This window comes from Jaculus jaculus, chromosome 3 (genome assembly GCF_020740685.1).
Source record: "Jaculus jaculus isolate mJacJac1 chromosome 3, mJacJac1.mat.Y.cur, whole genome shotgun sequence".
Lineage (NCBI taxonomy): Eukaryota > Metazoa > Chordata > Mammalia > Rodentia > Dipodidae > Jaculus > Jaculus jaculus.
In genome coordinates, this window is record NC_059104.1 from 151354295 (window position 1) to 151426383 (window position 72089).

At 42.7% G+C, this 72089-nt stretch overlaps 1 protein-coding gene across 2 annotated transcripts; it reads right to left on the minus strand.

Annotated features, from left to right (window-relative positions):
• Window positions 1-20283: 20283 nt before the first annotated feature.
• Bnc1 (basonuclin 1) lies at window positions 20284-46751 on the minus strand. Of its 2 annotated transcripts, XM_012948718.2 has the most exons (6): window positions 45610-45673; window positions 44890-44903; window positions 30720-30819; window positions 29568-29803; window positions 25751-27609; window positions 20284-20979 (listed from the first exon to the last, which is right to left on the minus strand). In XM_012948718.2, the coding sequence occupies exons 1-6, from the start codon at window positions 45671-45673 to the stop codon at window positions 20295-20297; spliced, it is 2958 nt and encodes a 985-aa protein (XP_012804172.2). In that variant the 3' UTR covers window positions 20284-20294. The 2 variants fall into 2 exon arrangements, with proteins under 2 accessions (XP_012804172.2, XP_045002537.1); XM_045146602.1 differs by lacking the exons at window positions 44890-44903; window positions 45610-45673 and adding an exon at window positions 46647-46751.
• Window positions 46752-72089: the final 25338 nt, after the last annotated feature.

A 72089-nucleotide genomic window follows, 5' to 3' on the forward strand; every position in this document is an offset into this window, starting at 1 on the left:
ATACTTAAGTGACCATACAGACTACCAGAACACTCTTAGATTTAACAAATACTTTCAGTAAAGTTTCAGGGTACAAAATCAATCCACAAAAATTAGTAGCTTTCATATATTCCAACAGTGAACTTGCTGAGGAAGACATGAGAAAAAATATTCCATTCACCGTAGCTTTAAAAAAAAGGACTTAGGAAATAAGCCTTACAAAGGATGTGAAAGACCTCTACAGAGAAAAGTTGAAAGCACTAAAAAGAGAGAGAGGGAGGGAGAAAAGAAATAAGATACCAGATATTACTGAGACCTTTCATATTCTTGGATTGATAGAATCAATTTTTGTGAAAATGGCTATCTTACCAGAAGTGAACTACAGGTTCAACGCAATTCCCATCAGAATTCCAATGACATTCTTCTTGGAACTAGACAAGACAATCCAACAACTCATATGGAAACACAAAAGACATGCACAGGGGCTGGGGAGATGCCTCAGTGGTTAATAGCACCCAATGGCCTAGGTTCAATTGCTCAGCACCCATGTAAAGTCAGGTGCAAAAAAAAAAAAAAAAAAAAAAACTGGCAAAGTGTTTGGTATCTGCAGTGGCAGGAGATCCTGGCACACCAACACACACACGCGTGCACACATATACACACATGAATAAATGAATAATTTTTTTTAAAAAAGATCATGCATAGACAAAGCAAACCTTAGCAGAAATAGCCCTGTTGGAGCTATCACAATTCCTGACCTAACAAAATACAGTAGAGCAAAAGTGACAAAGACACAATAGTGTCACAAATAGAGACTTAGACCAATGGAATAGAATAGAGAATTCAGGACTAAAACCCATATGACCAAGTCGCCTAGTTTTTTGATAAAAGCATCAAAAACATATACTGGGAAAAGACAGCCTATTCAACAGAAGTTGCTGGCAAAACTGGTTATCCACTGCAGAATAATTAAATTAAATCCCCCCTCCTCACCTTGCACAAAGGTCAGTTCAAAATAGATCAAAGACCTTAACATAATACCAGAAATGCTGAAAATACGACAAGAAAACATAAGCCATACACTGGAGGTTGTAGGTATAGGGAAGAAATTTCTGAACTGGGACTCGCAGAGCACAGGAAATAGACTGGAGAATAAACAAATGAAACAATATTGTGCTCAGAAGCGATAGATGGCTATGAGAACAATGTCTGTGTCAGGGTTGGGATACCTTTCAACAAGTTGTTGGCCAAGGAGTCCCCCTGACGCCCCCCAAAACATTATAGATCATTGCCAAGGCTCTTGGTTGCCCACCAGAACTAGGTGGTAAGACCCTGTTGCTGAAGATATCACATGCTTGGGCTGCAGGTCACTGAGAAATCAAGCTGGAGCTGAGCTGGAAGCCTCTTCCCTGCTAACTAGCTATCAAGATGCTGGAAAGAGCTAAGCAGCACTTGGCCTTTGGGAGGAGAAAAGTCGTCAATGGTCTTAACCAGCAATGGACCTGTACGCTTTACAGCTGGTCAGCCAGGCAAAATACCAACTGGTGCAATGGAGGCATGTCTGTTTTTGGGGAAACCAACTGCTTTCAGATTGGAGTTGAGGCCTGCTCCATGGGAGGGAATTCCTGCCTGGTACTGAAAACCTAGTCAAAAGCACTATTATTGTCTGGCTAAATTAATAGATTATGTCCCCCAAACTGTCCTCTAAACACTTAGCTTATGCTTATATACTAATGTTACTTTCACTTTTGGTTAGAGAAGCTTCTCTTCTCAGATGGCAATGATTGCTGGGGTGACTCAAAAATGGCCAAAATGCTGAGAGGTGACAATGGAGTGAGTGTTCAGCACTAAGTGAGACATCTCTGTCGTACCCTCCAAGGCCCAGGGGCCACTGCAAAAGAGATGGCGGAAGGAATGTAAGAGCAGAAGAACGAGGAAGAATGCTGTAATTACAACACTGTCATTCAGACACAAAGTGGCCTTGATCTCTGTGACTTCACAGTGGTTGACACCACCTACACAAGCCCTGCATGGCAGGAGGAAGAAAAATAGGATGGCATCAAAATGGCAGACAGACTGGTTGGAAAGAAGAACGGATTCAGTGGAGGGGGATTTGGCAGTGGGAAAAGGGGAGTGTTGGGAGGAAACTATGATAATGGTATGTTGTCTATATTTATGGAAATTCTCAATACAAAGTAAAAAATTAACCAAATCAGACCACATGAAATTAAGAAGTTTTTGCACACAAAGGAAATTAGTAAAGGAAAATAGTAAACAGGGAGCCTACAGAACAGCAAAACTGTTTGTCAGCTATGCCTCAGAGGAGGCTGGTACCTAGACAATGAAAAGAACAAAAAAAAATTAAACACCAAACTTCCTCTCAAACTGCCATCAACCAGCGGGACCAATTGAATGGATAATACACAAAAGAAGAAACACAAATATTCAATAGCTACTGGGAAAAATAAGTTCCTTATCCTTACCCATCAGGGAAATAGAAATTAAAACCACTTTGAGAGTTCATCTTACACTAGTCAGAATGGCTATCATCAAGAAAACTAATGTCAACACATGTTGGTGAAGTTGTGGGGGAAGCAGAACCCTTATTCACTGTTGGTGGAAGTATAAATTAGTGCCGACAGTTAACATATGCAAATCAGTAGGGAGCTTTCTAAGATACCTAAAAATTGAACTACCACGTGACCCAGCTATACCATTCCTGCATATAAATTCAAAGGACTTGATATCTAGTACAGAGATGCATGTACATCCACCTTCATTGTTGCTCTATTCAAAATTGCAAGGAAATAGAATCAACCTGGATGCCCATCAACTGATGATTGGATAATTAAATCGTGGCACATACACACAATGAAATCTTACTTGTTTGTAAATAAAAGTGAAGTTATGTGATTTGCAGGAAAATGGGTGGAATTGGAGAAAAAAAATATATGCTAAGTGAGGTAACCCAAACCCAGAAAGACAAATGTTACATGTTCTCTCCCATATGTGGATCTTAACCTTTAATGTTTATATATGACAAAATAAGAGGATGTGGGAGTGAGTGGAGACTATGAATTGAGACAGGAAATCACAAAAGGAACAAGAAGTGATGAGAAAGGGTTGGGGACAGGGTGGCAAAGGAAATGTAGAAAAGCAGAAAGGAGGCCATGGTGGGGACACAAGAAGAGAGGGGAAAGGGAAGAAGAGAAGAAAAGGGAAACAAAACCCAAAATTTGATTGAAAAATGCCATAATGAAATCTAATTCTTGGTATGCTAATAGAAAATAAAAACAGGCTGGAGATACGGTTAGTGGTTAAGGTGCTTGCCTGCAAACCTAAAGGACCTAGGTTTGATTCCCCAGGACCCCCAATAAGCCAGATGTACAAGGTGACTCATACATCTGGAGTTTGTTTGCAGGGGCTGGAGGACCTAGCGCACCCATTTTCTCTCTCCCTCTCTCTCTTTCTGTCAATTAATAAATAAATAAAAGAAAATATTTAAAAAAAAAACAGACAATTTAACAAACAAATGTCTTCCTTTTAACAAAGGAAAATGATAGAAGGAGATTTTCTCCTTTTTAAAAATTAAAAAAAAAATCCACTTATGCATTTATTTATTTATTTGTGTGAGGGGAGAAAGAGAAGGAGGAGGAAGAAAGAGAAAGAGAGAGAGAGAGAATGGGAATGAACATGGATGTTTCAGGGTCTCTTGCTGCTTGCTACAAATGAACTCCAGATACAGCGCCACTTTGTGCATCTGGCTTAACATGGCTACTGGGGAATCGAATCCAGGGCCAGCTGCTTTGCAAGTAAGCACCTTCAACCGCAGAGACATCTCAGTGCTCGGAGATCTTTTGTTCTATTTTCGTCACTTTCTGTTTTCGTCAAACTTCCCTGTCCCTACTGTCAACAAATTTGAATTACTTTTGTATTTAGGGGACAAAAAAAATCCCCTAACAGCCACGAAGAACGAACACCTTCTTATAGCTTCAGATGCTTTGGTGGCCTGGATTCTAGGTCTGAGGGGCTCCCAATTTGTTTAAAAAAAAATCTGTGGCTGGGCGTGGTGGCGCATGCCTTTAATCCCAGCACTCGGGAAGCAGAGGTAGGAGGATCATAGTGAGTTCGAGGCCACCCTGAGACTCCATAGTGAATTCCAGGTCAGCCTGGGCTAGAGTGAGACTATACCTTAAAAAAAAAAAAATCTGTGTGTTTACTTTCTTTTTGAAAAACCTAAACACTGTATCCCTTCTTTCCTTCACTCTGTCCTTGAGGAAGCTGCGTGGGCCACCTTGCACCTTGGGTCCTGACCTGAGGCTATCCTTGTTCGTAGCAAGCAGAGCCCTTATCTGATAAGTTCTGGAAAAACCACTGGGGTTTCAGCTATGGGAGACCGAGATAGACCTGGAGAAAGACATCTGGCTCAGTCAAAGGCCTATGACCAAGTACCCAAAGAGGACTGTTGATCCCGAACCTCAGTCAGCCCTTACCGCTTTCCGTAATCTGGCCAGACAAGCAAGAAAGGAAGTGGTGCAGGACGGAATGACTTACACACAGGTACGCAAAGATGGTAGAAATCAGAGCCCTGGAAGGACTTCAGAGATGACATACTGCATGGTAGGTAGGTCAGGAAGAGAGAGAAAGAGAAGAGTTGAGAGTGGAGGAGAAGACGGGAGGAACTGGATCTAGCAGCAGAGAGAGCAGACAGACTGAGCAGACCACTCTCACCTCCCGTGTCCTTCCTCCCCGGGACAGAGGTCATGAGGGGTAGCGGGTTTCTCTTGGGAGAAGTCTCAGCTCTGTCCCTTCCTCAACCGACATTTTTTTTTTTTTTTTTTTTGGTTTTTTTTCGAGGTAGGGTCTCACTCTGGTCCAGGCTGACCTGGAATTAACTCTGTCATCTCAGGGTGGCCTTGAACTCATGGCAATCCTCCTACCTCTGCCTCCCGAGTGCTGGGATTAAAGGCGTGCGCCACCACGCCCGGCTCAACCGACATTTTTGTGCAAGTCTTTGCCTGGCAGGGATGATGTAAAAGTTAACTGCGTTAAGTTCTTGGTATATTATTTGATCCTTTTCAAAAATAAATCATCCATCAATACAATTTATTATTAATCACGAAACAGTGGTGTTGACTCAGTTTATCCCTGAATTCTGTGCCTGGGACCTCTCAAGTATATAGCATTTAGAATTTTGTCTCATAACAATGGGGTTTCCCAGAAGCTATTATTGATTCAATGAAAGAATTTCAGAGATTGAGTGCATTCAGGGTGGTATGGCCATAGACCCATTAACGAAGTTCAACAGGCCTAGTGATAATTTAAAATCAGTTATCCTTTTACAAACCAGACAGCTTTAAAAGCTCACTTTTTAACAGTTGGAAGGCATAGCTTTATAGGGTTTAAAGTTATACCAAACTTCACAGTGCTTAATATTCAGAGTCAGTCATTATATCAGGTTTAAATTTTATTTTTATACAATGCTAGAAATTGAACTCAGGATCTCATATAGGCTAGGAAAGTACTGTACCACTGAGCTACACCACAGCTGGTTGTTTAAAGTTTAATTAACTTATTTGGGTGGGGGAGAGAGAAAGGGTGTTCCAGGGCCTCTAGCCACTATAAACAAACTCTTGACACATGTGCCACCTTGTGTATCTGGCTTATGTGGGTACTGGGGAATAGAGCCTGTGTCCTTTGGCTTTGCTGGCAAGTGCCTTAACCACTAAGCCATCTCTCCTGCCTATGTTTCAAGTTTAAATGTGGAAATGTTTTTACAATGGGCTGGGCCAGTCTCCTCAAACAGAGTGCAATCACATTAAATCTTACTGGCCAACTCCAGGGAGGCTATCTTTGAACTAGAACAAACATGGTATCTTCACAGAAGAGGCAGAGTAACCCTGGAGTCTGTAACAAGTTACTGAACTTGTTGTTAGGAAGTTGATTTCGGAGGGAGCCATCGTTATCACACAGTGGACAGCTGGATGGACGCAGCTCACTGTGCAACACCAGGACACCCTAAGTCCTTACCATTTCCTGTAGCCTGGCTTGATGTGCAGGGAAGGGAGTGGTGGGTGAAGGGAAGAGTGACTCACACACAGGTAGGCTTGAATGGCAGAAATCAGAGAAAGCACTGGAAGGACTTCTCAGATCACCTACCACATAGTTTTCTGGAGGAAATTCTTAAGCAGCAGAATACAAAATGTTAAAATAACACAGATGGGGGCTGGAGAGATGGCTTAGCTCTTAAAGCGCTTGCCTGTGAAGCCTAAGGATCCATGTTCCACGCTCCAGATCCCATGTAAGCCAGACGCACAAAGGTAAGGCAAGTGCAAGGTTGCACATGCCCACCAGGTGGCGCAAGCATCTGGAGTTTGAGTGCAGTGGCTGAGGCCCTGGTGTGACAATTCTCTCTCTCCCTCCCTCTCTCTGTGTGCTCTTTTTGTGTGTGATCAGTGTGAGTGTGGGTGTATATGTTCTATGGTGCAATGTAAAGGTCCTTGCCTTCCAACTTGTTTGGGGATCAGGTCTCTTGTTTGCCACTGTGTTTGTTAGCTGGCCTGTGAACTTCCAGGATTCTCTGGTCTCTGCCTCTCATCTGGCTGTGCACATGCTGGGATTACAGATATTCATGTGACAGACTGTGCTGGGATTACAGAGACTCATGTTATCACACCCAGCTCTATGTGTGTTTTGGGGATCCGAAAATGTCAATCAAGCTTGCATGGCATGGTGGTTTGAACATAAAATGCCCACCCTCATAGTTCACGTGCATCCGCACTTCATCCCTACCTGGTGGCACTCTTCTGGATGTGGGACCCTGAGGGGGCTGGGCTGGGTCTCCCGTTCTCTACCTGCTTTGAGACTTGGCTTATCACACCCGCCATGCCTTCCCCTCATGATGGACTCTGGACTGTCACTGAATTAAGCCCTTTTCCATCCATAAGCTGCTTCTGATCGGGTATTTTGCCTCAGCAATGAGAAATCAAGTGCTTTTACTCATTGATCCATCTCCCTTGCTCCTGGTCCCTGGCCTTATGATTATCTAGCAGAATGATCTCTCTCTCTTTTTTTTTTTTTACTTTTATGATGGTGCAAAAGTATACCCATATCACACCCCAGTTATTACTTCATAGTACTCAATATATTACTCAAGATGTTCACCACTTGTATGTCAGAGGATTCTGGAGCACTGTAGGCTAATAGAGGAAGAGTGGTGTGAGTCTGTTTAGTGGATCAGTATATTTCATGCCTTGTCAACTTACAATATTTATCAGTACATAACCTTACTGTAAATTGAGGACCATGGCAAATAAACCCAGATACTGGGAGGAGGGTTTGAGAAGAGATTAGATAAAGGGCGCCAAAGCAATCAGGTAGGAGGACTTAATTTTGATGATCTACAGCTTAGTCTACAATGTATTTCAAACCAACGAAGATCCGCAATGATCAGAAATGATTATTTGAGGATTTTATCATTACACTTTGTAAACCTATATTGAATTATCACACTGACCCCTAGGTATCGACAATAATTCTATATCAAAAAGCCCTCCCCTTGTGGTAGCTGCCCACTTGGCTGCTCCTCATGTCTTTTTTTGACTGTCCTTCCAGAGTGGCTTGTGAGGGACCTATGAAGAACACCTTAACATACAACGAACCACCACGTCACAGATGGGGAGGGAGACTGAGTGTCCAGAGATGGAATATTTCCACAGTGAGGAATGCGGTGGGGTTGAAGATGGCTACACAGCCTGGGTCAGGAGGCAGGGACAGAAGTCCTTTCCACCACTGTCATTCTTCTTCCCATGGACTGGGTGGAGACTTCAAGGCTCTGTGGATTTGGCTTTTGTTTGAGGAAGGCAAATGCCAAATTGGGTGGTGAAGAGACCCCATGTAAGCCTGTCTCTGAGCTGGTGTTTTTTGGCGGAGACTGATCATTCAGGGAACATGTTCTCTTCTAAGCTATCCTTACAACTGGAGGACATGAATGGGGTCTGGAGGGGACTTTCTAAACCCATTTCCCAAGCCTGAATGTAGGAATGTAGTAGAGATTCAGTAGTAATGACTTGCGTATTATTGCAGTAATCCAGAAATTCCAGCAGAGGGCACCACTCCCTAATAATCTGAAATACTAACCAGCATCAAAGATTGGAAAGCCACAAGGCTTCATAAAATATTTCTTGTTCCCTCAGTATTTCTAGTCCACTTTAAAGATAAAGTACGGCCACTATCATTAATTGAAATTTATGACTCAGACTAAGAAAGAAACGTCACTTTTCATTTTTAGTCCTAGATTTTATATAGATACATAAAACATAAAATCACATATGTGTGATATTATGTGATTGTTTATATGATTCTATACAGACTACATGTGTATGAATGGTGTGAAAGTGGAGAGAGATTTTTCTGGGGGAAGAAGGGCACTAATGGAAGGTGGGAGGAAAGACAAAGAATGAGGGACTACAGTTAAAGTACATACATTAAAAATGTCCTTATGAAATATACTGTTTGGGGCACAAATATGCATCATTAAAAATTACAAGAAAAACAAAAACGTATGCGGCCCAGACTTTTAGTAAAGCATCAGGTGATGTGACATGAGTGTCGTCCCTCCTTAGCTCCCATGCAGCTCACGTTTAAAAAAACTATTTGAGAGAGAGAGAGAGAGAGAGAGAGAGAGAGAGAGAGAGAGAGAGAGAGAGAGACAGAGGCACATGTCAGGGCCTCTTGCTGCTGCAAACTAACTTGACACCCGCACCACGTTGTGCATCTGGCTTTATGTGGGTACTGAGGAATTAAACCCAGGTTAGCAGGCCTTGCAAGCAAGTGCCTTTAATTACTGAGCCATCTCCCAATCCTCCAGCTCGGCTTTTAATGAATAGTCAGAACACAGCTCTCAGAAGGAGTTGTAGGTGAGCGGGGGAAGGGGACAGGGGCACGACTGTCTGCTCCGAATGATACAGCTGGTGTCCAGATCCCCAGCCACCCACTTCCCTTCTCCCAACAGTGCCAGAGAGCTGAGGACAAGGTTTCACTTCCCCAGGGGAAGAGACCCATGTCCAAAGGGTTGCTACCATGGGGTTTCCAGCTCCTTTGAGGAAATGTTATGGTCTTAGGTGGAGCAAGGAGGGGCAGAGAGACATTACGCAAGCCAGGCATCCACGCTGCTCTCCCTCTGAGTGGGACGAGTGGTAAAACCTTTTCCTTTTAGGAATGGTCTAGACCAGTGGTTCTCAACTGAGGATATCTTGTCACCACATTCATGATGGAATATTTGATAAATGTATGGAGACCTTGTTGGCTGTCAGAATTTTGGGGGTGCCATTGGCATCAGTGGGTAGAGTTTAGGGAAGCAGCTGAACATTATAGTGCACCAGACAGCCCTACATGGGGCAGAATGAACTGGTCTAAAACACCAATCGTGCTGAGTTTGAAACCTGTGGTTTAGACTTGGGACTAGTACTTCTTACACTCTGGTCCCCAGACATAGTATGTCACCATCACCGGGGGACTTATTACCAATGTGGATCCTTGGGCCCTACCTCAGACCTACTAAACCAGAAGCTGGGAAAACACCTGTGTATTAACGTGCCTTTCGGATGACCTAATGCGTGAGTGACCTGAGAAGCCGTCTAGGGAACACTCAACTTGAGGGTTCTAGTCTAACACTGTGCTTTTTAGTTTGCTTAGAGTCACCACAAAATTATTAAAATGTAGGTTTTGACTTAGTGTGGCTAGAATTTGCATTTCTTACAAGTTCCAGGTGATGCTGTTATGCTGGTCCAAGCCCATGTGTTGAAATGACTCAAGATATTATGTCTGCATTTGCCTATATAAGACCTTAAGTGTCTGTTGACATTTTAGAATTCCTAGGAGCCCCCAGACCCAACAGGGAGGACATCTCCAGAGGAAGGGTGTAGGGATGTATTTATTTTAATAGTGCCTTAGAAAACACACTCAAACAGGTCTGAAAACATTGACTTCAGAGGGTTGGTTCAGAAATTATTGATTAATGACATCATCTCTGGGTCGCTCATGTCTAGAAGTTGCCAAGCAAGGCTGGGGAGAAACAGGGAGTTTCAGAGCTTTGAGCCTCCCAGTGATCAAGCCACAGCACAGCACAGGCAGATTACCTCAGAGCCTCTGAAGGTGGGATGTGATAAGCCGTGCTTTGTTAAGCCATGCAGGTGATTCTAATATGCATCAACATTTAAGAATCAGTGACCTTAGAAAGCAGTCTGGCAGATGCTCAAACATATAGTTACCATATGACCAATTCCACTCCTCGATATCTACCCAAGAGAACTGAAAACACGTTTCCACATGAAACCTTGTCTATGAATGTTCCTAGCAGCACTATTCATGACAGACATAAAGTAGAAACACCCCAATGTCCATCTGCTGATGAATGAACAAACAAATTAAAATAGATGGGTTACAGCCACACCATGGGACATTATTTAGTGATAAGGAGGAGTGACAGATGTTACAATGTGGATGAATTTTGAACACATGGAAGAGACCAGATGCAAAAGGGCACATGTTGTATGAATTCATTTCTATGAAGTATCAGAAATTCGCAAATCTGGGGCAAGGGAGATGGCTCAGCAGTGAAAGGCAGTTGCTTGCAAAGCCCGACAGCTCAGGTTCAGTTCCCCAGTACCCATGTAAAGCTAGACGCACAAAGTGGTGCATGCATTGGAGTGTGGAGTTCATTTGCAGCAGCAGGAAGCCCTGGGGGCCCCCTGCTTATTCTCCCTCCCTCTCCCCCTGCAAATGAATGAAGGAATAGCAAGTCCACAGAAGCAAAAGTGAACTAGTGGTGGCTAGGGGCCAGTGGGAGTGGGAATTCAGGGAGTGAGTGCTTAATGGCCACTTTTGTTTTGGATTATGATATTTTGTAACTAGGTAAGTGTGGCATACCATTGTGAATGTACTAAATGTCACCAAACTGCATCTTAACATGGCCAAAATGGTACAATTTATGTCATGCAGATTTTATCTCAAACACAAAAATTAAATGTCCTATAAACATTCTTAATAAAGTACCACTTTTAGAACACCAGGAAAAAATATACATAAATATTAGTTCAGCCAGTACTCTATGTTCAAAATAGGCAAAATACTGTATGCAATACTCCCATGGTTTTGGACTCTTGGATAGGTTGGAGAGCAAATGGCCTTTCAGAGTTTGATTGGAATACACATGCTCAGAGCCGGCGAGAAACAAGTTTTCACCTGTTAGTTGAAATTTTATTGATTTGAAAGTTAGTTTATCTTCAGAATGAGGTTTGTGTTTTTCTGAGGCTCAGTGGCTAATGGAAGAATCACTACTGAGGGCAATTTTCTTCACGTGCCTCAGTTACTAATTTTAATATAAGCAAAAGGATGGCCCTGCAGACTGGACTTTAAGGGTGCTGTAGGCAATTGGCAACTAAATTGAATTTATGTAGCCACTTGCCTGTGGTGGGGAGTTTGAGACTGCCCAGAGCCAATAAAGAAAGGTCATTGGGAGGTCATGACCCTGTGCCCTCAAGTAGGAGGAATACTAGCAAAAGAAATTGAAGATAGACTAGTGGAGAAATGGCTCAGAGGTTAAGGCACTTTCCTGAAAAGCCTAAGAACCGAGGTTTGATTCCCCAGTACCCACATAAAGCCAGATGCACATGATGGTGCATTCATCTGGAATTCACTTACAGTGGTTAGAGGCCCTGGGGTACCTAATCTCTCTCTTAAGCTACCTCTCCCTCTCAGAAAATAAATTTTAAAAATGAAAAAAAAAAGATTGAAGATAGAATTTTGTTCTAGCAATTCAGCTTGTAAGACTTTTTAAAGAATGTTTTATTTGGGCTGGAGAGATGGCTTAGTGGTTAAGCACTTGCCTGTGAAACCTAAGGACCCTGGTTTGAGGCTTGATTCCCCAGGACACACGTTAACCAGATGCACAAGGGGGTGCACGCGTCTGGAGTTCGTTTGCAGTGGCTGGAGGCCCTGGTGCGCCCATTCTCTCTCTCTCTCTATCTGCCTCTTTCTCTCTCTCTGTCACTCTCAAATAAATAAATAAAAATGAACAAAAAAAAATTTTTTTAAAGAACATTTTAGTTATTTGCAAGAGAAAGAGGGAGAGAGAATGAACATGGGTGTGTCAGGGCCTCAGCTACTGCAAACAAACTCCAGACACATGCGCCACTTTTGCATATGGCTTACACTGAGTGCTGGGGAATCGAACCTGTGTCCTTAGGCTTTGCAGGCCAGCACCTTAACCACTAAGTCATCTCTCCAGCCCAGCTTGTGAAACTTTATTTTTATTTTTATTTTTAATTTTTTTTTTTTTGGTTTTTCGAGGTAGGGTCTCACTCTGGCTCAGGCTGACCTGGAATTCACTATGTAGTCTCAGGGTGGCCTCGAACTCATGGCGATCCTCCTACCTCTGGAAACTTTATTTTTTTTTTTTTGGCTTTTTGAGGTAGGGTCTCACTCTAGCACAGGCTGACCTGGAATTCACTATGGAGTCTCAGAATGGCCTCGAACTCATGGCAATCCTACCTCTGCCTCCCGAGTGCTGGGATTAAAGGCGTGCGCCACCATGCCCAGCGCCTGTGAGACTTTCTAAAAGTTTGTTTTTGGTTTCATATCTGCCTCCCTTGATGGACTGTAAACTTCACAGGGGCAGGGATCAGGCCCTGTTATATTTACCGCATGTATTCAGCAGTGCTTGGTGCTTAGTGCTCTGCTGGTGGATGCCTGAAGGCTACAATCAAGCCCTCTGGTGAGAGGCAAATGCTGACAGGATTACCACCCAGGTGGGAAGCCCAGGGGGAAGGCAAGTCTGTGAGAACAAGGTGCTGGTGCTATGCGTGAAGAGCTCAGCCCTAAGGGGGAAGGAGTGAGGGGCGAAAGAGGCTTCCTGCAAATGATGATTTTTCCGAGTTGATTCTCCAAAAGAGGAGCATCGAATTTAGTGGGCCAAAGACAGGAGAGCCAGTTCCTGTAGAGCTGGTGACATATGCAAGGCAGCTACTGGAGGCTGATTAGGAGTCAGCCTGCTGAGGTTGGGGGCAGTCATGAAGGATAGCCTGACCTTCTGGGCTTCTACCTTGAGGGCAGTGAGAAGCAGCTAGAAGTAGGGAGACCTGGTCAGATCTGTGCTGTAGAAATTACACATGTTGTTATTGAGAACAAACACAAGTAGGAGGTTACTGAAATAATTTTTTAGGGTTGCCTTGCTGAACAAAAATTGATCAGGGGCAGAGCTGGGCATGGTGGTGCATGCCTTTAATCCCAGCACTTGGGAGGTAGAGGTAGGAGGATTGCCATGAGTTCGAGGCCACCCTGAGAATACAGAGTGAATTCCAGGTCAGCCTAGGCTAGAGTGAGACCCTACCTTGAAAAACCACCACCACCACCACCACCACCAAGTTGATCAGGGGTGTGAAGAAGTGAGGAAGATTTGAGTGTGTGGTAGATAGTTGCATTGGGGTTTGGTATTGATGATTATTGGGAGTGAGATAAAAGGAGAATGCTATGTAGTGATAACAAGACTGCAGCATCATAGCTAGCATTTGCTGAGCACTATGTACCAGACACTGTGTTGTGAGTCTTGTCACAACCTCGGATGCAGAAACCATTTCTTTTGTGTGTGTCTACACATGTACATGTAATATGGTGTGTGTGGAATGTGCACACGTATGTGCCCTTGTGATGGTCCATAAGCTCATCTGTGGAGAGGGGTCACCTCCTGTGGAGGCAGAAGTGGGACATCAGATGACCCACTCCATCGCTCTTTCGCCTGCTCCTGTTTGGATCCAGTCTCCTTATTACTAAATCCAGAGCTTGCTGGGTTCCAAAAACAAAACTTTTTTTTTTTTTCAAGGTAGGCACTCATTTTAGCCCAGACTGCCTTGGATTTCGCTATGTAGTCTCATGCTGACCTTGAACTCACAGCAATCCTACCTCTGCCTCCCGGGTGCTGGGATTAAAGGTGTGCATCACCACACCTGGCTCCAAAGATTCTTGGGTCTCTGCTCCCTTGCTGGACTGGGGTTGCAGGTCCGTGTGGCAACAGCCAGTTGTTTTACATGGGATCTGGAGATTTGAACTCAGGCAGTCTTAGGCCCCCGCAGGCCTTCATGCTTGCAAAGGAAACACACTTAATCTGAGCCTCCTCTCAGCCTTCATTTTTTTTTCTCATGATACTGACGAGTAAACTGACTCAGAGAAACTGTTACTTCACTAAAGCTAAGGGTTAGAATGTGGAGCAGTCAAGATCTGACCTTGGACAGTTGGACTCGGACAGCCGTGTTCTTAACTACAGTAGACATTGCCCAAAGGTTGTAAGTTTGGGTTGGTGAAGATCAACTTCCTTCCCAATGTAAGGAAACAGGAAGAAAATGATCCAAAGGAGGGGAAGTGAGGCACCATCTATAGCAGCAGTAAACATGCATTTCTGTAGCAGTCCTTTGGTATAAGCTCTGTGGTAGAGTTGTTTGGTATGGCTGGGTTATATAGCAATTCTATATCTTAAGTTTCTGAGAAAACTTCCATACTGACTTTCATAATGATTGGGACTCCAAGTAGTAGCAAATAAGGGTTCCCCTCTCCCCACATCTTTGCCAGCATATGTTTCAAAATTTCTTGGTGTTAATCATTCGATGGGGGTGGGATGCTATCTGAAAGTGTCCTTTAAAAAAACATTTATTTGAGGAGAGAGAGAGAGAGAGAGAGGGAGGGAGGGAGGGAGGGAATGAGAATATTGGCATGCCAGGGCCTGTAGCCACTCCGAACAAACTCCAGATGCATGTGCCACCTTGTGCATCTGGCTTTATGTGGGTACGGGGGAAATGAACCCAGGTACTCAGGTTTTGCAGGCAAGTGCCTTAACCACTAAGCAACCTCTGCAGCCCTCAGAGGGTTTTTATTTTCATTTCGATGATGGCTAGAGGTGTTGAGCACTTTAAAAATACTTACTGGCTTGCTCTTTCTATGTCTTGAAAACTGCAAGAAGCCTGGAGGATGAGTTATCTTCAGAAAGTAGAAACACTTCTTTTGAAATGTTTTGAGTCTGGAGGAAAGAGTAGGGTTGAAATCACCTTCAACAGGGCGACTTTAGAAAGGTGACATCTAGAAAGGAACTTTTGAAAGGTGGCACTTGGCTACTGTGCTCTGAAACCACGGATGTATTTGTGCCTGGGCATCCTCTGCTAGTGACTGAGCATGGCAGGAACACAATTCCCAGGAGACAAACCCACTCCTCACAGACGGAGAGCTTCTGAGATGGTCGACCTTGACTCAAGGATTCCCCAGTGTCCTAACTGAACCTTTTTTAAGACTGTGCAGCGGTCGTGGGCACCCAACCCTCTGTCTTCTCCCCTTCACTCAGGGCACAGCTGCACAACACACACTGGCATCCCTGCTTCCCATCTCTTCTATTATACTCCACGACATCGCTATGAATAAAAGGCTTGTGCATTTTAGTCTGCTTTGTGGAGAATCCAGACTTACATGACCACAAAGACTGAGCCCAGGCAAATCTGAACGCCTCCATCATAGGTGCTGATTCTAGGGAGACTATGACAGGTCTGAGTTGTGACAAAAATTAAGGACAGGGGAGGATTCTGCTCGCCTTTCCAAAGAGGTGTAAGGGCATACCAGACACGAGGAGGTCCAGACAGATGTGACCACACAAGATGGACGTGAAGACGTGTACAGTAACGAGGGTAGGAGTGGACGAGGCAAAGGGATTCCCACTTAGTGATGTGGAAGGAGGTTGTGAGGCCAGTTCCAAGAGTGCTGAGGACCAGTGACTTGAGATCTTGCAAACAGAGCTTTGAGAGAGCTGGTGTAGGCAGAGAAGGAGAATGCAGAGAACATAAGGAAGGAAGGGAGGCTAGTGAGGAAAGAGTATGGGGAATAGCAGTGGAAGATACTGCAGGGCGCTGTAAACCTCAAGTGATCTTTTGAGTTCTGTACAAGCTTTTGAAAAGCCATTAAAGGATTTGGGGCTGGGACACTACAAGATCTAATTTACATCTGAGACACAGCATTTTGGCTACTGTAGGACATCAGAAGCAAAAGACAGGTTAGGAAGCTCCTGTAGTCACCCAGGCTTAGAATAGGGGAGGCTAGTGCAGATGCTGGCAGACCAGAAATTGTCCTGCTGATGATTTCTTTTGCCTGTCAGCATATGAAAGGCATGTAATGTAAGAGGGGGCTGCATGTCTGGATGGACGCATGCTCTTAATGTTTACAGTGCACATGGGCTCTCTGTTGCTCACTGCTTGTCAGAAGGTAGCACTTCCCAGGAAAGCAAACAGTCTGGAAACTGGGAACGTGTAGTTTTCAATTACGTCAGCTGACTCGACACATAGCTCCCTGGACCTCATCTATAGGGAATGGCCAGATACTTCAATTAGGTCAGTTTAACTGGGACACTAGATTCACGAGGATGAGAAGTGAAGAAATCAAAAAGCTACACAAATTCAAATATAAAACCCTGCATGTTTAAGAGGCGGCTTCCGGCACTACAAAGCGTCAAGCACAACCCCTGGACCGAGCAAAGCTGCATGCCACTGCATCCCTGCTCAGTGCCCACACTGCCCACCGCCACCAACCCAAACTTCATGCTACTGCACACTTGTTCGGTGCCCACACCCCCACACTGCTACCATGATCACAGCTGCATGTCTCTGCATCACTGTTCAATGCCCACCCCCAATGCCACCATGCCCAAAGCTATATGTTCACTGCACCCCACATTGCCATCATGCCCAAAAGGCAGGCTAAAGGGAGATAATAAAGAAGATAAAGTTGGGCTGGAGAGATGGCTTAGCGGTTAAGCGCTTGCCTGTGAAGCCTAAGGACCCCGGTTCGAGGCTCGGTTCCCCAGGTCCCACGTTAGCCAGATGCACAAGGGGGCGCACGTGTCTGGAGTTCGTTTGCAGTGGCTGGAAGCCCTGGCGCGCCCATCCTCTCTCTTTCTCCCTCTATCTGACTTTCTCCCTGTGTCTGTCACTCTCAAATAAATAAATAAATAATAAAAAAAAACAAAACAAAAAAAAAACTTTAAAGAAGATAAAGTCAGCCGGGCATGGTGGCATATGCCTTTAATCCTAGAATTTGGGAGGCTGAGATAGGAGGGTCACCGTGAGTTCAAGGCCACCCTGAGACTCCATAGTGAATTCCAGGTCAGCCTGGGCTAGAGGGAGAGCCTACCTTGAAAAACATAAACAAAAACAAACAAACAAACAAAAGTCAAGGTTAAAGATAAGTCACAGAGAAGATCCACAAGGTTGTCTGCTAATCATGTTTCTCCAAGGCTAGAGCCCAAGCCTAAAAAGGGCCTACATAGAAGGGAGAGAAGGTACCCAAAGGGAAAAAGAGAAAAACTGATGTTGGCGAGAACGGGAATCACCCTGAAGAAAACAGATGCTGAACCAGAGCAGGTACAGCAAGCTGAAGGTGCTAGAGAGGCCAGGAGTGTGCGCATTTTTACTAACTATGCTTCTGTTGACTGTACGGTTTGAAATACTGTTTTTTTAAATCAAGTTTTACAAAAATTAAAAACCTTGTTTTTTTTAATTTTTATTTTTTTTTAATGGGCTTGACAGAGCCTCTAACCACTGCAAACAAACTCCAGATGGATGTGCCACCTTGTGCATCTGGCTTACATGGGTACTGAGGAATCGAACTGGGGCTGCAAGGCTTTGCAGGCAAGCACCTTATCCACTAAGCCATCTCTCCAGCCTCCCTGTTTTATTGTTAAGAAGCTATGGATGTTAGCACAGAGAACACTTCATTGATGGGAGGCAACATGTATCACTAACAGACTATCTCCAGAGCTGGAGTGACGGGGCAATGCACCTTTCCCAGCTAGTTTGGAAGGCTTCCTCTAGGTCCCCAGGAAGAGGGATTCCCTTCTATTGATACAAGTAATCATCCTGGTACAAACATCTTGTGGTAAGGGAAAACTCAAAATTCTTCTTTTATGCCCTCCTGCTCTGTCATCAATACAGATTTAATTCTCACAAAACTGGTGGCATTTTAGGACCCGAACCTCTAAAATTGGTTTTGCCAGTGTGTCAGGTGATCTGGTCTTCACAGTGACATCAGGATGGTGTTTTATTTCTGAAAAGACTGTGGCTTTTCAGATTGGTAATTCTGCCATTTTCACTTCATTTCCTGATAGTCAAGGTGAGCTCATGATGAGTCGTTACACAACACACTTACCGTGAGGTGTCAGCCCTCATTTTGAACTCTCCGTGTTCAGAGTGTCTGCTGAAGACTTTACTGGGTTTCATAATGGCTTTGATTTTGGTAGTTCGTTTAAGAAGGGAATTTGGAAGTTGCTGCATAGTGTTAATGATTATCTGCCCAAGTGCTGCGTGAAATACCATGGTTGTTTATGAAAAGAACCTTTAATAAAGCTGGATACAGTTTGACTTGGGAAAAAAGGCTAAAATGTCTCACCGCCTTCAATTTCAAGCATTAGCTCTGACTTATCTTTGACACTATTTATGAAAAATCACATTGTATGTTTTTCTCGAGAAAAGTTTAATGCATGGCTCAGCCTCCAAATGAAGCAACCACTTCTTTTTTTTTTTTTTTTTTTTTTTTGAACTGATTGTAATCCACTTCGATGGAGCAGCAGGGAGAAGCCACTTTCCTTGCTTACCAGACCATTCTTGAGTTTTCCTTTCTGTCAAATTCACAGAGCGTACATTTGTATGTATGAGAAATGCACTCATAAAAGACACTCCATGTAGCAAAACCATTTTTATAAATACTTGCCTTTAAACAAAAGGAATGCCATATATTTTTATTAAATCATAGAAAATATTTGTATACAAATTTTCCTTTTGGGGAAAAACTAGAATATTAAACATCTGGGTAACAAAAACATTGAAAAGTATATCTCGCTTTAAGCAGAGCAAAGCTGTAAGTGGCCATTAGAAAAAAAAATTAAATAATTGGTAATGGGTTGTTGGCATTTTACTTTTAAACCAGAGGAATAATACCTTTTATAATCCTCAATTTTCCTTAAGGATTTTTTTCTTAAATTAAATCAACATGAATTTAAAAGATAGTTAACATGAACTCTGAATACAAAATCAATTTCTTTTTAAGCTACATGGGTTTTTATGATACTGTAAATGCTGAATTTCAGGAGATGGTCTCATTCCACAGGGTTGATTAAATTTTCTACAATGGAAAATATGTATAACAGAGTGGAATATATCTCAGAATAAGTTAAATATTAAGACATACAGTATGGCAATAATGTCCTACTCTTCTTTCTACGAAATAAATTTCAAAGTTCACCCTAAGCTTGACTACGTATGGGTGGGCGAAGACGGAGGGGTCCAGTGACACTGAAGATGCGCAATGCCATCAGAACCACGTTCTCTACACGCAGTGGCTGCACGTGTACAGACAGATGGTTTTGACAGAATCACGCTTGCATTCATTCCACAGGGGATCCGAATGAACAGACCCTGAAGCTCACCTCAGGGACACGGGCAGTGGTTCCAAAGAGAAAGCTGTCCCTCGTTCTGCTTCTGAGCAGATATCCACGGGTAACAGTGACATGCCTGCACTCATACCAAATACTTACATAATACAAACACAAGTTAAATATTATCAAAATAATTTTAAATTAAACTGAAGACTACTACTTTTAAGTGCATGAAATATTTTCCCTCTAGCTTCTTAAATGTACATTATAGACCGAGAACTAATTAAGAACCATGTCAGAGACCAACCAGCTTTCTCTAAGAACTCCCTGGAGCTACATGAGACTTCTGTGGGGAAATAGCGACTGCCTACTCCAAAGGGAGTGATGGTCTCGGAGAGTCGTTTCCTTAAACCCAAGTCTGGGTTTCGGATTAAAGAGGGAACTGAAAATGACATTTTGGGGACTGATAGCTTCCCTGCGGTGACCATCTTCTTTTCCAGGACACATCTTCCCAACACCTTAATACTGCAGGCCTCATGCGAAGCTGTCCCAGGTTCCTGCTGGCCCACTGCTCCTCTGCAGACCTGGAGCTCTCCTAAGGAACATGTAAACAAATCTGGGGGAAACGGCATTTCAGTGAGAAACCTCCTGAACTGAGACAAACAATAATAATAATAGGAAGGGTCACCCCAGTGCCAACGTCCCACAGGGCTTGCCTTGTGCTTTTCCTGCCATAGGAAACTGTACAGTTAGATCGAATCCTGCCTGGTGGACGAGAAATAGTACTAAACAGGCTACCTTGCTCTTTGGGTTATCTTATTCCTGAATCATGACACACATTTGTCAGAGGTCTGGTTTGTTACTGGAGCTGACTTGGGGACGAGGCCAGGCTCTTGTGCAGGTTGGGATTCTGACTGTGTCTGTTTCGGCTGCGAACCGATGAAAACATGGTGTTGCACCCTGGCACTTTGCACTTGTGGAGCTGGCGGAGGTGCACAGTTTTGTAGTGGGCCCTAAAGGTTCCTTTATTACTGTATATCTTTTGGCAGAGATGACAGGTTATGGGTAACCCAGAAGGCAGACTGGCAAGGCTCTGGTCAGCCTTCTCCATCAGGACACAGATGGGGTACTCATCGTCCCCAGGGATGAGGCTCTGTCCTTCACAGTTCCCGTCACTGTCCTCCATGAGCACAGTGCCTTCTTCACTCACCCCGTCAGAGTCCCAGGAAGAGTGGCTGCTGCTCTCCGACTTCATACTTGAGGTAGTGCTCAAATCCAGGATGGTGCCCTCACTAGGGGGGCCAGAGTTGTAGCTCTCCAGGCTGGCACTGTGAACTTGGGTTATTGGATAGACCATACTGCCCATTCCACTCGTTCCCTTGAAGATGACAGATGTCTGAGATGCTTGGGGTGGGAAGGCCATATCCTGATAGGCCTCCTTGCTGACATCTTTCAGGAGGTAAGCAGCACGAAAATGGTCTGCATTGCTCTCTAGTGCTTCTTGGTGCAATACTTTTTGGTGGAGGGTCACGTTTGAACTGTGCCTAATAGAGTGAAAAGATGGTTAGAAATGAGTTAACTGCTGCTTAAAGGCATCATTCTCAGCAAAAAGATTTGGAAGACACTAGGAAAAACCTGTGGTATGGGAGAGGTGATGATAATGTGCTAGCCAGGTCTCTCTCTTTTTTTTTTTTTTTAAATTTTTTATTTTTATTTATTTATTTGAGAGTGACAGACACAGAGAGAAAGACAGATAGAGGGAGAGAGAGAGAGACAGAGAGAGAATGGGCGCGCCAGGGCTTCCAGCCTCTGCAAACGAACTCCAGACGCGTGCGCCCCCTTGTGCATCTGGCTAACGTGGGACCTGGGGAACCGAGCCTCAAACCGGGGTCCTTAGGCCTCACAGGCAAGCGCTTAACCGCTAAGCCATCTCTCCAGCCCTCTCTTTTTCACTACTTGTCAGAAGTTAGCCTTCACTAGGAAAGCCAGCAGCCTGGGCACTTCAATTTTCATCATTTAATTAACGTGTAACTCTCCTCCTTTCCTTCATAGAGGATGGCTAGACTACTTCAGTTAGGTAAATTTTCAGGAGATACTAGAACCAGATCCCGTGAAAGTGTCAGTCATACATAAGCTACAAGGAGCTAAGCAGAGACTTTATTTCCACAAAATAGGAAATATTACCATCTTCAAATTGCACTGTGTGGATGGGTACTGAGCACCTGGAATGATGGTCTTTTTGATATGTTGAGTTAAATGTTGCGAAAACTTACCTTGCTTCTTTTTACCTTCATTCTTACGTTTTCCACGTCGTCTTTTTTTTAAACAGTGTCAGCCTAGCACATTTCTCTAGAAATTCTACAGGTACAGGTGAAAATCTGATCAGCATGAAAGTGCATGTGTGTGAGTACGTGTATATATAGAGAATTCAGTTCATATTTGTGGTGTTTCAGTGCGTGTGGGTGCATGTGTGTATAGAGTTCAGTGCATATTTGCAGTGTTTCCGAGTGTGTGTGTGTGTGTGTGTGTGTGTGTGTGTGGAGTTCGGTGCATATTTGCAGTGTTTCCGAGTGTGTGTGTGTGTGTGTGTGTGGAGTTCGGTGCATATTTGCAGTGTTTCCGAGTGTGTGTGTGTGTGTGTGTGTGTGTGTGTATGTGTGGAGTTCGGTGCATATTTGCAGTGTTTCTGAGTGTGTGTGTGTGTGTGTGTGTGTGTGTATAGAGTTCAGTGCATATTTGCAGTGTTTCACTAAGGGCCAGACAGAGGTTTTGCAAATACAGCAGTGTGAGCACACCACCAATCTTGCACCCAGTGATTACTCCTAAAGGGCAGATAATGAGCATCCATTATGGTTTCCACTCAATGTTATCATTTGGATGTCGCTTGTAAATCAATGTTGCCCTTACTCAAAGATCCCCTCCTAACTTCTGAAAACCAACCAACCAATCAACCTAGCTCTTACCAAGGGGTACAATATTAAAAGTAACAGAGAATGATCCCAAGTAGGAAAAGCCTCCCCCAATGTAGATACAGGGTCCAAGATAGGGAAAAAAAAAACTCATAAAAATTTAAGAATGGAATTTCTCTTCCACTAACTATCATGAGGTATCTGTATGGGGAAGGCTTAATCGTATTTCACAAAATGTATTAAATTTACTGTTCAATTTCTTTTATCCCCCTATGCATTTTTTTTTCTGGACATGATAGAATTATACTTCCAGATCACCCACTTAGCAAGCAGCTCTTCAACTACGGCTCTGCCCTGTGATTATGCTAGTGCTCCACATGGAAGGGGCTGGTATATGTCGGCAGAAAACCAGACAACAGATTGACATATTGGTTCCAGTACACACAAGCGGTTAAAGAAGTCAGCTATTTACTGGAACCTGGAACAGAAAGGTCCTACGCTACAACAGAGTAAATCCTTGGGCCCATCCCAACTCCTGACTAGCCTGGGCATACCAGCTGCTAACTCCGGGTCCCTGCTCCCCCTTCCCAAGTCTCAGGGGCTTGCGACACTTCCTGGGGAGCCGGTGGGTACTATACACGTAAACCCTCCACCCATGTGCCAGGCCTCCTTCTTCCAGGACTCTAAAGATCCCGTGCCCACTGCCCTATCTTTTACTTCAGCTTCCAGCCCCCACCACACCCGATCACCCTGGAGTCGAATTTGGTTGAGACCAGCTGTTCTCACAGTGTGTTCTGGACAAGCCTAGGACTCCCTGATCCCTCTCAAAAATCAGTATTTCATAACTAACATTATTAGTGCAGTAGAGTTTCCCTAAAGTTATATAATATGTGACATTACAACAGAATGAAGAGGCAGATGTGAGAATCCAGCTGTCTTCCACTCACAGGCATTAGAGACTTGCAAAAACATAACATTAAGCCACCCATCCCAATCTACTTGTTTCGGAAAATGAAGTTATTCTTCCCCATAAAATGTTATATTGCTATACAACATTTATAGTCTTGTTGAAAAGTGATTTTTTTTTCCAGGTTTATTTTCTAACAGGGTGACTGTAGACAACTATAACCCAAATAGAGAAAAAGTCTTGTGGGCCCTTAGCTAACTGTTGGTAAAAGGGAGACTAAAACATTGAGTACTTGACAGTTCAAACATACCCACTTCTTCCTTGATTACTTCCTTACTATGTGAAGGAGTTTGGCTAGGGAGTGTTCTTACTCTAATATGATTAAGTACCATTAGGTGGCCACAGCAGCCTGTAGTTCCCTCATTTTGACTGTCTCAATATTCACCTTTTACTGGTCTGTCTTCTCCACTGTACCTACAGCCTTAGTGGGCAGGAATCGGGTCTCTAGCCCCTAATACAGAATATTCTTAACACATACTTGTTAGCTAAAAGAGCATCCAGGTTTCTGCCCCAGCCTCTCGCTGATAGAGCCTAGGAACTGCTGCTGGCAGTAATGGCAGATGAAGAGGAAAGTCAGTTGCCCTAAGAACAACGCAATTCTCAATGCTGACTTAGGTGAGGAGGTGGACCTGAACCTATCCACAAAGTCCTACTTAAATGCGGGTTTAGAACCATAGATTTTAGGTAAAATGGATTCAAAGCTCCACACTATTGAAGCAAGTAGTCTTAAATAAAAAAGTCATCTTATTGTAGCCATATAGTCTTATCTAAAAATAGGTCAGAACATAAGAAAATACTGAATATAAGAAAAAAATGGGTATGAGATGAAAAGCCCTTGTCAATCTACTTTGTGTTCTTATTTAGTAGGTATTGCAGGATGGAATAGTTTCATAACTAATCAAGGATCATCCAACTGATATGACTTCCTCCTCCTCCTAACAACAGCTTATTCATAAGCAAACAGTCCTCTTCTTCAAGGATGGAGGAGAAGGACTGGTTCACTAATTAGGATACCCTAGTGGTTTGGTTTAACATCCTAGCAACAGAAACAGGAATTTTGACTAATATTGCCTGTGCCCTCTCTTTATTAAAGACAATGAGAGTGTTCTTACGAGCCCTATCCAGGAATGTGTGTGGGAGTCTTTACATTTTCACCCTCTTAACAAATTAGGCATTACAATTTGGACTAAGTTAGGGGTGGTGTTGAACTGCTTCAAGTCAAGCTTGTTTGAACAAATGTAGCCTTTTAATATCCAGTGAGCCGAGCCATTTAGCGCTGATAATACTGCATTCTGCCAGAGGGCTGAACCTTTTCCTTAAGCCTCTGGTCATCTTTTGGTATGCCTGCTCTTTCATATGCTGGTGGGGAGGGTGACCCAGTGGTTAGTGATCAAGTGCATGAAGAAAAGCACAAGAAAGACAGAAACACCAGCATTGCACCCCTGGAGGGTGACGAGACAAGCTCTGGAGGTGCACACTTTGTAAACAGTGTGACGGTTTTATGAAAGCCCGGCATCTTTAAACCACGTCAAAGCTCCTAAAACAACCGATTATCTTTATTCCTTGATATCTTAATATTTAAGAGATCTCTCATAAAGTTGTTATTCTTCCTTTTGGGTGTTATCTGTCTGACTAGAAACTACAGAAAGTATTTCATTTCATGTACTTTATTTTATGCAATGAAAACTGGGCGAATTTTGAGGAACTACAGTGATACATTTAAAAAGCTTCTTCCGCCGGGTGTGGTGGCGCATGCCTTTAATCCCAGCACTCGGGAGGCGGAGGTAGGAGGATCGCTGTGAGCTCAAGGACACCCTAAGACTACATCGTGAGTTCCAGGTCAGCCTGGGCTAGAGTGTGAGACCCTACCTTGAAAAAAAAAAAAAGCTTCTTCCTCCATCCTCTTCAAAGAGTTGTCTTCTACCCAAGCTGTTAACGTAAGGACTAGCATGATTCTTTATCCTGTACCTTTGGGGCCAGATATGTTTCTGAGTTCAGAATTCCTCAGGCTTCATAAAGGCAGAATGAAACATACTATGAAATATTATATTCATGTCTGTATAATAAATCACTATTAATGAATTCATTAATAATTCATTAATACAAAATATAAATAAAATCCACAGGAAGGTAGACTGAAAAAAAGGATTTTACAAAAGGTCTCATTTCTTTTAAGGTCAAGTTTTGTAGCCAGATGATTTTTAGAAATGAAAACTCATCAATTTCCCCACAACAATTGTATTCGTCTGAGAACTTACTAGAAATGCAAAGTCTCTGTTCTCACCCTTGACCTTACTAAAGCAGAAATCCTAGGGTTAGGGCCTAGAAGTCTTTTTTTTTTTTTTTTTTTTTTTCCCACAACCCTTCTGGTGATTCTGATGCACATGGAGGTTTAAGAACTTCCACCTTAGAAGAGGTAAGTGTCAACAGATACCTTACCTGTCTCTGCTCCTGCGGGATGGGAACGTAGCCGTACACCCCTCCACTGTGCACGGGTGGGTTTCTTTGGCATGAGTATTCTTGTGATGAATTTTCATACTGCAAGCATTCTTAAAGGTCTTTTTACAGATGTCACACTGGAAGCGGTTCTCTTCCTTCTGGTTCTCCAATGCATGCTGCCCCAGGTGCTCCAGTTCTTTAGGCTCTTCAAGACAAGGAAAAGTCATTCCCCTGTTGGACAAGGCACCCAGGAGCCCCCCGGCCAGCAGGCGCTGCTGCAGTTCCATGTAGTCAGAAAAAGGAATCTGGGACTCCACTCCAGGTGTGAAGGGGTGTTCCCGGCCACCATCCTCAAGTTCTCTTGGCACCATGGTCAATGTTAACTTTTGCTCAGTCTCCCTGTGTGTGTGTGTGGCCTGCTCAAGGGTTCTGCCGATGGCTCCATGGGACTCGATCACATTTTCGAAATGGCAGGGCCTTTCTCCTTGGGGGAGGGGTTTTCCTAAGCTTCTTGCTTGTGCGTGCTGCTCCCCGGATACTCTGTCTGACTGAGGACTGCAGGCCTCCGGCTCGTCGTCACTGACCACCTGCAAGGGCACGTCTTCATCTGAGCTGGGATTTTGTCTCTTCTCATTAGCTATTTCCACAGCTTCCTTCTCTATTTTGATAGGCATACTGGACTTCCGGGATTTCTTCTTGGGGAGAATATCAAACGGCATGTCGTTGGAAATCAGCTGCTCTGGGATTGAAGAGGACAAGAGAGGGAGAGAAGGCAGCATGCCAGGTGTGTTTGCCAGCTCGGCGGGGGTGGCTGGACTACGATAGAAAGGAAGGACTGGCTGCACTGTCTTTAGGTTAGGGAAAAGCACACCGTTCTGCCCAATGCTTGAGAAAGTTGGTTGGCCTTTGGAATCCTCCAGGGAACCTGTATAGCCGGGGAGAGGCCCACAGTCTGGAGAAACCACCGTGAAGCCGGGGCGCTTGTATGTCTCCGAGCTTGCCAGGCTCAGGCTATTTCTGAGATCTTTGTCCCGGTTATTTCTGTTCATTGGCATGTGCAGCCGAGGGTTGGGGTTGGCGCTGTGGCGATTGCGGCTCCTCAGGGAACTGAAGACCATGTTACACCCTTCAATGGTGCACTTGTGTTTGATCTTCAAGTGGACGGCATTGTAGTGGATCTTGAGGGTGCCTTTGTCATAGAAAGTCTTCTCACATGCCGTACAGAACACTCGGCCCTTCTTCGTGCTAAGGCTGTTCCTCTCGGGCTTTACTTTGGCCTCAGGGGATAGCTGTGTCCGTTCAAGCTTAGTGACAATGCTGTATGAGCTGGAGTCACTTAAATGGGCACCGTCTTCTTTTTGAGCAACAGCGTCCGGGCAGCTTAAACACTGCTCCTTTTCAACCTGAAATGATGTGGAAGTTAAGAAGCCGCTGTCAGAGAAGGGCCCGTGGATTTCCTGTTTGGGGTCCTCCTGGCCTTGGTCCTGCCCCTGCTCCAGCATGTACTGTTCAGGCAGCGACCCTATCAGTGCAGGAGGCAGAGGGTTGAAGAACTGGAAAGGCAACATGAAAGTCATGTTGTTTATGAGATTCTCAAAAGGGTGTACACTGCTGGGGTTTCCTTTGTCCACGGGAGTGGGAAGGCTCGAACTTCGATGGCTGCAGCTCTCAATGAAAGCCCGGATGTCTACGTTTGCTGCGGAAGGTGGCATGATGATAGACTGTTCCTCTTTCTCTTGAATTGCCATGAGCTCAACGATGGACTTGGTCTCTCCAAAGCGAAGGAACTGCTGCAAGGTGGCCACTTCTTCCTCACTGGTCATGATGCTCCAGTGATCTAACACCTTCCCTGATGCATCCTAGATACAAAGCAGAATTTAAAAGGATGATCGATTTGCTCTACTCGACTCTGTTCTTTATAGAGGTGTCACGTGATCAGACTATAAGGTACTTGTGCAGATATCAGAAAAGTGCGCCCTCTGGACTAGCAGGGTTTGCAGTTCAGCCTCGGCTCATCCCACCCACTCACCCACTCTTCCAGGCCAGAAATTCCACGTATTGCACAGGCTGCACAAATGTAGGTAGTGACCCTACAATTAGTCCTCAAACTCCAATCAGGGCAATTGGGTAATTATTTTTCATCTTATTTCAAACCAACTGGTTGTCATGTACCAGGCATAACTGTTTCCCCCACTGAGATTACAATATATACCATATGAACTTTAATGATTTCTTTATCTAAAGCATACACTGGGGCAACAGGCCTAGACATAGCTCAAGTATTCATTTGCTACAAGTTTGATAATCTCCAAAGCATCTACCATAAAAAAAAAAACACAAATGAACATGTATTGATCTATTGCCCATGTTCACAAAGCAGAGCTGTAATTACACTGGAGTGTTGGAGATCTTTCAAACTCTAGCAAGGCCTAACTTTTCCCAAAACTACAATAAATATTTTATCACAGAACATGTATTTGATGGCCTACTGAGATTTTTCACAGTGCATGTAAGAGTTCTGAAGATGATGAGGAATGTAACATCATAAATTTTTCATACACTAGAGGTTCAAGGTAATCAATTCCATATTTTTAATCCTAACACTGGAAAGCAAGATTATTAGGATCATTAAATATTGATCTATGTCATAATGTAAAATCGTAATGCTACTCTACATATAGCATTTTCTAGGCAGCTGGGGTGCTGCACTAGATGTGTGCAACATGATTCTAGGGAAAGACTGAAGGCTTTTGAATCAGTCTAAAATGTGTTCAAATGCTGAGTCTTCCACATACTAGTGGAATAACTTTCAGCAGAGTCATAAAAAAATCTGAGCCTGTGGATTTTTAATTAAAAAAAATAAGGGTAATATACCTACTTCATCAGATTATTAGAAGAGCACTTTGGTTAATACACGGTTGCTATTCATATTTGTTTAATGATATGGTCAACTTAAGACTGAAATTTATATTAGACTTGAATTTTTTTTTAACCAAAGTCAGCTGATATTTTATAGTGTAGTGTCAAGACAAGACATGCCATAAGTATATCTCAAATGCATGAAATAAGTCATTTTAGGAAACAAGTTAGTGGCTTGAATCTTTGAATGGGAAACATGAGGCATGTTATGGGAAAAGAGGTTAAAGGACTCTTAAAACAGAAAAGGATAAAACAGAACAGAGCGTTGTAGAAAAGAAAACATAAGGGGGCCAAACACAGCACAGGGGGATGAGGAGAGGAAAGGGGTTGGGCAGAAAAAAATGGGGAGGAACAGCAATTAGGAGAGAAGGAGAATGAGTAACCACATGCATGAACATAAGAATGTCACACACGAAGGAAAGAAAATCAGCAACGCAATGGCAGAAGGCTTTAAATGACAAGTGAAGTAGCATCATTTCATCATTTCAGTTATTTGTTGTGTATGGTTTTGGTTTGTAAGCTCCCCGTCTGACCTACAATTCTCAGTAAAATCTGACACGTACAGCTTCTTGGGCCAGTAGGTAGTTTGGGAATAATAAAAATATTGGAGGTAGCAGCCATCATGAGGCAAACAGTTCTCTGTGGAAGAAGAAGCTTAGTGAAAAACATGGAGAAAATATGCCATAGTCTTCCACTTGGGAGTTACATGCCATGCCCACATAGTCTGAAGTTTCCCAGATAGCTTAGGACAAGTATAGGATTCCCCTCAGAATAGGAAATAGGACCTTCAGTCATTAGAAAAAATATTAAAAGGAAGGATGACCATCAATTACTGGGGAAACCAGGTTATAGGGGTTACATGGGCACTCTGGGAGAACAGTGCCTATGGTCATCATACCTGTAGCACATATCCACGGATATAATCCTGAAGGGTCCAATCCAAGGCATGGAGAATCTGCAGGACCTCATCTTGCTTCAACACACTGAAGAGCCGGTCGAGTAGGATTTTCAGACGAACAGGGATCGCCTGGGTCCCATACAGCATGAGACTGCTAATATCAAACACCACATTGGACTGGACAATTTCCACCTGGCTTGTTGGATATACGGGGGGAATCCTCAGCTTACTTAGTGCTGAAAAATCAAATAGAAGAAATATTGTTTGGAAAAGTTCTAGTTTTAGTAGGAAACACTGCGTAGAAAGTAGTCTAGGGCTAATCTCATCTGTTCCAACAGAAAAAAAAAATTACAAACATGTAAATGACCAAAATCTTTAACAGTTACCAGGTTTCTCACAGGACCACATAAAATTGACTGGGTTAAGCCTTTTCTCTTTCTTGTGGCATCCCTAACAAGTAAAATTATTGCAAACAGAGAAGGGACAAAGGAAGGGGACGGCAAAGGCAGCGGGTGTGTAATCAAGAGAACAGACCATCAGGAAGCAGAATTTGGAGGTTGAGAACCTCAGTGATCTGTACTCAGGCCCTAATAATCTGCTGCTTTGGAGCTGTGAGGCTTGACAAGTTAAGCAACCTGTCTGCGCAATGTAGCAGTTATCAGCCACAGGCCATTTACACTTGGATTAAAGTCAACATTAAATAAAGTTAGAACTGCCATTCTTCAGTGGTGCTAGTCACAATTCCAGTACGGCAGTTGTGAGTAGCCAGTGCAGGGCTGTCAGGGTGGCAATTGCATAAGCAGGATGCTCAGTTATAAATTTCAGATAAATCATCAATGAGGGATATAATTACAGTAAAGTATTTATTAGGACACATTTAAGCTAAAAGAAAATTACAGGCTACTTATTAGCCCAGGACATTTCTATTATTTTCAAATAAACATTACTGGAGTATCAGTGTCTATGCTTAGCATGGGGTTAGGGAGATACACTATAGTGTTAGAATTCCTAGCTATTAACCTGGCACATACTAGAAACATACTACTTAGCTTACTGCTCAGCTATCATTCTTAAGATAGGAAGTTAGCTTCTTAATAATTGTAAATTATTAAGAGAGAACACGACTGGCTAAGAGGGGGAAATAAAAGTTACCATGAGCCACCCATCCATGTCTGCACTGTTCACACTGACGATGGTTTATTTTCCCAGGTTTGAAACTTTGGCAACTACAGTTCAGAGTGCAGCCGATAGCCTGAAAGAGAGGAGAGCATGTGACGCACATAACCTGAGCACTGTGTGGAAAGCACACTGCATTTACGAAACAAAATGGATTCTCCATTCACTGGAATTCACTTAGCAATCTGCACCTACTTTGGGCAGGTTAATATTTTATTTTTGTTTATTTGACAGAGAAGATAGAGAGAGAAAGAATGGGCACAGGCCTCGAGCCACTGCAAACCAACTCCAGACGCATGCACCCCCTTGTGTATCTGGCTGACATGAGTCCTGGGGAATCGAACCTGGGTCCTTTGGCTTAGCAGGTAAATGCTTTAACCGCTAAGCCATCCCTCTAGCCCTCTGGGCAGGTTCAAAGGTATATGTTGTATCTAAGAAAGGGGATCAGCTGGACCAGCACTTGGGAGAACAGAACATCTACATAGTTATTTTGTATGTGATCATGGGCAAAAAAAAAAAAAAAAAAAAATCAGGACTTGGCAGAAGATACCCTGTTCTGTTTTAAAGGGCATAGAAAAAGTCAGTAATCACATTTCCACCAAATCTCTAAGTCAACCAGAGCAGAAACTCTGAAAGATAGTATAGAGGCCTTCTTGAATTAAGTAAAAGAATGAGCTGGGGGCTGGAGAGATGGATTAGTGGTTAAGGCACTTGCTTGCAAAGCTTAAGGACCCAGGTTTGATTTTCTAGTATACTAACATCAGCCAGATGCACAAGGTAGTGCATGCTTCTGGAGTTCGTTTGTAATGGCTGTGTGTGTGTGTGTGTGTGTGTGTAGGTGTGCCCATTCTCTCTCTCTCTCTCAAATAAACAAACATATTTTTAAAACAAAAAAGAAAAGAATGAACTGGACCAAGATTAATCCATGGAAGTTGTTACCCCTTTGCCTTTAAGATGTGGTAGAGGCTGAAAGTATAAATAGATTTGAGAACGTGTTATGGCTGACGATACTGACGCTATTCCCAGGTTCAATGCTGGACCATGTGACTGTGAAATAAGGCCCATGCTGATGCTCCAGTTGCAGGCTATATGACCACATCTAGTACGTATGTGTAATGTACAAAACATAACTGAAATAGAAAACAGAGGTATATGTGTCTAACAAAGTCCTGGGGTTAAGAGCAAAGTTTCTCTCAAATGTGCATACACACACACATGTATGTACATGAAGTTGTACAAGATAGAAGCCTGAAGAATATAATCTATTATTAAAGCAAAAATGTTTCAAAGGATCTCTGCCAGTGAGCTTGCTGGGAAGAGCTTCTGGGTCAATTCTACGATTCCAACGAGCTTGGACACTTGGGAGAGTGGGTTTGGAGGAGGAGTGAAAATGTCTTACAAGTGTAGGCTTCAATTTCTAATCTGCCACTGGTGGGGCTATGAGGCCTTGCCTGGAGGATAAAGAAAGGGAAATCTGTCCCAGGATTGCAGAGTTCACCCTAATGAGCATATAACCAGGCTTCTTCCAAAAATCTGTTGCTGGTAGGACGGTAAAATGCAGAGCCACTTTAGAAAAGTCTCACAGGTTCTTTAGAAGTCAAAGGTAGAGTTACTGTACGCCCCAGAAATGCCACTCCTAGTTAGACAGCCCAAAGAACTAAAAATACACAGGTCCACCAAAAAACTTGTACATGAATGTTAATAGTAGCATTATTCACAATCACCAAAAAGTGGAATGCCAATATCTATCAATAAATGAATAAACGGAATGCAATACTGCTATGCAGTGGATTATTATTTATCTCAAAAAGGAAGGGAGGCTTGACAAATGCTATAAATGAGTGAACCTCAAAATCGTGTTAGGAGAAAGAAGTCAGGTAGTAAAGGTCACTTATTAGCATGATTTAACTTCTGTGGGATGTCAAGAGAGGACCAATCCAGAGGCAGAATCAGTGACTCTGAGGAATCAGTTTGGGAAGAGAAGTGACTGGGTATGGGTGAAGTGCTTGTTGTTTCTTCTTTTTAAAGATGGTGGGGCACACCTTTAACCCCAGCACCCAGGAGCAGAGGTAGGAGGAGCACTGTGAGTTCAAAGCCAGGCTTGAGACTATAGAGTAAGTTCCAGGTCAGCCTGGGTTACAGTGAGACACTACCTTAAAAAAACAAAAAAAACAAAATTTCATTGAGATATTATTTGCATAGTATATAATTCACCCATTCAGAGTACGTAATCCACTGACTTTTAGAATAAAGTTGTGCATCCACCATCACAATGTGAACTTAAGACAAGTTCATCATCTTCAGGTTAATAATAGACTTGTGTTATTATTTCTCTTAGTAAAATCCTAGAAATAGGACTGCTATTATCAGCTACAGGTATAAGTCATTTTATTTTATGTTGATTTGTTGAGCTTTAAAAATATTACACTTTTTTACATATTGAAAGTTAGTAGTACCCTGTGTTGAGCAAGTATATTGGCACTACTTTTCCAATATCTTAGATATACATACATATAAAAATTATCTACTTATTTATTTGGTTTTTCAAGGTAGGCTCTCACTGTAACTCAGGCTCTCTTGGAATTCAACTATGTGGTCTCAGGGTGGCCTTGAACTCTTGGAGATCTTCCTACCTCTGCCTCACAAGTGCTGGGATTAAAGACGTACATCACAACACCTGGTGGTTATTTATAGTTTCAAGTAATAAAGTATGCAGCAATTAAGGCATATGCATTTAAAAACACAATGCTATTTCACACTTATCAGACTACAGTTTGTGTAAACATAATATTTGTATTTACAGGGAAATGAAAAGAACGTACAATTTGCTTTATGGTGTTGAATCCAATGCATGCCTGTGGTAACTGTATGCTTGGTTTATTGAGGAACTGCCAGGCTGTTTTCTAAAGCAGTCCCTTCATTTTATTAGGGCCCACTAACACATTTTTTCCAAGATAGGGTCTAAAACAGCCCAGGCTGGGTTGGAAATTTGTAATACAGCTAAAGATGTCCTTGAACTCCTGATCTTCCTGCCTCTCCCTCCTAAGTGCTAGAATTACAGGTTTGTGCCACCATGTTTGGATTTTTTTTTATAGCCATCCTCATGAATGTGAGTGGAATCTCATTATGGTTTTGATTTGTGTTTTGCTGATGATTAATGACTTAGCATATTTTCTGCATGTATTGGCTGTGTATCTTCTTTGGAGAGATATCTATTCAGCTCTCTTGCCCACTTTTTAAGTGGGTTGTCTTTTTAGCATTCTACGTATTCTTTATATTTTCCAGGTACAAGTCTGTTACCAGACATAAAACTTGCAAGTATTTTACTCGTTTTTTTCTGTCTTAACTGTGTCCTTTTTATTTTTTAAAGAGAGTGAGTGAGCGGGAGAGAGACTGAGAGAGAATTGGCACTTTAGGGCCTCAGCCACTAAAATTGAACTCCAGATGTTTTCACCACCTAGTGGGCATATGCGACCTTGTGCTTGCCTCAACTTTGTGCAACTGACTTAAATGAGATCTGGAGTGTCAAACATGGGTCCTTGGACTTTGTAGGCAAGTGCTTTAACCACTAAGCCATATTCTCCAGCCCAACTGTGTACTTAATTTTTTTTAGTATTTATTTTATTTATTTGAGGGGGAGAAAGAGAGATAAAAGGGCAGATAGAGAGAGAATGGACATGCCAGGGCCCTCAGCCACTGCTAATTAACTCCAGATGCATGTGCCACATTGTGCATCTGGCTTACATGGGTCCTGGGGAGTTGAACCTGGGTTCTTTGGCTTTGCAGGCAAACACCTTGACCACTAAACCATCTTTCTAAACCATTAACTATGTCCTTGAAGTGCAAAAGTTTCAAATTTTAAGCAGGGTTTATTTTCTTGTTTAAAAATGTTTTGTTTTTATTTATTTATTTGAGAGGGAGAGAGAGAGAGACTGGGCATGCCAGGGCCTCTAGCCACTGCAAACTAACTCCAGAGGTACGTGCCACATTGTGCATCTGGCTTATGTTAATACTGGGGAATCAAACTTGGGTCCTTAGGCTTTGCAGGCAAGCACCTTAATTGCTAAGCCATCTCTTCAGCCCCAGAGGTTCTTTCTGAGATGATAAAAATGGTTTATTCTGCAGAGGCCAGTAAGTTAAAAAGGAGACATAAAGGGAAGAGAAAGGAAGGGAGGAGGATACTTAATAGGTTGACATAGTATATATGTAATTACAATGATTGTAATGGGGGGTAATATGATGGAGAATGGAATTTCAAATGGGAAAGTGTGGGGGTGGGGAGGGAGGGAATTACCATGGGATATATTTTATAATCATGGAAAATGTTAATAAAAATTTAAAAAAATTAAAAAAAAAGGTTTATATTTAGATGGTAGTTGTGGTCACACAATCCCATTTATAAGCATAGTGAAAGCTAGTATATACTTTATAAATTGTATACTTTATAAAGTTGAATTTTATGGTACATGAAGCATATCTCAACAAAATTTTATTTAAAAATTGCCAACCCTGTTGAAATAGAGGCAAAATTTTCCATGACTTAATTTCAGATGGGCCTGAGTAGACAGAGTTGCACTTAGGCAGTTTTAGGTGAGGGAATACAGTTGTGTGCAGAAGATAGTAACAGCACTGCACAGTCTGTTTAAGAGAGTATCCAAAACCAGGAAACATGAGGAAGGTTTTGTTTTTGTGTTTATACCATATAATAAAAAAAACTTCATGCAGTCACAACTCTGTCCTGCTCAAATAAAGCATGTGATCTGCAGAGGTGGTATCCCCCAGGGAGTGCAAATCAGTTTACAAGTGGTAAAAAAATGCTATTCACGTTATGTATAATGTACATGCACAAAAATTCACATATATACTATATGGTTCAGTGGAGGCACAACTAGGAAAAATATTTTAAAATCTCATTAGGCATGGGAGATAATGAAAAAGATTGAAAATGCCAGAAATTATTTTGCCCTTTGCATATGCCTATTTTCACTTACAAATAAATTAAATACATGCACATAGACATCTGTCTAGCTATGCCTAACCCATAATTATCATGAATGGAAAACAAAAATGAAAATGAATGATTTAATTTACATTACACATCATCAAAAAGAAAACTTAAAAAAGCACCATTAGCTGATATTGTGGCATATCTCATATGTTGTCTAGCATCTCATCCTTGGTTGGTCACAACCCTATGGATATGAGCTCACAGATGAAACAATCATTTGTATAATGCTAACAGCTAACAAAACACTAAGTAATAAAAATCAAAATACTTCACAGTCTAGATTTTATAGATAGGATTCTTAAAAAGAAAGTATTTCGAAAGACAGAAAATTTCTTTTGGATTATATCCCTCAAGAGGACACTCCTTAACAACAAGGTACTTTATAAGCAAACTCATATTTCATTACTCTGAAAATAAGACCTGTTTTAACCACAGAAAGAGATGTCATTGAGCACTTGCTTTCTCCAACCCCTGACAACTTTGCTCCAAAGGTTAGGTTCATGCACAATTCCAGGAACTGCTGTGTGATCCCGTCTCAGACTCAGAAGAGCAAAACCATACAGGGAACAATTCCAAGCGCACTTCATAGGTTACGAGTGAAAATTACTTTCTTCATCTCTCATCACCTGACTCAGGATTTCCAAGCTTTGGCACTATTGACATTTTAGGCTGGATGAATCTTTGTGGCTGTCATGTGCCTTAATCAGTCTGATAGCAGCTCTGACTTCTGCCCACTATGTGTCAGTTATACCTTCTCAGACATTTCCAAATGCCCTGGGATCTATGTCATCCCCGGTTGAGACCACTGACCTAACCTGACCATTTAGTTTTTAACAGCTTCGAGTTTATGGACAGAATTTCAGACAATTTTATCCCATAATTCCAATGTATAAATGATGATTTATAAGAATCAGTCACGCAGTTCTACACAAACCCATCTGAGTAAGGTTTGATAAAGCTCATTAGACATCTGTGGAAATAAATCTCAGGATAATTATTTATTAACTAAAAAACTTAATTATTAAGATTCTTGGATCTTCTACCCATCTCAGAGTCCCACAATGTTGTAAAATTATATCATCATTACTAAAGATAAATTAAAACTTCTAAAATGAAATCAAACCGAAAGCATTTAATTACAGGAGAAAGGGCTCATGTAAATCAAAATGGAAAACTATTAAAATTTTACATGTTTTCCTTTGGATTCCTAATACTTGTCCTAGTCTCCAGAAACATAAAGCAGATGACTATGGCATTCTGAACGCATAAGGACATGATTATCGTTCCTGTGCACTCATCTTCAGCAGATCGTCCAGAACTTTCGTTAGTCACTTTGATATGCTATGAATTGACATTTCAAGTTCTGGTTTGCCTTTTTGTAGCTATCATTTGCTCATTCACTCATCTGAAAACCACTGACACAGCTAGTATATGCTGGATTTGGTCATTTGCTGTATTAGGGTGGAAGGGCATGACCTAGATTTTAGGCAGTCTGGGGAATCATTTGCTCACCCAAACAAGTCTTCTGTGCTTCAGTTTAGCAAGAGGCTTCCACAAGCCTCTTGCCAGGGAGGCAGAGTACAGCCACCATACTGGACAATGGAGATACAGAGTATTTCCATCATCACAGAAAGTCCTATTGAGTGAGCTTAAGTTCAGTGGTGAGATTAGCTACTGCCTTTGACCTAGTGAGGTTCAAGTTTGATAGGCGAGTTCATTTAATCCTTACTAGTTTGCTGTGGGAAATTATTTTTAGGACACTTAAATTTATGGAAGATTTGTAACTTATTCAAGGCCACACAGTCAGCTTTACTGAGCATTTATTATCTGTGAGACAGTGCACATGTACTGTGTCATTTCTTTCTCACAAACACCTAGGGAGGTAAGCTACTATCCCCACTTTTATAGATGAGGAAACTAAGAAATTGCAGGGATGCGCTCAAATCTGAATACTAGGGGTGTGTTATATCATATCTTGAAATAACAGTAATTTGTGCTAACTGCAGTTTCATTTAATCTCTACATCTTCCAGAATAAGACATTATCATATTCTCCAGATAAAGATGTTGCTTCTAATAAGTATTTTCTGAGCATTTATGAGCCAGGCATCATTCTAGATTGTTGAGGTTAAAGTGTTGAACAAAACTGATGAGATCCCTACCCTCAAGGAACTTAAATTCTAGAATAAATAGCAAATAAACATAAACAAGGTCATTTCAGAATAAGGTATGTGGTAGAAAAGACCTGAGCAGAATGTATGGGAGTAAGAACCATTCAGATAGCGTCATCATCAAGGGCTCCAAGGAGGATGCATGAAATGCGTCCCAAAGAATCACAAGGAGTTGATCAGGTGAAGATCTAGATAGGCAACATTTCAGGCTGAAGGCTGAGCAAGTGCAAAGGTCCCAAGGCACAAAAGAGGCTGGGGTACTCAGGCTACAAAAAATGTTTATATTTTTGAATATCTAGTGTGTGTCTGTGTATCTATCTGAGTAGAGCTAGTGAAATTAAAGGTAGAAAGATATGGTAAAGAGAGGAAACAGAGAGCATTCTGCATAAGACCTTGTGGGGCATGCCAAAGGCTAGAATTTGTTCTAATAGTGAGCTTCTTAAGAGGGCTAGTTGGTAAGAGGAAGGGGATTAGCAGGAGTAGAAAGGGAACAACAGAGATTAATGCAGGATGACTATGATAAAAATACACACATGTATGAAAACGTCATACAGAAACCCATTATTACATATAATTAATATATGCTAATCACAAAAGCTATGGAATGAGTATGATATAACTGTTACAAAAGACATCACTGGTAACAAAGGTGGGGCGCCTGAGCTCCTGCCCCTCATCTCATTTAAACCTCTACTGAGAGGCACTCATCCAGGACTGGTCTCATCCTATGCTTTTCCACTAGTTCAGCCATATGGCCTTCCTTTATTTCCATGTATTTGCACCTGTGACTATAAGACCAGGCTGGATATCTGCTTTTGCCAACCTCACAGGCTTGATTTTAGCTATCTTAGTGGGACACACGGATGGAAAGTTGAAGAGTTCAGTAAGCACAGACTCTTCTTGACAGGTAGGGTCTCTGCATAGACACAGTTACGAAAGATGATACAAGATAAAAATCTCAGTAAATTTTTTTTCTACAGTTCATCACTTCAGGAAGAGATGGTAGCACAATTCTAATACCTATCAACTAGCACTGAGTCTGAAACACAGTAAATCCTCCATTATACTGAGAAAATAAATGACTAGTGAATCAATGAGAGAGCTGAACCTTGTGTAGTAGTTGTAGATATTGATTTGTTATCTTTTTTCTTTTGTTTTCATTATTTATTTATTTGAGAGTGACAGAGAGAGAGAGAGAAACAGAGAGACAGAGAGAGAATGGGCATGCCAGAGCCTCCAGCTACTGCAAACAAACTCCAGATGCGTGCGCCCCCTTGTGCATCTGGCTAACGTGGGTCATGGGGAATTGAGCCTTGAACTGGGGTCCTTTGGCTTCACAGGCAAGTGCTTAACCACTAAGCCATCTCTCCAGCCTTGTTATCTTTTTTCTTGATAGGCATTGGTAAAAGAATTTTAGCTAGGTCTTGTGACACAGGACTGGTAATTTAGCTACTTGGGAAGCTGAGGCAAGAGGATTACAGGCTCAAGGCTTGACTGTGCTACAAAGCCTGGGCAACTCAGTAAAATCTGTCTCAAAATAAGTGAAAAACAAAAAAAGGGATTGGGAATATAGCTTAATGATAGAGTGCTTGCTAAATGTCCAAGGCATTAGGTTCATTGCTTAGTGCTTAAAAAAAAAAAATAAAAAGCAACTTCCCAGTCTTCACTGGTGCACCGTTAGCAGGTGACTGACTACGCCGCACAGAAGTCGCTGGGTGAGCAGCACAGAAAGCTCCTCACACATGCAAGCTGACTGAACCCTTCCTCCTCCTTGGAATACAAGCATGATGGCAGGAGCTCAGAGACCATTTTTGTGTCCGCTAGTAGGTAGTCCTGAGGTCATGTCCCAAGGATGAGAGAAGAAAGAATGATGACTATTTTGAAGCTGTTGCTAGCAGCCAAATGCAGTTCCTCATTTCTATACCAACTTTCCTATTGATTGTCGAGAGTGTCACAAAGAAAAAAAAAAAAAAAAAAAAGCACACAGAAAATGTATTCCTGGTAGAGATTACTGAGACTAAGTTTAGAGTCTGTGGTCCTCTTAATTGTGAAATTCTAAGGCCCTGCCAAATTCCCAGTGGTTAGAATCATTGTCTCAAACATGAAATCGAAGATCCCAGGCTGCCAAACCACAACTCACTTTCCACAGGTCACCGAGCTTTAGAACAGAAAGACTCCACGTTTTTGCAAGTTGTATTTTTAAATGTTGAATATAGATAACCGCTACTGACATGTTTGCGTCCTGGGAAGTTTCAGTGTTATATCAAAAACTGCCAATCACAACCTATAATGCAGGACATGTTTTTTAAAGCTGCTGGGCCACCCCTGTCTGTAGGAGGAACGCTTGATTTTTCTTCACCTGAAGTGAAATTGTCATTCTCACTCCCCCTGGGGCTGCCGAGCTGGCCTTCTTGGTTGAGTAGATCACACCATGCAAAGGTAAGAGTTGTTCTCTGAAGTCCCTCTGCTTCTGCCTCTTGCTTTCTATACCCCTCATTTTTATTAGAACCAGACATTTTATTTCCTACCTTTCTTCCTCACTTTTCATTAACTTCTTTTTGCTTTTTTAAGTTCTCGACTGTTTTTTCCACATATGCAAACCCACAAAAGTACAACGAGGATTCTGGAAATGGTATCATCACTTGTCTGATGGGAAGTAAGGGCAACTGGGAAGAAAGCACACGAGGTCCCTTTGCGTGAGGTCACTTATCTGTGGCCAACAGCACTGACCTGAAGCCTCCCTGGCCTCACACACACAGACCAGATGTTCAGCTCTTCAGCATCATGGCATCATCTTGCAGTTAATAGTTTGACAAATGACAACCTTTATTTTGAAAGTTGGGTCTTTGTCTTTAAAGGTTCAATCATGTAGTGGGGACCATAGAGAATCCTATGGGTACAAAGACGAATAACTCCCAGTGTCTATGGTAGGAGAACACACAGCTTCATTGGGAAAAGTCACACCTAGGTTGATCAAAACCAACAAAGCAGAGAATATGATTGTTTAAAAATTAGCATCAGTTACTCACCATGAAAATCTAAGAATCTGAAATATACTCAAAACCATTCAAAAGTCATTGGCCACCTTTGTAGAATGCTAGAAACGCAACTAATTATTCTGACAACTAAGGGACAGAAACAGATATGCATCATTTTCTACACAACTTATGTTTCAGGGTAACCAAATCATTAATGAGACAGATTATAAACATAAAGCAAATAAATGAAGAGCTAGTATAAGTCCCCATTTCACAGCTCCCAATGAGAAAGACAATCCAACAGGCACCTGTGGAGGGAAGGGCACATACCATCACACATCTGGTGTTCTTGGAAAGAAGAAAAAAAGTTCAAACCTGTATCTAGTCAAGCTTCTTAATTCTTATTTAAGAAAATGTAAGGGACAAAGGAATCTTTAAATATTACAGAAAGTAATCATTAAAATGCAAACTGGGGAGTACCCTAGGGTTAACTGACTTGGCATTTTCAACAGATAATGGCCAGGAAAGAAAACTATAAATCTAGGGATTAAAAAAGACAATGCATACACCTGAATCCCAGTTTGAATAAAGCAATGGCAGTATAAAGCTTATAAGACAATGAAACTTCAATGCCATTAAAGAGTTATAATAAAAAAAATGAAATTTTGGTGTGCTGTCATTGAGCAATGCCCCAAACTATTTTTACGGTATTCTGTGGTACAATATGTTCTTGAATTTTTCAGAGTCCTTTTATATTTTAGAGCTATCTGTTAAAATATTTTTCAGTCAAATTATATGATACTTTCAAAGTAATCTGGTATTGGTAGTAGTGAGGGATCTGGAATAGAGATAATAACTATGGAAGTTCCAAACACATAGCATGAAACTGCATTAAGACAATTCCAACTTTGATTGCTTGAAAATTTCTATAATATAAAATGAAAAAGTAAAATATGTCAAGACTCCTATTCCCTCCAAAATTTTAATTTGGGCGAGACGACAGAGAGCAGTGTTACACAGTGGGCAGGGTAAGCTTGGGGGAGAAGGTACGCACTCTCTTCGTGTGCAGGTAATACCATGGGTCTAGGCACAGAGAAAGGCTCATTATGCCCATGTGAGTCAGGTCAGGAGCCTGGGCCACAAAGCATAGGTTTCTGCTTGGGTAGTAAGATCCAATCTTGAAAGGAAATTTTAGGGAGCTGGTGGGCTGACCAGATGGGCAGTCAGGGGTTTTTCTGTTGAGTTTAAGGAGCAATTAAGATTCTGAAAAAGAAAAACATAATGTTCTGAAAAATAGGGAGATACGATTTAACAAGATCATGATTGAAGATCATAAAGGGATCTGAGGAGCCTCAGGAAGCAGTCAGCATTTGCAATGTAAAAGTGATACCATAAAGGAGAGTTGACTGAAAGCCGTATTTCACCATAAGCAGAGGATGAAAGGAAGAGGCCAGAGACAAGGGCATGGGGAACGGTTCTGCACAGGAAGATCAGGTGGACAGTAAAGCCATGACAGGTGACAGCCGTTGGGCTAGGTGTCTGTGAGCAACAAGTATGCGTGACACATTTGTAGTGCTCCTTTGCTGTTTAGTTCAAAGAGGGTGATGGGGAAAATACTTGTTCTTTTGATGTTTATAAATCAAAGCATAAATCCTATGCCAAAACAATTTAACATCTGTGCCTTTTTTCTTAAAATGATTACCCTTGGAAACTGAAAATGTGAAAAATTGTTGAAAACATACAAGTATTATCTTAGAAACCAAACTGAATACTTTTTCTACAAGGAAACTCTAAAAATTATACATAAATAAAAATGGGATGGGCATAATTTTCTCCTTTCTAACTTATAGTTGGGTTGCCTCAGGAGTAATCATCAGAAACCTGTAATAACCAAAGTCAAAAATGTATTAATGGTGTGTGACACAGAATCAGCCTGTGTGTAGGGGGGACCAACATAGCAACACCAAGCAAGACCTTAGCTTCAGGATTTTACTTACAGTATCCAGCTGTATAAGTAAGGCAACTTTGTTATTAATGCTGATATACAATAGAGGTGAAATTGTGAACATGTCTCAAAGTAAAATTCTGTAAACATTGTTAGGAACTTGATAAGAACTGTACTTTGAAAACTAACTTTTAAAATGAAGCTTACTTAGTTAAATATGCCATCCTGATCCCTGTCATAAAATCTACTTGGTATATTATAAAGTGCTATAGTCAGAGGCATGAAAATTTGACTTTCATAACAAATAATTCAAGAAAGAATCAGAGGGCTACAGGACCAGGGTAATGTTTCTGGAAGCCAGTAAAGAACTGGAAAATCACTTTCATGTTTGAGTATATGGTAGGATCACACAATGTGCAAGAGGGGACAATCAAACCAATATAACTATATGGGAAAAAAGTTAAAAGCCTAAATTAGAGTTCACTTGAGGTAATCATTTCCTTCTATACAGGTCTGTTGGGACCCAGCCTTCAAGACGTTTTATTTTCCTAACTTTTCCCATCCCATTAGAGGGGAGAAATTATGATCACTTCTCAGGTAGAGCTCTCCTGATTTGTTCGGATGGTTTACAATAACAAGTCTATGTGTGGACAGGAACAAGGACAGCTTGCCTGTCCGTAACCATGTACGTCTGAGAAGGCTCCACTTGGACTTTAAGCTGGGCTGCTGATACCTGCCTCCTCTGGCTAAACTAGATAAGTGTATATAGAGAATGATGCCATTGTGGAATCTTGGAAATTCCAGAATTAGGGGATACAGCCTTCAAAGAATGACAAGATAAGCAGGCAAAGATTTTATGGTAGAAACTAATTTAAAAGAGAGAGAGAGAGAGAAAGAAAGAAAGAAAAAAAGCCTCAAAAACCTCCTAGTTGCTAAGGTGTGGAGCCCTCTTATCTTTAACATCTCTCAGGTAAGTCACCAACAATAAACAAATTAATAAAAGCCTGTAGTGGACCACTCAGAATAAGGTTATTTAAAAAGTCCTGACTTCCTAAGTCTTGATCTTAGATATCAAACAATAGGTGGCCCAGCACTAAGATTCTGCTGTAGCTAGGTTATTTGTTTCTAGTGCTTTTTTAAGCAGGCTGTTTCTGACAAAAGTAACTCACTTTAAATGACATCTGTAGGGGAGAAAATTTACCCTGAGGTGAAGTACACTCCTCCTGTAAGTAATTTACCTGGCAGAACCTTCAGGGCAACTCTCTTAATGGCCACCGTCAAAATAACTTCCAAAGCCATATACAGAAACTCAAAACCACTTTTGCTGGCCCCCTCCTTATGGTTTAAGTTTACTGACAAACCAAACTTTTAATATGTTCCCTTGTTTATATTTATTTCATGGCATTTGTAAATGACAAGTGTGTGTTTGAGATAAAATTATTTGTTCGACAGGGAAAACTATATGCCTTTTCCCATGATAGAGTTGAGTCATCTTGCCAAGCTGATGACCCTGAGGTACAGACTGTGGGTACCGACCTGTGATGCAGGCCTAACTGCTAACAAAGGGAAAATGTAATAATAAAAAAAATCTTCTATCTCTACCTCACATTTCTAAGGTAAACACTCCATGCCGATTACTATTTCTAATGTGAATTATAACCACAGGAGATAGATCATTATTTCATATCCCAGTAGATATCAACAGCAACTTCAAACTAGCAACCGTTTTCTTGCCGAGAGAAAAGCATGCCACCACATCACTACCAGTCTGAATGGGCTGCATGGGTATAGACAATATTACAAATTAAATTATGCAGATGTCTAAACATAATTATGAGTTCCCAAGGTATGAGCCGCTGAATGAAGATTTCATCACCACTTCCTAGCACTTAACAGGGACATGTTCAGCCAACAGTTGAACTGAAATTGCATCAGTTTCTGGGTAAAATTAAGAGTGCAAACTTATTAGACAATCAATCAAATATCTTATTCTTTTGAACTATCTGGAAAACATAACAAAAAGAATAGCTTTCAAAGTTCCTCACCGGAAGAGAGGCAGCTATATTTCCCCATCTATATGAAATCCAACATGATTTGTAACACTTGAAACAATGACCTTTTATATGATGTACGAAATTTTATTTTGACATATATATTTTTAGTGATATTTTAATAATGTGTATCAACGAGTTTGAGAAGGGGCAATTAAGATGGAAGTGTATTTATCACTATACCTAAGTCTTAACACATAAGCATCGATTTGCAAACTCAGCACCTAAGAAATCTGAAGATTTCATAAAATCTAACAGCATATTAAAGACAACAAGCAAAGAATGAAAGGACACCAAAGGGAAAACATCTGCCAAATGCTGTTTTTTTTTTTTTAATTTACTTATATTGTCAAGCCCCCAAATCTTGTCATTTAGTGTGATTCTTTTTAATAAAACGATGTTGCTACATCTGCCCTGTGGCCACATGCAATAACATGTACGTTCTCATTCTCTCTCACTGACAGGGATTCCCAGGACACCAGTGAGGCCTCTTTCAAGCCCCTTAAGTGTTAACAGCAGAGGCCTGGCTGCGACCAGGCGTCTGGCCCGACTTAAATGCCCTCATCTTCAGAGGTCTGCGGTGAGCCCCAGCCATAAAACTAGGGGACATTACTGAACCCCAGAGTGTCTGATCTTTCCCCGCAGCAACACACAACTTCACTCATACAATTAAGGTTCCTAGTTGGCATTCCATTTAACTGTCAAAACTCAAGCCGGTGGCAGCCCCGAAGCCACAAAGAGATGCCTTAAATGAGAAGAACATGTTTCTACACCGCATTTGAGAAAGTTTGGCTCCGAGCTATGCACTGATTAATATCAGATCTCCCTCACTCGCCTCTCCACAATCTTGTCACATCTGGCTGACAAATCCCCAGGAGCTTATCCAAAAGTCAGGCGGCCTGTGAGGCTCGGGGTCCCGGCGGCGCTGGCCCCGGGGATCGGGAGGGGTGGGGGTGGGCAGTGGGGGGGACCACGCAGCCACTTCTGCAGAGCTCCCGGGTCGCTTCAAGACGCCGACAGAGCTGCGCTAAGCTACGGGGAGAGTCCCGCTACGGGGAGAGTCCCATCCTTCCAGGCACCCAAAGGTAAACTATTCCCAAGTGGCCTGACACCGGGTCTGGCTTGCCGGGTTGGCATCCAGGACGGGCTCCTCCTCCAAGTCCTAAGCGCTTTCGAAGGACGGCGACGCCTCAACTGTCCCACGCGCGACAAGCCTCGCGTGCACGTTGATTCAAACCTCCCCGCACCGACTGCAAGGCTCCCCGGTCGGTGGGGCAGACCCGCCGGCTTGTGGTCTCTGTCCCTCTCTCTCTCTTTTTGTCCTTTTGAAAGCATCAGTCCCAGGGCGCAGGACGCCCCCTCGGTGCCCCTCGCCAGCCCCGGGGCATCTCTCCTCCCGGCCCCTCGCCGCCCGTCGCTCAGTTCCCAGCGAAGTTTGCAAAGCGCAGCTAGCGCCGGGGCTTCTGAGTGCCCCGCAGCCCGCGGGGAGCAGCTCGAGCGCGACCGTGCGACCGTCCTCCCTCCCACCCCCCGCCCGACCCCCCGGGGAGGAGGGGGCTGAGACTCGCGGAAAGCGGGCGGAGGGTGGTGGGGAGCGCGCGGCAGCCCGGCCCGAGGGCGCACGGGGACCCCCCCGAGCCGCGGCACCCAGCGCGCCGCCCCGTCGGCCCCGCAGCGCAGGTGACCTTCCCCTCCCCGCCGCTCCGCCGGCTAAAGACGGGCCCCGCGCTCGCCGACAGCGCCTCGCTTACCTCGGCCATCCTGCGGCCGCGGCTGCTGCCGGACCGGCGTGCCCGGCGCGTCTCCCGAGCCTCGACCGCCCCGCGTCCGCCCCGGCTCGGCGGGCGCCGCCGCATCCAAGCTCCCGGCCGTCGGGGGGCCCCCGCCGGCGGCCAAGTGGGCGGCGTCTCCCGGGCCGGTTCTTTCTCTCTCTCTCTCTCTTTTTCTCTCTTGCTCTCTCTCTCTCTGGGTCGGTCCTCTCGCCCCGCGTGTGCCCGCACGCCCGCCCGCCCCGGCGCCCTGGGGGGGGGGGGGTTGGCCACCTCCGCCCCGCCCCGCCGCGCCCCGCCCCCTCCTCGGGGCCGCACGGGCCGCGGGCGCAGCTCGGCTCGGGCTCCGGGGGCGACGCGTGCGGCGCGCGGTCCGTCGCCGTCCCGCGCTGAGTCGCCGCAGCTGAGACGAGGCCGCCGCGCTCTCCCCGCCCGCTCTCTCCCCGCCTCCCGCGCGCGCCCAGCCCCGGAGACCGCGCGGGCCACGGAGGCCCCGGGGCGTGGGGAGGGGGCCGCGGAGGTGTCTGCCCACCCCCGCCGGGCTTGAAGGCACTTGTTGGGGAGAAAGACAGACGTGCCCGTGTCTGCCTGTCTTTCCCCCTCCCCCCCCCACCCGCGGGAAGGGGGGGGTAAAAAAAATTTACAAAAAAAAAAAAAAACGCTCTGAAGTTCCTCTGGCTCTGCTGCTCTCTGGGGCTCCCTCTGCTCCCCTAACCCACCCCGGGGACGCCTCCGGGGTCCCATCCCGGCCTAGGAAAAAGGCTGCACCCCTTCACCCCACCCCACCCCCCAACTCTTCACTAACCAGAAAGTCTTGATTTCAAAGAAGTGTGGGGACTTGTCTCGGGACCTGGAGGCTTCCCTTAGAACTCAAACACCTCTCTCCCTTGTCCCTTCCTTAGACTGAGTTAAAAAAAAAAAAAATCCCAGTGTTAACCACTTTTTCCTGAGGCTGGTGACTTTGTGTTGTGAGCCTCAATTGTTAACAAAAAAATGGGATTAGAATTTTCTCCTCCTCTTGGGATGTTAAGGATAAAATGAAGTGTACTGGAACATCAAGCAGGAGCTTGGCCCCTGGGAGCAAGAGTGGGGAGCGCCTGCTTTCTGGGGAGGGGGGTTTGCAGAGGACAAAAGTCCTTCAGCCCCAGGAGCGGGCCGAGATGACCCGCAGCTGCTGAAGCAGGACCCAGCTTTTCCGTAGCTCTGGGCCAGGGCAGCCCCACAGCCGGAGGCGAATCTGGCCTTCTGGGCCCGCCCTGCTTCAGTTTCCTGAAAGGCTCCTCTGACCCTCTGCGTGGCTGCTCCCGCTCGCGCCTCTCTCAATGCTCTGCACCTGCCTCGCTGGGCTCGGTGGGCATCCTCGAGCAGGAAGCATCCGCCCTTCCTCGCGCAGTCTGAAAGGCCAGGGACAACGAAGCGACTTGCAGTCAATCAGACAGGAGGGGTCTGTCTGGCTCTGCAAGGCACGTGCTGACAAGCAGGCTCCTGAGGGGCAAAGGAGGGGAAAATATGGCCCAGGAAAAAGAAAGGATGCGTGTCTGCCCTTCATGGGCTTTTGAGGGCTCTGCTGCCTCGGAAGAGTGGACATACATTACTGAGACTAAGGCCACATGAGTGTCCTGGGGTTTTTCCCTTCCTGGCAGGAATGGAATTACCTGGCCTCATGTAACCAACCTTGCTCCCTCAGATGGATGCTTTTTTTTTTTTTCAATTGGTTAACTCCATTATGAAACCTTGTTTTATTCATTCTCAGCCTAAACTACTTCCCTTTTATCCCTCTGCCCCTCCCTCAGTCCACCCCACCCCTCCCCAGCGTTTAGGCCTTTCTTCTGGTTCTTCTCTCTGCTCTGGAGGGGGGTTCGGTGTTTCTTCAAGAAGGAATGTGGCTTCCTCTCAAACTTCCCCTGAGGGATCAAACCTCCACTTCTCCTGCTCCAGCGCTCTTTTGTCTCCCCACTACCCACCTAAGCACTTGTTTTTGTGTCTCTTATGCTTATTGCATTGTGTAGCCTCGTTGAGGTGTAGCTGTGTCTTAAATCCTTTGGCCACTGCTCATCTTAGTGACTTCTATACTGAGTTACTGTGGCAAAGAACTCCACAGTTTTGGAGGTTGAGCGAACTGGGCCCAGCCTGTTCTTAGCAATTGGAAATGGGTGGAGGAAGTCAGCTTTCTTGGCCTCCCTTTTCTCATCAATAAAATTAGATACGAAACCTTGTCTCAGGCCAGGCTAACGGAGCCAACTAGAATAGCCTCTGCTCTCTTTTTTTCCTCTTTGTATTGTGCATTAGGCTGATTTTTTAAAAAAAATTTAAAAAGTTTTATTTATTTGAGAGTGACAGACAGAGAGAGGAAGAGGCAGGAGAATGGGTGCGCCAGGGCCTCCAGCCACTGCAAACGAACTCCAGATGCATGCACTCCCATCTGGCTAACATGGGTCCTGGGGAATTGAGCCTGGAACCGGGGTCCTTAGGCTTCACAGGCAAGTGCTTAACCGCTAAGCCATCTCTCCAGCCCTGATTTTTTTTTTTTTTTGATTAACCAAATTGGTTACAAGAGTCTTTTATTATTTAAAATAAGTACATATGCTGGTCATAAATACACCAGTGTCTAAGTTTGAGTGATGGCCCCTTTAAATACCTTTAATTTGTCCAATGGAAGGTCTGTATTCACTGCTACCAAATTTGTTTTTACTTTTATTTAAAAAAATTTGAGGCAAGCACAACAGACTGCTTTTTTTTTTTTTAATGCAAGGGTGAAAGAATGAGAGAGAGAGAGAGAGAATTGACGCACCAGAGCCTCTGGCCACTGCATCCTAACTCCAGACACGTGTGTGTCCCCTTGTGCGTGTGTGCAGCCTTGTGAGCTTGTACCACTGTGCATCTGGCTTACCTGGGACCTGGAGAGTTGAACATAAGTCCTTAGGCTTTGCAGGTCAGCGCCTTAGCTGCTAAGCCATCTCTCCAGCCCCCCAAATTTGTTTTAGTAAAACATTCTACTTGCAACAAATATTGGAATCAACTCTACTTGTGACACAAGTAAAAAAAGCATTACATGAACATACGAAACAGACTGCCTCTCCCAAAATGTACCACATTCCACATGCAGGGAATGAGAAAGTTTAGGTGAAAATTAATAATTAATCTCCTGCAGGCTCCTCTAGAATCACGTGCCTTATAGTACCGTGTGACTTCCAAAATCACTTCTCACACTTATTTCATAGCTCTGATGGCCTAGTTTCTTCTCTGTCATTGCTTAGACACATGAAAAACACCAAAAGTAGAAAGTGGCACAGAGAAACACTTGTGAATTTAGACAAGAATGTGGTACCTACTGGCTAGATAAAATTCATACAGACCATGTTCCTGTGCATTTTCTGGTCAGCAGTGGGATCCTGCATTGACTGCTTTGGCCTCAACTTCCTCATTTGGCAAATGAGGGCATCCCTGAAACACCACCCTACTCTCAAAATCCTCATCTTTTCCTTCTGTCCTTCTGCGCCTTGTCATTTTCTTCTTGTCAAGTTTCTTAGCAACTAATAAAAACAAAGTATTTTCTCTAACTTTGCCAAGGATTAAAAAAAAAAAAAAAAAAAAAAAAAAATAAATTTAGCAAAAAAGGTACAAAATAAGAAAATTGCTGTGACCCAATCTTATAGAGGCAAGAATCAGTCTTTTGGGGACAAGGGGCTTGTGTGTATTTCTCTGGTTCCCACTGAGGCCTTTTCTTGGGGGAGGGGGAGTTGCTATAATTCCTTTTATCCAGCCCAGGGCCAAGGGGCTGGCTGGTTGAGTCAGGGGAAGCAGGGAGGAATGGGGTCTGTAGGAACGGAGAGCCAATACCTGTCTAAAGTGGGCACTTATTACTCTGCTTGTCATCAGCTGGGAATGTGGGCTTAGTTTTGCCAAATTTCCTGAGTTTTCCAAAGAAGCTGGAATTGTTCTGATATTTCAAAGTCAGCAACCAATTCAAATTTTTGATAAATATACTGTGTGAGTCAAACAAAATATTTGCAAGCTGTGTCTGGCCAGTGTATCACACACTTGTACCTCTGCCATGTAGTAGTGACATCTTCTTGAGGCCTGGGCTTGTAGTACATAGTAAGTGTGCAAGAAATATTTACAGAGTGTCTATTGTTTGTGAAAGAGAGCAGTTCAGCCATCTGAATTCTACCAACTCTACCCAGAATCGTCAAAAATCACAGTGAGATTAGACACAACCTTGTTGTGCTGGACTTGAGTCCACTAAAAACAAAAACAAAACAAAACAAAAAGCTTGTACACCTTTCCAATATTCAGACCCTAAAAGACTCATTGAAAATTCTGAACCATATGCAATAACCTCTTTTAGGAAAGTAATTGTCAGAGGCATTTTCTTCTCGGTTGTTAGGAAGCAGGAGGAGCAGATGACAAACAAAAATTAAAAAAAAAAAATTAAATACATTTTTAATTCTGGGAATTGTATTCCCCCCCCCCCAAAAAAAATCTTCACCTTTTTTAGCTAGGAGGTTTGGCCATTAAGGATGGGAACATGGCATTATAGCAGGGCAGGCAGATCGGCTGCCTCTCGCCTGAGACCACCAGTTGCCTGGAGGAGGAGCCAGCCCTGGAGCTATTGGCAGGAGGACAGGGTGAGTGCCAAAGGGACAGGGCAGGCAAAGGCTTTAACGTGGGCAGAGAACTCTAGCCCTGTGGTGGCCTCTTCTGAGTCGCCCACATTCCTCTGAGGACAGTGTCGGGAAACACCAGGAGGCAAGAGTCACCTCCTGGCCTAGACACAGACACCTGGTGGCCTGCAGGTCTGGGCACATCTGAAGCTCTGCTTGGCGTTGGAGCCTGACTAAGCAGCACTTGGGCCAAGTGGGCCCCCCCACGTAGCTGCCTGCTGGTGTGGGGGGGTGGCAGACTGGCCTGCCACAAGCCGGGTGCAGGTGTTGCAACTTCCCCCCTCCAGCTCCAGAGCTATTCACTGTGCAGAGGTGATGAGGCCATGCTAAAGGTGGTGCAGGGTTTTGGTGGCAGAGTTATTCCTGTCCTTCCGCTTCTCCTCACACAAGACCTGGGGTTGAAAGTACCAAAGGACCTGCCACACAGAGGCGAACGCACTGTGCCTGGCACTGTGGGTTTTGGAGGCCAAGATTGCCAAATGTCTAGGCGGTGGAGGGAAGGGGCTGTCAACGAGGAAGCTGGATAAACAGAGTAGTAAATTCCAAAGTGAAAACAATCCCAGCCAGGCCTAATACCAAGTGCCTCCCTCAATGCATCTGCCAGACATTCGACTTGTGAGCCCCAGTGGGCCTTTCTGCAACCAGGACAAAACAAAACAAAACAAAACAAACCTCATTTCTCAAATGGACAAGTGAAGGATTCTTTCAATATAACACGTGGAAAAATATTGAAAATTGATTGATCATAAAGTTTGAATGTCTGAAGTATGTAAAGCTAGCTTTTCATTTAATCTGTCCTCCGGCAGCCTTTAGTCATGACAGTCACGTGACATCTGTGACCTGCCTTCCAGAGAGCTTATGCCCTCTCCTCACAAGGCAGTGGGAGGAAACTACCCCCTTGCCCACCTTATTTAGTAGTACAATTACATCTCCGAGCACAAGGAGCTCTATTTCCAATTAATATGTACAAGCACTTAGGTTTTAAAAAATCCTTAGATAGGCACTTTATGGATGAATTGATGAATTTGGGCTGAGTTGTATGATGTACTGCTTTGGGAGGTTGGTGAACAGACATCAAGAAACTTCTAAGGTGCACATTATTTAAGGCACCTTGGAACATGGCATCTTCTGTATATTTAAAGTTCTGTTACTTAAGTAACCTTAAGGAGAAGAAAAATATTTGGACTACCATAACTAATAATTCCAAATTAGGTCACATTCCTTTTGGAAATTGGGATAAAAGAGGGAAGATGGGCTACAGGAGAGAGTTTAAATGATCCACAATTACTTGAACTTTAAAAATGTTTCTTTGGAGGTCACAGTATGCTCTTAACAGAAGAGAGAATTATGGGGTAAAACAAATCTAAACAACCGTCCAAAGCCAGACATGTCTATACACCCAGCATTCAGGAGGCTGAGGCAGAAGGATCATGAGTTTGAAGCCAGCCTGAGCTACATAGTAAGTTCATGGTCAGACTGAGTAATACAGCGAGACTCTGTTTCAAATAAGCAAGCAAGCAAACAAACAAAAAAACAAAAATGAAAAATCAAGCGTAGAGGAACTAGGGAGGTAACAGTCTATAAAGTGCTTGCTTGCAAGTATGAGGATGTGAATTCAATCCCCAGTGCCCATATTCAAAAAGGGGGGGGGGCTGTAGAGATGGCTTCACAGTTAAGGTGCTTGCCTGTAAAGCCAAAGGACCCAGGTTCGATTCCCCAGCATCCATGTAAGCCAGATGTACAAGGTGGCACATGTGTCTGGAATTCTTTTGCAGGGCTAGAGGCCCTGGCATGCCATGCCCATTCTCTCTCCTTTCTCTCTCAAATACATATTTTTAAAAGGTAATACAGTGAGTGGTGTGTGCTTTTTACTCCAGCCCTGGGGAATCAGACAAAGCTGGATTCTTGGGCATTGCTGGTCAATCAGTCTAGCCTACTTGGCAAGCTCCAGACAAGTAAGAAACCTTGTCTCCAAAAAAAGGTGGAAAGACATCCAGGGTTGTTCTCTGGCCTCCACATATATCACACAGGGGCACACACATGGACGTACACCCACACCTATGCACACCAAACAAGCTTAGAGTAACACATTTAAAAAATATATTTTATTTTTATTTATTTATTTGAGAGAGAGAGAGATACAGAAATAGGCAGGTAGAGAGAGAGAGAGAATGGGCATACCAGGGCCACCAACCACTGCAAACGAACTCCAGATGTCTGTGCCCCCTTGTGCATCTGGCTTACATGGGCCCTGGGGAGTCGAAACTGGGTCCTTTGACTTTGCAGGCAAGCGCCTTAACTGCTAAGCCATCTCTCCAGCCCGAGGAACACATTTTTAAAAATAAAAACACCTTGAAATGTCTGACATGGCAGATTCAGAGGAAACTGGTTCCTCTTACTAGAGGTTAGCTCTGAGAGTAAATAAAAATTAGCAATCGGGAACCTGCGTGAAGAAGGCTGTAGCAGAACTATGCGAGCTTGCTTCCTCACGAGTATTCCTTCCCTGTTGTGCAGGGGCCGTGATTGGCTCAGGTCATCCACGCTAAGCAATTAGCACCAAGGTCTCTCCCTGGACGGAGGAATTGGCTCTGGGTGGCCCGTCCACTGAAAGGTGAGGACCTTGGTGGGTTCCAGAAGCTGGGCTTTTCTTTCCCATAGGTTGAAGCAGGGAACTCGTGATCCCCGGTTGCTGGCGCTCAGCTCATGAACAATAAAGCACGTCACTTTAGGGGTGTGCGGACCCGTGGACAAGTGGAGTTGAATTGTAGGGAAATTCCATTCCTGAAGTCCTTGGCCTCTGTTAGAAGAGTGAACCATGGAATCACTTTTTACCACTGAAGTCAGTTGAGATGGCTTTTGCTTGATTTTTGTTTGAAAGCTTCTCTACTGATTTAGAAACTTACATTGAGTTTTGCTAGAAGATGACTTAGGGCTGAAGGATAAATGAAATGCCAAGTGTCCTCTGTCATAGTTTCTTGTTCATCATTGGCACGTTTAGATGGCACTGATGACAGCAGACTGGGGGATCCCTAGCACAGTCCCTCAATCTATCAACCAAGATCAGGTGAGGAGATTCTCCTAGCCAAAGCTCCTCATCACATTCCCCATAAGTCTGAGTAAAAAGATATCTTCCATAATGCACTGACCACACACTTTAACTTTAGAAGAGAACTTCCTTGATTAAATTTTGAGATTGTGGAGGGGAGGGACTGTTGATTTCTACTGTATCTAGTACAACCCAGTGCTTTTCTGTACGCACAGTAGGTGCCTCATAAGTGAGGTCTTCACCTGAACATGTACAAATGAAGAGACTTAAACACACATTCATGACCCGCAGCCTCTTAAAACTACCTTCTTAAAAATGGCATAATGGAAGACTTCTAAAAATGTAATTGCTAACTGCACTTGGAAATCCACTTTGTCAAACTGTGGCTTCTAACACCTTGTCTCCAACACCAAATCAGTTGTGATACCGACATTACCCAGAGGTGTGGCTTTTAATCCTCAAATTACTACACAAGTTTTAACAGGCCAGCTTTGTCTGTCACCAGGGGTTTAGCAATTAACAAAATGCTACAACACTAATGGTTTATCAAAAAGCTAGTAAGCAAGTAAGAGACATATTACAGGAAACAGATCCGGAATGCTCATTGAGGGAATTCCTTCAAGGAGCGAGCACCCTGGTTCTCTGTCATGCTAGTCACCAAAGCTCAGGGTAGGCCAGAGGATCCTGCATATGAAGGAAGTTGGATGTGCTTCGGAATGACTGTTGTAGGAATCACACACGCCAGAGTTCATTTGCACGGCCATGGGTATCTTGCGACAGCCTTTGCTGCAAATACTATCATAAAAGTCAGTGGTTTTCTTGTGAGTCCAAAACAAGGCACATAACAGCCAGTGAGTAACCTGTCAGTAATGTCCATGGTGACAGTTTTTGCTTTGTTCTGTGGGAGTGAAAGAAGCTCTCTGTGAGTGTTGGGGAAGGAAGGACTGCACACTCAAAGCAGGGAGTTCTCTTTATCCGAGGTAGTTGCCAAGTCTTAAATACTAAAATGTGTAGGTGGACTTGTATAAGGAGAAGGCACTGATATCTCAAAGATAAGTTGGTAGAAGCCAAGAGAAAAGAGGCACTGGGTGATTTGACATAGATAGACCTGCAAAAGTAACCTTCTTCAGAACCCCATTGTCCCCAGATCCTGACAGAAAGGTCCGAGACATCCCCAGGCTGGCATTTCTACAGAGCAGGCTTTCTGCCTGAACCTTTCCTCTCACTTTCTGTCATCAGGACACCCCTAATGGATTGCAGATGTCCCATTTTGTTAGAAGCACGTTTCAGATACATCTGCCCTTCTTGCTTTTATGCAAAAAACACCTGCAAATCTTTATCTTTGCTTAGATTTACCACACATTTGAAGCTTTGAAATTCTGGTCCAGTGGGAAAGAGGAACATGTCACCACCCTCCTTCTTAAGTTGAATTCCATAGCTGACAACAGCCTTTGGGGGAAGATGTTTTCATCTTCCTTAAGGATACTGGTAAGACTTTAACAGCCTCAGACCTATGCAGCGGAAAGCTAATTAATTTCTTTAATTCTACAGAGCTTGTGAAAAAAATCCTTGGTGATTATGGGTAGGCAGGTATTTTTTATGTGTGTGTGTATGTGCATGTGTGTGTTTCTTCCTGATCTGAGTTTTAACAAAGACAGTGAGGTCATAGCACCAGGTAAGTGGAGAACAATGAAAGGCTGGCAATATATGGTTGCAGAATTGGCTTCCTTTAGTGTGCCTTGAAAATACATGTAGTATATTTCTTTTTTTTTATCCTTTCTTTCTTTCTTTTCTGTGTTTCTTTGTTTTTCAAGGTAGCAGTAAGGCAAGAGACACTCATAAAAGGTATACAAATTGGAAAGGAAGAGATCAAATTACTATTATTTGCAGATGATATGATTCTATACATAAAGGACCCTAAAGACTCTACCAGCAAACTGTTGTTAGAGCTGATAAACACTTTTAGGGTCTTACTCTAGCTCAGGCTGACCTGGAATTCACTATGGAGTCTCAGGGTGGCCTTGAACTCTTGGGGATCCTCCTACCTCTGCCTCCCCAGTGCTGGGATTAAAGGTGTGAACTACCAGGCCCAGCTCATATTTCTTATTTTATTTTATTTTATTTTATTTATTTTTTTGATAGAGAGAAAGGGAGAATGAGTGAGAGAATGGACACTTGGCTTCCAACCACTGCAAATTAACTCTAAACGCATATGCCACCTTATGTATCTGGCTTATGTGGGTCCTGAGAAATGGAACCTGGGTCCTTTGGCTTTGCAGGTAAGTGTCTAACTGCTAAGCCACCCCCAGCCCCCATGTAGTATATTTCTGATAGGTGAGTGAATTAATCCCTCTAGGTGTCGAGGAACATTCTAATCACTTTCTTTATTCATTCAACATTAAAACATTTTACCCCATCTTCTCAAGATTGACAGATGACATTTAAATAGTTGTGAGATAATAATAAAGTAAAATAAAAATATAAATAAATAATGAGCTGTCTCTGGTAATGTTGGAAAGGAAATCCTATTCAATGTGGGTTTTATAAGGAGGCAGTAAGTTTTGGCTAACTGTATGCTAGACTTGTGGTTTTCAGACATACACTTAACTTTTTGGGGACTCAATATTCTCATCTGGAAAATTATGGAGATAAATTACAGTCATAGGTTTTGTACACAATAGACCCAGATCTTGGACTATAAGTAGCCCCTCAGCAGCATAGTCACTTCCTGGTTACTTTCATATTATGTAAACTTAGGATCTGGCTTGGAGCTTTCCATCTCACCTCAACCTTCATTAATTTTCAGCAAGTTAGTCCTTAAATTCAACTTCCTGTTTCCCCTCACCCCCTCCCTTTTTTCTGTTTCCAATCCTCAATCACATTTTGCTGCCTTTTGAACCTATATTTACTTTCCTCTTATGTGTTTCTCCTATCTGTCTCCTCCTGGTCTCTCTTGAGACCTATCCTGCTTCTATTTGTTTGTTTGTTTGAGACACGATTCTTTATTTAATCCAGGCTTGCCTGGGATCAGTGATTTTCCTGCTTCAGCCTTCTGAGTGCTGGGCTTACAGGAGTGTGCCACTATGCCTGGCTTCAGGACCTGTTTCTGTCATTCAAATTACTTTCTTTGGTAAACAGTGGTCCTTGGCACAACTCTCCTTCTGTAGCACCCACCAGCCAAATTCTAAACTTGGGTCACTACTGAAGTCAGACTCCTCAGTTTCAACATGGACACTGAGTATTGAAAACCACAAGTCTAGCATACATACCCATATTTCTGATTACCTGATGCTGTAGGTGGATCTTGTTGCTGGAGAAGCAGAATGATGGCAGGATTGAGATACCACAAATTGTATCCAGTGCCTCATTTCCTTATTTCTAGGACCACTCCCCCCCTACCCTCACCCTCACCCAAATATATGCATACCTATTTTAACCTCTTTTCTTCACCCAGTCTCAGTAGAGGATTATTCATCCTCCTTTTTCCACTTAACCACACCCTTTGAGACCCTACCTTAGTAATAACCTTCCTTTGTTATATCCTGAATATCCTTTTTATCATTAGTTCCTTTGGGATCAGCCTACAAACAGTTTTAACTCTCTCCATTTAAGGGGGAAAACCCCACTCGTATAGTGGACTGTTATACTGATAGGCACCCTTCCCTTATACTCTTGGTAGTCCCGTATGAACTGGAATAGTCCTGTATGGACGCTACACTTGACCATGGAATTTGTTTTGGCTAAAAGGTCACTAGCAAATGTGACGCAAGCAGAGCGTACCCTCACAGGTCATTCTTCTTTGAAGCCTAATCACCATTGCATGGAAGTCCATACTGTTTGACGGTGAGAGTAGCCACATGGAATAGGCCCATCAGTGAACTCTTTGGGAGAGAGGTCAACGAGCTACCTAGACTCTCCAGATGACCCACTAGCTAGAAATGCACTCAAGAGTGGACCCCGAAGAACCACTTAGTTGATAGGATCCTGAGAAATAACAAATCATTCTTTTAAGTCATAAGCTCCAGAGTGATTTGTTATATAGCAGCAGATAACCAAACAACCCTAAGACCCCCCCTCAACCCGCAACAAAATAATGCTTATCTCCCCTCTTTGCACTTTCCCTGTCCAACCCTTTTGAAGTAGTTAGCATTTGCCACATGAATTCCTCAATTTCTTAAATCTACTAGCTGTCCTTCAGTCCTGGCCATTTCTTACCATACTGGTCTCTTAAACTGCTTCTTCCCCAATTTCTGTGACTCCTCAAACTCCTAATTCTCTTCATTCTTCTCTTACCAGATATTTTCCAGTTCCTCAATGGCCCTTTCTTCTCTTGCCTGTCATTTTCATATTCTTCAGGTTGGTCCTCGGTCATTTTTTCATACTTCACCCTGCCTGAGCGATCTCCTTTGCTTTATATGATTTCAACCATTACCATATGTTGTCGATGATTCCTGAATCCAGGTGCTAGATATTAGTTTAGATCCTGTGAACAAAACACAGTATGGAAAACAGGCCTGTGCCTAAAGCTGTAGACCAATACATGCCTTCAGTCTCTCTCCTCTGCCCAGAGTTCTTCACTCGCTGCCCATTGCTCTCCACACCTCCCTTCCCGTGATGGGCTGGGCACCTTCATCTCATGGCGATACTCTGGCTATAGATTTCCTGTTTGAGCTTTACAAATTTTAATTGCCCCTTAATGTGCTGCTCCCCAGTAGCTATGGAGCTTCTTGAGGGCAAGGACCATTCTTACTAAACTGGCATCCCTCAGAGTTTACACGCAGTGCTCAGTGTACCCTCTTTGCCTGGTAATGGGTGTTGGACAAATGATTGTTGAGGGTCTGAATTGTAGATTCTGTTTCTAGGGTCCTGTGGGTTTCCACCCAAGTTGAGATTTATACACAATATTTTATTTATTTATTTGATCTATCTATCTATCTATCTATCTATCTATCTATCTATCTATCTATCTATCTATCTATCTAGAGAGAGAGAAAAAAATGGGCATGCCAGGGCCTCTAGCCACTACAAACTCTAGACACATGTATCACCTTGTACATCTGGCTTTATGTAGGTACTGAGTTCTTAGGCTTCCTAGGCAAGCACCTTAACCACCAAGCCACCTCTCCAGCCCCCATATTTATATTTTTAAAGGGTAATTGATCTATAATGGTGTAATGAAAGTCAAAGAAGTTTGGAGTCCACAGATATGTTGAGATTATTAAACTAACTGGTAGCTTCCCATTTTCCTCAGTGTTCTGGTAATGTTTTTCTAATATGAAAATTTCCTGTTCCTCTAAGATTTGACAGTATTTACCCATATTTCTGATTACCTGATGCTGTAGGTGGATTTTTAAAATGTTTTCTTACTTTCTTCTATTACTTTTCACAACTTTTTGATATCTTACACTTTAAATTATTTTGTTTATTTTATTTATTTGAAAGAGAGAGAGGTAGATAGAGACAGATAGAGAGAGCATGGGTGCACCAGGGCCTCTAGCCACCACAAACAAACTCCAGATGCATGTGGCATCTTGTGTATCTGGTTTTATGTGCATACTGAGGAATCAAACTTGGGTTCTTTGGCTTTGCAGGCAAGTACCTTAACCACTAAGCCATATCTCCAGCCCTATTTTGTTTATTTTATTTTGTTTTATTTTTTCAAGGTAGGATCTCACTCTGGTCCAGGCTGACCTGGAATTCACTATGTAATCTCAGGGTGGCCTTGAACTTTTGGCAATCCTCCTACCTCTGCCTCCTCAGTGTTGGGATTAAAAGTGTGCAGCCTGGATTATTTTGTTTATTTTTAAGGAGGAATATTTATCTGATTGATATTTTTTGTTTGTTTGTTTGTTTTTGATTTTTCCAGATAGTGTCTCCATCTAGCCTAGGCTGACCTGGAATTCACTGTGTAATCTTAGGTTGGCTTTGAACTCATGGCAATCCTCCTACCTCTGCCTTCTGAGTGCTGGGATTAAAGGTGTGTGCCACCACACCCAGGTCTAATTGCTATTTTTTTAATTTAAGAACATTGTTATGTATAGCTATATAATTGAAAATATAGCTATCATTTTTTTCTCAATTCTCCTTTTAAAAATATATTTTAAAATTTTATTTTATTTGCAAGAGAGAGACAGAAAAAATAGGAAGAGAGAGAGAGGGAATAGGTGCCCCACGGCCTTCAGCCACTACAAACAAACTCCAGATGCATGTGCCACCTTATGCATCTGGTTTATGTGGGTCCTGGAGAATCGAACCTGGGTCCTTTGGCCTTGCAGGCAAATGCCTTAACCACTAAGCCATCTCTCCAGCCCTCATTTCTACTTTTGCTTTCTTCTTTTCTCTTAAATAGGGTTGCTATTATACCTGGGCATTGTCATGCAAACCTGTCGTCCCAGCACTTCAAGACTGAGGCAGGAGGACTGCAAGTTTGAGTTTACTGAGACCTTGTATGAAAATAATTTGTGTTTCTGTTCATGAAGTATGGTCTGCTAACTATGCCTTAAAGTTATCTTGTGCATACGTTTGAATTCTTCTTCTTCTTCTTTTTTTTTTTAGTGTGTATGTGTTAGGGCTATGGACTGGGGCTCTTAGAAGACTGCCTGGAGGGGCAGTGCTGATAAATCCGCATAGCCTAAAACACAATGGGTTCAAAATCCTAAGGCGTTTCTCTTTTGTTCTGTTCCCTTTTGTTACACTGACTATCCTGAGTTATAATTGCTTGCTTGTGATTTCCCCTTGACTAAATTAGCCTTGTTTACCATGGTGGCCCACTAGATACTCAATTGATATTTGTTTCGAAACAAATGTGGGTTCCTTATCTTCTTCCATGGTACCTGGTTTCCTTTTGTATTTTCATACAGACATATGGAGTATATTACTCGTAGCTACTTGGAAGCTTGTCACTCTATTGTTCACTCTATTGTTGATTGAAGTCAGTTTTCTTAAAACATCTTACTTAAAAAATGTTATAATCAGCTGGGTGTGATGGCACATGCTTTTAATCCTAGCACTTGGGAGGCAGAGGTAGGAGGATCACCATGAGTTCAAGGCCACCTTGAGACTACATAGTGAATTCCAGGTCAGCCTGAGCCAGAGACCCTACCTCAACCCCCCCCCCAAAAAAAGTTATAATCAAACTCATGTCTTTTGATTCATTTTCAAGGCAAAAATATATTTATATGATATAATCATTTAGCAAGTATATTAGTTATATGGTCCCATATGACAAAGTATCCTAAAGTTGAGCTTTAAAATATCAGTCATGTTCTAGGATGTGTTCTTTGGCTTTAGGGTCTCTTTAAGTGTGTAATCAAGGTGTTGGCTGGGGCTGTCACAGGAGGATTCACTTCCAAGCTCACTCATGTGGCTGTTGGCAGGTATCACGTTCTGGCTGGCTATTGGTAGGAGATACCAGTTTCTTGTCACATGGGTCTATCTACATTGCTGCTTCAACATGGCCGTGGTTAGAGCTAAAAATGGAGAAGGAGAGATGAAGAAAGTGAATGGAGCACGACTAGAATCCTTTTGTAACCTAATCTCAGAAATAACATTCCATTTAGAAATGTATTTATTTTTTTATTTTAAAAATATTCTTAAATTTTAATTTATTTACTTGAGAGAGAGAGGCAGATAGAGAGACAGAGAGGTAATGTGCACACCTGGACCTCTAGCCACTGCAAACAAACTCCAGATACACGTTCCACCTTGTGCATATGGCTTTATGTAGGTACTAGGGAATCAAACCCAGATCCTCAGGCTTTGCAGAAGCACCTTAACTGCTAAGCCATCTCTCCATCCCCCTCTATCACTTTCTCTACATTTCATCTTAACCATTGGTTTCTTCTTGATAAAGAATATTTTGTACACTGGTCGCCTGTCAGGCCAATCCTGCTCTTCCCATCTGCTGTCTTCCTTTGCTTTCTTGTAAATATTTTAATGACTTATATTACATTTGGTATATCATTCTTGATACTGTCATTTATTTGAATGCATAGACTTTCTAGTAGTTTTCATTTGGATTTGAATGAAGACCTGGTTTCAACTCCTTTGGATGTAGTTTTCTTGTGTTCACCCTTTCATACTGACCTGTTCATTGATTGATGTGCTGAATTCCCTTATCTCATTGGAAATATAAAACAGGTCTGTCTTCAAATTAACCTACTTTAGGAGGAAGGGTTTCCTTTGGGGGAAATCTTACATACTCTTTAGTCCTGCAATGTTTTTCATAGGTCCTATATTTTTTCTTATTTTGAGTTTGACCTTTTTTTTCCCTCTAAAAATCTTTGCTGTGTTTGTCTGGAAGACCTGAGAGAGTAGATCACTTAAAAAACCCACATCCTATGATTCATTTGAACATGGAGAGCTCTCCCTGGGATTAGTGCCAAAGGTTCAATCAAAAGCTGCCAATGGCTCCCTTAGGAAGTTCCTGGATCTGAAAATGAGGGATAGACCATGAATAGCTACAGGTTAGCTAATCTAAATCTTTCTTAGAATAGGACTGGAATATAAATCAATCAGTAGATGTAGGTCACTCATCTTTCTTCTGTTGAATGGCTGAGCAAAGAGAATCTTGAAAAGACCAGCTCTTTCTTATTAATGCTAGTGAATTATTTCTTTGTTTTGGCTCATGTTTGGACATTTCTTCTATATCTTATACCTCTTTAGGAAATGTCTAGTCTAAACTTAAAATCACTATTTAATCTATCAATATATTTCCCCCTATTTTAAGCTCTTGGTCTTTCTTCATATCCCATTCCATCCCTTTGGGTTCATTTTTACTTCTTGCCTGAATGAAGTAAGTTCTTTGGTAATCTTGAGTGAGAATCTGCAAATTGCAAATACCCTAAGATTTCATAACGTTGACAAGGCTTTGATTTTGTTCTTCAACATGAATGACAGTTTGGTTGTGTTAAGAATCTCCTTCTGCACATTGGTATTATATCAGTTGAGGTTGCCTGGCTCCTAACATTGTTGATGAGCAGTCTGCTGTTGCTTTAATCATAATTATATTGCCAATAATCTGCCTTGTCTGTTACATGGCTTAATATTTTTCTATATCCTGAATTTTCTGAAGTTTCATACGAAATGTGCCTAGGAATGATTTGTTTTCAGCTATCCCGCTCAGCAGTTTATATGCCCTATCAGTATGAAGAAAAGTTTCCAATCCACATTTCTTTGGCTATTGTTTGCCCTCATTTTCTTTTATCTTCTTACAACTACTCTTAGACTTATGTTAGAATCCATTGCCCAGCATCTGGGTTTCTGAAATGAATTTCTATAATTGCTCTTTTCTTGAAAAATTATTTTCTCTTTGATTCTTGGTAAGTTCCTGATATATTTTTATTTCTAGTTCACTTTCTTCTTGTGTTCAAGGTAAAGGGTTATTTTTGCATCGATGGGCATATTGTCTGTTTCTAAAGTGTATAATAAATTACTTTTCACATTATTTTATTCCTGCCTACTTTGTTTCAAAACTTTACTTTTTTTGAGGTGGGGTCTTATTCTAGCCTAGGCTGACTGGAATTTACTCTTTAGTTTCAAGTAGCCTTGAACTCACTGTGATTCTCCTACCTCAGCCTCCAGAGTTCTGGGATTAATGACACCACACCCAGTAAAACTTTATATGCTTTTATGGATGTTATTTCTTCATTTGTTTCTTTGAAGACCTTAAAAATAGTTACTTTAGTGCCACTTTGAGAAAGCTCTCTTATTGTCATTTCATCTACAGTGAATTTATCTACTAATTGGTTTAAAACTTCAAGACAGGAAAGACCATACTTAAGGTCACTGAGATTACAGTAAGACTCTTTTCCCTAGTATAGTCTGTAAAAAAAAAAAAAAAAAAAAGTACTGCTACCAGGACCTGTGGTTCTTTAAGTTGACACTTTCCTAGGCATATTTTGCATCTAGGTCCTGAGAAAAGTCATCACATTTCTCAGTGTTTGGCTGTGTGTTTATCTATGATGATAGTAGCTTTAGATTCCCCAAAGGAACACATCAGTTCTGCCTATGAATTATGAAATTGTTTTTCAATAAACTTCCAGTCCCTCATGCTTATTTTCTTTTTGAGCATAAGTAGATATTATCGATGTTCTGTTTTAATATTGTGTGGTAGTTTGAATGAATGGCTCTCAATATATTGAGGATTATATTACAGTTTGTAATTTAGATCTGCAGCCACATGGCTGGAGGAGGTGTCACTGTGGGTGGATCCTAGGTCATAGCCCTAAGGTGTGGAGATAGATTTGGAATTCCAGTCTAAAGATATATATGCAAAGTGCCTGAATTCTGCCTGGTATTCCTGAAGTGTGCTTGATTGTGGTGCTGGGTGGTGGTTTGGGGCTTTTTTCTCTCTGCTTAAACCTGTGGAAGTGCGCCAACTTCTTCTGCCATTGTGGAACTTCCCCAGTATCTGTAATTTTCAAATAAATCCCTTCTTCCAAAACTGTGTCTGGTCTGAAAGTTCATCTCAGCAATGTGAGGCTGTCTGCCACAAAACTGATACCAGGAGTGGGGTTAAATAATCTAGTCATGTGGATTTTGGTGTTTTAGAACTTTTGTTTTGGAGGAATGGGCATGCACTTGGTACTTACAACTGAAGATGACTTCTGGAGTGGTAAGCCAAGTATTATGGACTATTATGATGAGAATTTGAAAATGCTAAGTATGGAGAAAATTGAACTTGGAGGCTTTGCTTTTGAACTTTCTAAGGGGAAGGAAAGATTTCAGAAGACTTTGCTAGAACTTGGCTACTGGCATAAGGGCTGTCTGTGTTCTGCTGCCCAGGCCCAGAGAGTTTGATCAAGGTTAAATTTGTAATGGACTGATGTGCTTAGCTAAGGAGATTGGACTGAGAGATTTAAGATTTAAGTTGGAAAAACTCAAGCAATTTAAAATTATAGACATTGAGACTTGTTTTAGGTTATTGAAGCTGCTATTGTTAAACACATTAGCAATCTTAAGGAAGATTGCCCAACTGCTTTACATTTCAAAAGATGGAGAGGATGCCTGAGGAAAGAGTATTATAGAAATGCAAATTCTTTTGTAAAGAGTTGACTGGAGAAGAAACCTACTCTTCAAGATTATAATTTATTCCCTCCCTGAATTAAGTATATGGCTGTGTCCTACATACCTGGTATTGGTTTGGGAAGCATGAAAAGTGCATAGACTGGTCTTGAAGTGCACACATGGTTTCAGGAACTGCTGCTGAGACACACATATAGACAAGGAATAATGACCTTGATAGGCTGTTGTAGCAGACAGCTTCAGGTTCTCTGAGGTCAACTTTCAGACCAGACACAGTTATGGAGGAAGGGATATTTATTGAAGCTTACAGATCCAGGGGAAGTTCCATAATAGCAGAAGAAACTGGCCTGCCTTCACAGGTCCAAGCAGAGAGAGAGAGAAGTACAAGCCTAAGCCACAGCACACTTTAGGAACTCCAGCTAGGCACACTTTGCATCTCTTTAGATTGAAATTTGAAACCCACCACCACACCTAAAGATCCACCCAGTGACATTGCCTTCAGCCAGGTAGCCAGCAGATGTAAACTACAAATAGTAAAGAACTGAATATATTGGGGGCCATCTATTCAAACCACCACAGCTGTCAAAGCCATTGGAAGATGGGCCATGGTTTGTATGGAGACCTGAAGATGTTTTGGATACACAAGGACTGTGCAAGGGTTACCATGGAGCACTGCTGACCTGGGATGGAAGTTTTCCCTGGCTATTCAGACCAGCTGGAGGGGCAAAATTGGCAAATCTGGAGACTGTCCGTTACTGGTCATGATATCGGACTTAAACTGCAGATGTTTGATGTTTGTTTGATGGTTATTGAGTTTGTATTGTTCCACTCTTTTTGCTATGCCTTGTAACAGTTAAAAATGTTTACTTTGTGCCTTTATATGTTAAAGGTATATAACTTGTTTTGATTTTATAGGGCTCACAGCTAAGAGACTATCTTAAATCTCAGATGAGACTTAGGGCTTTGAAACTACCTTAAGTTCATAAAAACTGTGAGGACCTTTGAATAATACAATTTACAATGTAGATGACTATTAATCTACTGGGAGCCAGGAGTAGAATATGGTAGAATGGATTATCCCCAACATATTCAGGATTTTATTACAGTTTGTAATTTAGATCTGCAGCCACTTGGTTGGAGGAAGTGTCACCTTGGGTAGATCCTAGGTCACAGCCCTAAGGTGTGGAGGTATATTTGGAATTGTACTCTAAAGTTATGCAAAGAGCCTGAGTTCTGCCTTGTATTCCTGAAGTGTGCTTACTTGAGGTGCTGAGTGCTGGCTTGGGACTTTTCTCTCTCTGATTGGACATGTGAAAATGGGCCAGCTTCTTCTGCCATTGTGGAATTTCCCCTGGATTTGTAAATAACTTCAAATAACTCCTTTCCTCCATAACTGTGGTGGGTCTGGAAGTTCATCTCAGTGATGTGAGGCTGTCTGCCACATATTGTATTTATCATCATCAGGTATTTACATTTGGAAAGGAGCCCCAACTATGGACTTAGCTTTTGATATAAGTCCTGCTTCAACATGGGTAATTTCTAATAGAGATTTCCTATCAGTTTCATGTCTTTAAGTGTCTACATTTCCATAGGTGTTCCCATTTCCAATAGCAATTTAAAATTTCACTTTCAACAAGTATTATACTTGATTCTGTAACTATGAAGTCTTATTTTAATTACCTATGTTAAAATCAGCAGAATAACATTATACATTATCCTCCCAGTGACTGCTTCTATCTAACCTTTAAATGAGTTATGAATTTCTTGACTGTGGAACTATGCCAAGGGACATGACCATGATACTAAGCAACTCCAATGGATTATTTCCAGCTTACATTTTTCTTGTTTATACAGATTTGGTTGAGTCTTTCAGGCAGATATTACTGATGGAGTTTCTCCTGTGCTAGAGCCTGGGGCCAATGAAGTGTGCTAAATATGGGTCAATCAAGGTCCCTCTGCACCCAGGGAGGTTCTGGATCCCAGAGAACACATGTCATTCTGATGTGGTCATAGAATTGCATTTGTGTAAATGCCAGAACAAAATGGAAAGTAGGGGAGGATGGCATCTGTGTTGACGACCAGGGGAAGGATTTGGGGTGATGGCCACTCAGCTTCTCCTTACCACAGTTGCCACCGTGTAGCTGTAACCTCTCTTCTTCACTTTCTTCATCACAAACAGCACCTACACGTGTGCCTGTGTTGTGTTGCGAATGTACCTGTGAATGTATGTGTCCTCTTCTGTATTTAATATCTGTAACCACAAGGTACGAGGGTCTCAGAAAGTTGTGTTAATTCCCTGCTGTTCACGTTAGGGGAAGGTCTCCTGTCCAGAGTTTAATATGAGATGCTAAGAGTATAGCTCTGAAGGACACCAGGAAAGAAAAAGCCCTGGACTCAGATTAGGAGACGAACACACAGTTCAGTGGAAATGGAGCTGAGGAACAAAGAGCTGCTTTCTGTTGGTTGGTTGGTTTGAACACAGGGTCTCACTACGGAGCCCAGGCTTCACAGTCAAGTTCCTCCTGCCCACTCACCCTGCTGCATTGTGGCTTTGACAGCCTTTAGTGTCGTGTAGCCAAGAGGACCCATTTTACCCACACAGCCTCAGATAGATCATGCCACAGAATGAATGATTCCTGGGAAGATGTGGGCAAAAGGAAGAACACTTTTACAATTCTCGTCCATTTTCTATTCTGGTGGTTTAAGCTAAGAAGAGTCAAATATAGAAATTCATCAGTACTTGCCATAATGTTTGTATTATATGTAGGATAGAGATGGGAATTCTATTTTTTGTTGTTGTTGTTTTTTGAGGTAGGGTCTCACTCTAGCCCAGGCTGACCTGGAATTCACTATGGAGTCTCAGGGTGGCCTCGAACTCACAGTGATCCTCCTACCTCTGCCTCCTGAGTGCTGGGATTAAAGGCGTGCACCACCACGCCCGGCTCTATTAAGTTTTTACATGTATTTTAAGTTTATTTTTATGCATGTGCATGGGTGTACATATGGATGTGTGTATGTATGTGAGTGCATGAATGCATGCAGGTCGAGACAAGAGCCTCGGGTGTTCTTGCTCCGCTTTGTTTCTAAGATACGGCATCTCATTGGCCTGGACTCAGTAATTAGACCAGACTGGCTGGCCAGCAAGCTGCCTCAGGAATTCTCCCGTCCCCATCTCCTCAGTGCTGGGGTCATAAGCACATGTAGACCACCACACCCGGCATTTTTATGTGGGTTCTGGGGATCAAACTCAGGTCTTCATGATTCTGTCACAAATACTTTGTCACCCGAGGTATCTCCCCTGCCCCTACTATTAAATTTTCTCGCCAATTTTGTTAATTGTATAATAAAGGAGGTGCCAAGTGACTCTGCCTCAATACTTGTGCCTATGACAAGAATGAACTCTGATTTTTTTTTTTTCTGAGGTAGGGTCTCACTCTAGCCCAGGTTAACCTGTAATTCACTATGTAGCCTTGGGCTGGCCTCAAGCTCACAACAATCCTCCTACCTCTGCCTCCCAAGTGCTAGGATTAAAGGTGTGTGTCACCATGTCCAGCACACTCTGATATTTTATTAAGTTCTAGTTTAGCCTATTTTGTCAGTTCCTTTTACCTCTGTTTTTTTTAATTACAACAATTCATTACACCAATTACTTATTAAAATCTTAACAATAGCATTCTTTAGTTAAGTTCCTACCCTGCTGAAACATACAGTTTGGTAGCATTTTTGTAGGTAAAAAGAATAGTTTATGGGGCTGGTTAAGCACTTGCCTGTGAAGCCTAAGGACCTTGGTTCAAGGCTCAATTCCCCAGAACCCAATAAGCCAGATACACAAGGGGGCGCATGCGTCTGGAATTTGTTTGCAGTGGCTGGAGGCCCTGGTGTGTCCATTCTCTCTCTCTATCTGTCTCTCTCTCTCTGTCTGTTGCTTTTAAATAAATAAATAAAAATAAACAAAAAAATAGTTTATATACTTTTTTATATAATGTATATAAAATACATATATCCTCATTGTATAATTGCATGTTGGATGCATTATATATATTGTATAATGTATAATAACTTATACATTGTATAATAAATGTATCCATTATATAAACAATTGTGTATTCATTATTTACATGTATACATAATTTATTCATTATGTAAACTTAATACTCTGTTACTTTTAAAAAACTTTTTATTGACAACTTCCATAAATATAGACAATACACCATGATATCTTCCCTTCCCATCACCCTCCCTTTTCTTCTTCACAAGTACCCCCTCCACTGAATCACGTCTTTCCAATTGGTCTCTCTTCTATTTGACATTATCTTTTTTCCCTCCTATTATTCAGGTCTTGTGTAGGCATCAGCAGGGCACTGTGGGCTTATGGATATCAAGGCCACTTTGTGTCAGAAAGATAATATTGTAATGCACTCCTTCCCTTCCTTTGGCTCTTGCATTCTTTCCACTACCACTTCTACAATGGTCCCTGAGGATATGAGGGTATGATAGAGACTTCTCAATGCTGAACAGTCACTTCTCAGCACCTTGGTGAGTTTTGAGTCAACCCAGTAGTCACCACCATCTGAAAACAGAAACTTCTCTAACCAAAAGTAAGAGAAGCATTAATATATGGACATACACACAAGAACTTAGAGGGGAGTTTGGTGCTCACAATATACCCATTTGGTTAGACAATTGTAGTAGATTCCCCTGTAGAGCTTATGATCTCCTCATCCATAGGCTTTTGATTAGGTTTTCAGTGCCAGGCAAGAATTCCTTCTCATGGAGTGGGCCTCAAATCCAGTCAGAGAGACGTTGGTTTTCCCTCCGTAACAGATATGCCATCATTGTGCCTGCTGGTATGTTTGGCCTGGTTTGCCAAATGTAAAGTTTGCAGGTCCACTGCTATTTAACACTATGAATGACTTTTCTCCCTCAACAGGCCACACAGCACTTTCCAGCATCCTGACCGCTAGTCAACAGGGAAGAGGCTTCCAGCTCAGCTCCACCTTCATTTCTGAGGCACCTACAGCCCAGGCATGTGGAGTTTTCAGCATAGGGTCTTACCATCTAGTTCTGGTGGACAACCATGAGCCTTGACAATTTCCTGTAATGTTTTAGGGCAACTAGAGACTTTCCTGGCCAACAACTCACCTCTGGCACTGAAATTTTTTCTAATAACAATCTGTGGTTTCCAGGCACATCATTATCTACCTCCACAGGATACTTCTGCCCAAACTCCTTCTTTTTAAACATATACACTGTTTGCTTCTGAACAGGTAGGTTTCCATATGACTTATTCGTAACATTTTAAAGGTTACCTCCTTCTACCCCTTCTTATTTTAAGAGCCTTCTGATTTTAAGTCTGTAAATATCACCCAGGCCTAGTGGCTTAGACCTATAATCCTAGCTACTTGGGAGGCTTAACCAGGAAGATTGCAAGGTCAAGGCCTGCCTGCACTACAAAATATGTTCAATGCTAGCCTGGGCAACTCAGCATGACCCTGTTTCAAAATAAAGAGCCAAAGAGCTGGGTCTGATGGCTCAGGCATCAGCAGGATCACAAGTTCAAGGACTGCCTGGACTATATAACGTGTGTTCAAAACCATTCTGGGTAACTTAATGCAATCTTGTTTCGAAGTAGAAAATAAAAATAGATCTATGGATGTAGTTCAGGGTTAGGGTACATGCCTAGCCTGCACAGGATCCTGGGTTCAGTCCCTAATACTGTAAAGAAAAGCCAACAAACATCCCTGAACAGATACAACAGAATATTATTCAGCTTTCAAAAGGAAGAAAGCCCTGCCACATGGTAAACATAGATAAACTTAAGGACATTATACTGGGTGAAATAAGTCACTCACAAAAAGGCAAGTATCGCACGAGTGCTTATAGCAGCTGAATGCACAGGGAGAGTCCAGAACGGTGCTGGCCGTTGTAGAAATAGGCGGAAGAGAAAACAAAGAGTTGTGTAATGGGGTTAGGTGGACATCGATGAAAGCATTACCATAGATTGTACAACTGTCTAAACTCACCGACCACTGACGAGCTGGACACACAGAACTGGTTAAGATATCATGCATTTAGAACATTTTACCACAACTGAAATAAAATAAAACCCTAACAAGCACAATGACTTATCTTGACAGAGCAAATAGGCTTCTATGAGAACCCAGCAGGGAGACCTGTGCCCAGTCAAGGCAGCCGTCGCCCCACCCTGAGGAAGTAGCATGTAAAGCAGGACCTAAGGGGTAAATTCAGTTAATCACTGAGGGTGCAGAGGGACAGGGCTGACACGGTTCTTGACGACAAGGACTGAGAAGCCACTGCCCAGCCTTTATCGAACACTACGCAGGTTACCACAGACAAATAGCTTCCTGCTCCCAGTCTCTACCTACACACCGATGCCAGATTGATTTTTTTTTTTCTTCACAACACCAACTGGATCATGTCACCCTCCCACCTTCCTGGCTAATCCTTCTAGAGCCCTTTTCACCTGGCCCCACCCTGGCTCTCCAGAGTCACTCTTCCGTTACTCCCCCGTGTGAACTCTTGCACTGGCCCTATCCCTCTATGATTGCTTCTTGAACATACCTTATTAGTTCCTGCCTCAGCGTCTTTGCTTATGTAATGTCTCCCTAAGGGAACACCCTTCCTCTTCTCCTCAGGCCCTGGTCCTGTTTGTTCCTTCAGGTACTCCCT

Coding starts and splice junctions, on each gene's coding strand:
- Bnc1 (XM_045146602.1), bottom strand. CDS start 46,751: ATGCGGCGGCGCCCGCCGAGCCGGGGCGGACGCGGGGCGGTCGAGGCT. Junction 30,820..46,646: donor GCGGCCGCAGGATGGCCGAG/GTAAGCGAGGCG, acceptor CCTCTCTTTCAG/GCTATCGGCTGCACTCTGAA. Junction 27,610..29,567: donor TCCGTGGATATGTGCTACAG/GTATGATGACCA, acceptor CTTTGTATCTAG/GATGCATCAGGGAAGGTGTT.